The 72,089-nt window shown below is 44.1% G+C and overlaps 1 protein-coding gene and 1 non-coding gene across 2 annotated transcripts; one reads left to right on the top strand and one right to left on the bottom strand.

The window, feature by feature from the left end:
* Window positions 1–19,988: 19,988 nt before the first annotated feature.
* LOC125517666 (uncharacterized) lies at window positions 19,989–25,626 on the top strand. The gene is made up of 3 exons (XM_048682877.2): window positions 19,989–20,318; window positions 23,027–23,398; window positions 23,468–25,626. The coding sequence occupies exons 2-3, from the start codon at window positions 23,079–23,081 to the stop codon at window positions 25,308–25,310; spliced, it is 2,163 nt and encodes a 720-aa protein (XP_048538834.2). The 5' UTR covers window positions 19,989–20,318; window positions 23,027–23,078; the 3' UTR covers window positions 25,311–25,626.
* A 1,601-nt stretch (window positions 25,627–27,227) lies between these two features.
* Window positions 27,228–30,181, bottom strand: LOC125517665 (uncharacterized). The gene is made up of 7 exons (XR_015609245.1): window positions 30,177–30,181; window positions 29,817–30,066; window positions 29,567–29,732; window positions 29,226–29,454; window positions 28,384–28,615; window positions 28,063–28,311; window positions 27,228–27,488 (listed from the first exon to the last, which is right to left on the bottom strand). It is a non-coding gene; the product is annotated as an uncharacterized LOC125517665 (transcript).
* Window positions 30,182–72,089: the final 41,908 nt, after the last annotated feature.

The raw sequence follows: 72,089 nt of genomic DNA, 5'->3' as shown, positions 1-72,089 counted from the left end.
CATCGAGAGCAAGCAGGAAGAGCCAGTGTTTGACACTGAACCATACTACAGGCAGGGTCCTCTAGCCGAAGTTGATCACCAGCTACCGGTGACCTGTACTGCCTACCTCAATATGCATCAGGAGATCTGAGACCCACAGGTGCATCATCAATTTCAGCAAGATCTAGTGGTGCACCTATGGAGGATCAAGGGCGACGCCTAGCTCGAGTGTGATGAAATATGAGTTTTTATTTGTTGAACTATATAATTTATATTGAACTAATTGTTGTTGCACTATTTTTTTGAACTATTTAATTTTCTATGATGGACTATGTGATAAAAAAGTTTGTTAAGTTGAGAATTCAATGCTGAACCACGCCGAATATGGGCCGATTCTCGCCGATATCGGGCCATTTTTCGCCGAAAGTGGGCCGAAAACTGGGCCAATATCGGCGCCCGGGGCGACGGTTGGATGCCCAACCGCCCCCAGAGCCGATTCTACCGCCGGCTCACCCCCAGGTGGTGATTTTTATGCCTCCTGGGGGGCAATGGCTGGAGATGCTCTAAGGCCCATATCTTTTGTCGGGGGTGCCCGGAACCCCTTCCAGTGACCTGATAAGTACCCGGTACCCCCCGAAACACCTCCGGTGTCCGAATACCCTCGTCCTATATACCAATCTTTACCTCTCGACCATTTTGAGACTCCTCATCATGTCCGTGATCTCATCCGGGACTCCGAACAACATTCGGTCACCAAATCACATAACTCATATAATATTATATCATCATCGAACGTTAAGCGTGCGGACCCTATGGGTTCGAGAATTATGTAGACATGACCAAGACACCTCTCCGGTCAATAACCAATAGAGAAACCTATATGCCCATATTGGATCCTGCATATTCTACGAAGATCTTTATCGATCAAACTGTTATGACAACATACGTAATTCCCTTTGTCCATCGATATGTTACTTGCCCGAGATTCGATCATCGGTATCTTCATACCTAGTTCAATCTCTTTACTGGCAAGTCTCTTTACTCGTACCTTAATACATCATCCTGCAACTAACTCATTAGTCACTTTGCTTGCAAGACTTCTTATGATCTATATTACCTAGAGGGCCTAGAGATACCTCTCCGATACTCGGAGTGACAAATCCTAATCTCGATCTATGTCAACTCAACAAACACCTTCGGAGATACATGTGAAAGTGTGTTATATCGACTAGAGGGGGGGTGAATAGGCGATTTTTATGAAATTCTTCACTGAGGAATTTGCCGGTGAGGAAATTCCTTAGCGAAGAACTACTAGCAGTGGAATAAGTACTCAAAGGTAAACATAACAGAATACAAGCATAGTCATCATGATGAAATGAAGACAGGCACAGAGTACATGAAGCGTAATCACAGGATAACACAGGATGAAGACAAACAGACTGAAGAAATTGAACTGAGGAAATTGAGAAAGTCTTCAGTCAAAGTCTTCAAACACAGATATGAACAAACACACAGCATAGTTATGAGGAAATGAAAGAGTTGAGGAAATTGAACCAGTAAGCTCGGTGAAGACAATGATTTGGTAGACCAGTTCCAACTGTTGTCTCAGTTGTACGTCTGGTTGGAGCGGCTGAGTATTTAAACTCGAGGACACACAGTCCCAGACACCCAGTCAAGGACACTTAGTCCAAGACACCCAGTCCTCACTGTATTCTCCTTGAACTAAGGTCACACAGACCTTGTCCAATCACTCGTGGTAAGTCTTCAGGCGACTTCCAAACCTTCACAAACTTGGTCACTCGGCGATCCACAATTCCTCTTGGATGCTCTAGACCATGACGCCTAACCATCTGGAAGAAGCACAATCTTCAAAGGTAACAAGCGTCAGATCCACTCAGGATCAATCTCTTCAGTGATGCTCAATCACTTGGGGTTTGTAGGTGTTTGGGTTTTGGGTTTTTGGTTTTTCCTCACTTGATGATTTTCGCTCAAAGTCCTCGGAGGATGGGTTGCTCTCAAATGACAAGTGTCAGTTTCTCTCGGAGCAGCCAACCAGCTAGTGGTTGTAGGGGGCGGCTATTTATAGCCTAGGGAGCAGCCCGACATGATAAGACATAAATGCCCTTCAATGATATGACCGTTAGGTGGATAGATATTTTGGGACAACTGGCGCATAGCACAGCAACGGTCGGAATTTTGAGTAGCAAAATCCTCAGGGCTATCATGTTCCTCACTGTGTAGGCAATCCGCACTGGCAAATTCCTAACTCCTCAGTCAGGACAAATTCCTCAGAGACCAGAAGAACTTCGTCTCTGTCACTGAAGAAATTGACTGAACTGTATGAGATATCCAATGGCTTCACTCGAAGGGATTGGTAGGTGTAGGATTTTGAGTTGAGCATCACATGGAAATTTTTCCTTAGTATTTCCTCGACCCCCTTTAACAGTACGGTGTTTCCTATGACTCAAGAAAGAGAAAAACAAATCTATGAACACGAAAGTCTTCAAGCTTCATATTTCTCGCATGAATATCAAGTCTTCACGGACACACCAATTTCTTCACTTTCAAAGTCTTCATGAAAGTCTTCACAAATACCAAAATCTTCAGTCGAAGATATTCATTTTTAGGGGTCGACTTTTCCTGTAAATATCAAACTCCTCATAGACTTATAGACCTGTGTACACTCACACACGCATTAGTCCCTTAACCTATAAGTCTTCAATACACCAAAATCACTAAGGGGCACTAGATGCACTTACAATCTCCCCCTTTTTGGTGATTGATGACAATATAGGTTAAGTTTTCAATGGGGATAAACATATGAAGTGTAAATACTAATATTGAGGAATTTGATTGCAAGATATGGAAGAACTCCCCCTGAAGATGTGCATAGTGAGGAATTTGCTTTTGAAGCAATGCACACTTGAAGAGTTGAATCATGGAGATCTCCCCCTATATCTTGTAATTCATACACGCATTTAACATATAATATGAAGAATTTGAAATGCACGATGAAATATGGTGCCTGATGAAATTCAGCATGCGTGCAATAATATTAACGAGGAATAAGCATGCAGAATAGTGCATCAAGAGTATTAGAGCACAGTGCATCAAAAGTATCAGAGCACCATCGGGTTTAAGATTACAACTCGATCCAATAAAGTTTCAGAAGAACGAGAGTTGTAACTTAGCAAAAAAACGCCCATATAGTAGACCCGCTTGAAGACTAACTCATATTTCTCCCCCTTTGTCATCGAACGACCAAAAGGATCAAAAATGAGGACTAACACCCCTGAAGATAATCATGTTGATGAAGGAGCGCCAGCGTTGTTGGGGTCGTTGGTTGATGTAGGGCCTGCCGCAGTGTCGTCCAAATCTTCATGTTCATCAGTGTCGCGCGATGAAGAATATGAGCTGGCCACCAGAGAAGCAACCTTGACCTTCTTGAATTTCTTCGGTGGAGGTGCAGACCAGTCAAAATCTTCATTAAGACCCATGTTCTTCAGATCTTCTTCACCATACAGATGTGACAGGATTGCCCAGGTGCGACCGAAGACTTGATGGAGGTAGTAGTGGTTTTTCTTCACTGCATTGTGTGTGGCAGTCATGTTGTGGAGAAGTGAACTAAACTGACGCTTAACCCATTTGTGATTTCGATCCACCTTCTGGTGAAGACTAAGCAGAAGTTCACGGTCAGTCATCACGCGCGGAGCAGTGGCTTGAGGAGTGGACTTGGGTGCATTGGCAGAGTCATGTGTGGCAGAGTCATCATTGGTGGAATAAGATGCAGATTTGCAAAACTGACCATCCAATGGACGAATGCCTTCATCAATTACAGCTGGTGCCTTGCCCTTTCCATCAACTGAGGAATATGTCTGCTTGAGGACTTCAATTGGGGGCAAGTAGCTGAGATGATTCTGGAAATCAGCTTTGTAGTTGAGTGAAGACCTTGTCCTGAGGAATCTCATGATCCAAGGTGCATAACGCTTCATCTCAAACGGAGACAGTGCAACATTGGCCATAGTCCTCATGAAGAAATCGTGATAATTGACAGGAATGCCATGAACGATGTTGAATACCAGATTCTTCATGATGCCAACAATTTCCTCATCAGATGAGTCGTGGCCTTTGATAGGACTGATTGTCCTCGTAAGAATACGATAGACAGTTCTAGGCACGTACAACAATTCCTTCACGAGGAATTTGGTTCTTGGTGCTTGACCTGGCTTCAAAGGTTTCATCAGCACCTGCATGTAATGATGTGTGAGCTCAGGTTCACTGTAGATGCAGCGAGCTTCTTCAAGGGGAGGACTGAGTGGTAGAGCACGAAGCAATTCAGAGGCTGGTGCAGTGTAGTGAGTGTTTTCAGACATCCAGTCCAGCACCCATGAATTCACATCTTCAGCATCTCCGGTGATGTGCAGCGTTGCATAGAATTGAAGAATCAGTTCTTCATTCCAATCACAGATGTCAGAGCAAAAGTTGAGCATCCCAGTGTCGTGAAGAACACTGAGGACTGGTGCGAAGCACGGCGGAGATTCCATATCCACGTGAGGAATATGCTCATGGTAGAAAATCTTCTCCTTGTTGAACAGCACTGAGGAATAGAAGTTGGCTTGACTAGCAGTCCAGAAACGCCTCTTCCTAATGCTAGCAGAGTCATATGGGTTGTAATCTTCGAAGAATATGTGCTCGTCGAAGAAATCATCAGCCTTGAACTTTTGCTTGCGTGAGAATGGATCCTTTGGCTTCGGCAGAGGAGTGTCAGTGAGTTGCATCACGACCTCAGGAATCTCAATCGCAGGTTCTTCAAGCTAAGGAATTTGCTGTAGAGGGGTGAACATTGGAGAGTTTGGATGCTGACTTTCCCAGAATTCATCACTGATTACGGGTGTGGAGCAGCCAATGTCCATATCTTCATCTGCCATTTCTTCAACGCCAGCCTCTTCAGCTGTGAACTGAGGCATAGGCGAGGAGATGATAGGCGTTGAAGGGATATTATCCACTTCAATTTCTTCATCGATTGGTTCAGACGAAGCAGCAGAAGGAGTTTCGTCATCAGATCCGCTGGGGATCACATATTCTTCATCAAAGGGAACGAGGTCCTTTGATGGCCTGGTTGAGATGGGAACAGCATCAATCGGATTTGCAAATGAGCTTGTCATAGGCTTCATTTTCTTCGGAGCTGAAGAATCTGAAGCAGCAGATGCTTTCCTTTTCTTCACTGCAGCACGCTCTGCAGCCTTGGTCTTCTTCACACCCGATGTAGATGGAAGGATTGGAGTTGAAGTTGGTGCAGGAGCAGCTGAGGAATCTGGTTGATTTTCTTTAGGCACAACTGATGCAGTTTCCCTGAGTTCTTCAGTTTCTTCAGGCACACCACTAGTGGGTGCCCTGGCAATTTCTTTAGCGGCCGGAATGCAGTCATCAGCCCTGGAACTCACATTATCTTCAGCAGCCTGATTGTCATCAGCGGTGCTGGCATTTTCTTCAATAGGCTGAGCAGATGCTTCAGCCTGAGGAATTTCCTGTTGCGTTGGGGCTGCAACATTGGAAGTGAAGTTATCCGCAAGTTTCACAAAACAAACCTTGGCTCCAAGCCAATTAGCGCGATATGCTTCAAAGTCATCACTGAGTTTCTTAATCTCAGTCTGAGTAGTGACAAGTTCTTCAGTTGTCATAAAGACAACGTTTTTCTTCAGATGGCGCTCTTTCTTGTACTGCGCTTTCTTGATCTGTCTGGCCTTCTCAAATTTCCACTTTTCTTCTTGAATGAAGTGGGTCAGCATGTGATTCTGGCCAGGAGTCAGCTTGAAGTCAGGCAAGGGAGTGTTGGGGTCCTTGCGCCAATCATCAATGTAGTCGAGGATCAGCTTGGGATCCAAAAGCAGTGGCACCTCTGATCCTTTGGCTCTAGCGGCCCTGACTTGCCTGTCTTTGATGATTTCTGCAAGTTCATCATCATCAGCTTCGTCTTCATCAGACGGCACTTGGAAAGCGACTTGCTTATTTTGAGGACTTGGGCGTGGACCTCGTCCAGCAGTGGCCTTTGTCTTGAGCAGTGAGGGGCCAGCTGAGGAACTAGCTGAGACACCTGAGGCAATGGAGATGCCGGCAGTCCTTTGGCACGAAGCGAGATGCACAGGTGCTAAGGATTTGGTCGGAACAGCTGAAGGCTTTGGCGGAGGAGCTGAGGACCTTGGAGGAATAGGAGCAGCATGAGGAATTGGCCGTGAGGTCTTTGATGATTCTGGCCGTGAGGGCATTGCTGAGGAAGCACTTGGCTTGCGCGCAGGCTTCTTTGACATAGCCTTCTTTGGCTTGACAGCAAGGACCTCAGCAGAGGCAGCAGCAGCAGCAGAGTCTTCATTGAATTTCCTCACTGCTTCTTTGGCTTGCTTAGCCAACTTGCCTTGGCGCTTGGCCCATTCATCAGGATAGTCCTCACCGCGCTTGAGGCTGGTGGGATCTGCTATGTGGCCAGGTGCCAGTGGTGCTCTTGGGCATGGAGGATTGAGTGTGGATTTCTTCATATACTTAGGAGTGACATATCTGTACTCCCTCCATTCTCTTGCCCATCTCCTCTCTATCTTCTGAATGTGTACTTTGCGCTCATTCTTGGTTTCCTCAGTAGGTGTGCAGTACCCAGCATATATGTCATCGGGGATTTCAAACGCTGTATTTACCTCAGGCCTCTTTCCTCCCTTCTGTGGCCTTTTACCATCAGCCATTTTCTTCAGTTGAGGAATTTGAACAATTGAATTCTCTGAAGAAGTATGCAACTTTTCTTTGAGGAATGCTGCAAATGAGTTAAGTTGATGAGAACCTAGTGATTCAGCAGCTGACATGTGTACCTGTGAACAAAGTATAGTTGCGAGGAATTTTGGAGAGGTCATATGCGTTCTCAGAAGGTTTTTCAAAATGAACAAGTTTGAGGAATTTAACCAGATGAGTCTTGAAGATTTTCACTAAGCGTTCTTTGTCTTAGGTTCCAGAGTTGTATAGATCGAAGATCCACACAATTGAGGAATCTTGAAGAAAAATGATGCTTAGAGAAACGAATCAAGAACAGATGACTTTGTGAGGTGTTTAGTGTGTGAAGATATGAAGAAAAACACTTTTGAAGATTTTGTAGATAATCATTCGAATCAACGAGGGCAGTAAAAGTAACTTTTATTTACCCTGGACGAAGAACACGACGAACTGGAGTGAGGAGAGGTGAAGTTCGTCTGTGCAGATCTTCCACGCCCTAACTTGGCGGAGGAAGACGGCTACGGCGGCGGCGGAGTGAAGATGTCTGCGGTCGGCGCGAGGACGTCGGCGACGAGGTTGAGGCAGTGAAGCTCTTCCTCACCGGCGGCGATGAAGTAGCGGTGGCGCTAGGGTTTGAGAAGCTCGAGCTGGAGAGAGAGGTCGAGCGGAGTAAAAGAAGTGAGGAAGGGAAGGAGGGGTATTTATAGCCACGGTGAAAAACTGCTCGCTCGAAGAAATTGGACGAACGTGCCCCTGACCCTTCTCATTCGCATGACATGTGTCACCCACGTAGTGAGAGGTGGAGATCGTGTTAGATCATGGGTGAGTGGATAAGTGTATCGTGGGATGCGGAACGGTTTGAGCGGCAAAACCGAAAATTTCGATAAGATAGGTTTTAAAGTTATGTTCACAATTTCTTCAGCTGACAAGGACACAGTGAAGATTTTGAACGAGTTTCAAATAGAACGCACATGAAGAATTTGTGAACAGATTGGGTTGAGTATAGCATAGAGGGGAAGGGTCCGATCACATTCACTTAGCAGAAAACCAACTTGAAGAAATAGCAATAAGTGAATGCTGTAGAGGACATAAACTCATATATATATAGACAATGAAGAAAAACGACGGAACCAGTGAAGAATATGCAAAGTTGAAGAATATGAATAATTTGAGGAATTTCAACTTTTGGTGGTGGCGTGACCCACTGTATAAGAATGATGATTTCAGACACCGTGTACAATTATCGTAGGGTTCTAGGAATCAAATTCTTCGTTGATTTCTTCACACTAAGAGTGTTATTCTTCATTAATTGAAGTAAAACGTTTCTTCATGTGTTGCACATCTAAGTCATCAATTTTGCATAAGTGTTAGGATGAGTGTCCTTTTCAAAGAACATTCGAAGATTCTAGGATATTTAGCTCACACCGCAACTTGCTAAATCTCTTCTCATCCAAGGGCTTTGTGAAGATATCGGCTAGCTGTTCTTCAGTCTTCACATGCTCAATAGAAATGTCACCCTTCAACACATGATCACGAAGAAAATGATGACGAATCTGAATGTGCTTTGTTTTCGAGTGCTGAACTAGGTTGTGAGCAATCTTGATGGAACTCTCATTGTCACAGAAGAGAGGCACATTCTTCATGTTGACGCCGTAGTCCTTGAGAGTTTGCTTCATCCATAGCAATTGGGCACAGCAAGAACCAGCGGCAATGTACTCAGCTTCAGCAGTAGATAGTGATACGCAGTTCTGTTTCTTCGAGGACCAATAGACCAAAGATCGTCCGAGGAAATGACATGTACCAGATGTTGACTTGCGATCCACATGATCACCAGCATAGTCAGAGTCAGAATATCCAACAAGATCAAAAGCCGAGCCCTTGGGGTACCATAATCCAAGTGTTGGTGTGTGAGCTAGATATCGAAGAATATGCTTCACAGCCTTATGGTGTGATTCCTTCGGTGCAGCTTGAAATCGGGCACACATGCAAACACTAAGCATTATATCTGGCCTAGATGCACATAAGTATAATAAGGAACCTATCATGGAGTGGTATACCTTATGATCGAAGTCAATACCATTTTCATCAGTGCACAGATGGCCATTTGTGGGCATAGGAATTTTGACGCCTTTGCAATCTTGCATGCCGAATTTCCTCAGTACATCCTTGAGGTATTTCTCCTGAGATATGAATATGCCATTGTGTTGTTGACGAATTTGAAGACCTAAGAAGAATTTCAGCTATCCCATCCTAGACATTTGATATTCTTCACTCATCATATAGGCAAATTCATCACTATAACGTTGGTCAGTACAGCCAAAGATAATATCATCAACATATACTTGGCACACAAATAATTCACCATCATAAGATTTAGTGAAAAGAGTAGGGTCGAGTGAACCGGGTTTGAAGCCTTTCTTCATGAAGAGTTCCTTCAAAGTATCATACCAAGCCCGTGGGGCCTGCTTGAGGCCATAGAGGGCCTTGTTGAGTCTGAAGAGTTTGTCAGGATTCTTTGGATCTTCAAAACCTAGGGGTTGAGCAACATATACTTCTTCCTCAAGCTTACCATTGAGGAATGCACTTTTCACATCCATTTGATATAGAGTGATATCTTGATGGTTAGCATAAGCAAGTAATATGCGAATTGCCTCAAGTCTAGCAACAGGTGCAAAAGTTTCATCGAAATTAATTCCTTCAACCTGTGTGTAGCCTTGAGCTACAAGTCGTGCCTTATTCCTCACCACAAGGCCATTTTCATCTTGCTTGTTGCGGTAGATCCACTTTGTGCCGATGATATTGTGCTCGCGAGGATCTGGACGTTTGACCAGTTCCCAGACATTGTTAAGCTCGAACTGATGTAATTCCTCTTGCATGGCCTGAATCCACTCAGGCTCCAGAAATGCTTCATCTACCTTAGTGGGCTCTGTAATAGAGACAAAAGCATACTGCCCACAAAAGTTAGACAAATATGAAGCTTTTGAGCATGTGAGAGGACCTGGCGCTTTGATGTCATTGATGATCTTTTCAACTTGCACTTCTTTTGCAATGCGAGGATGAGCTGGTTGTCGTTGAAGAATTTGATCAGCGTTTTCTTCAGCACCATTTTCTTCAGCATTTTCTTCAGGTGCATTAGCTCGATGTTCTTCATGTTCTGGAATGAATTCTTTAGCAGATTCTTCAGTAGGAATGACATCCTCAGTAGCCTTGAACTTGATAGTTTCCTCAGGTGCTGGTTCATCTATCACGGTAGGTAGGTGCTCTCTTTGCGAGCCATTAGTTTCATCTAACCGCACATCTATAGTTTCAACAACTTTATGAAGAACGTTGTTGAAGACTCTGTAGGTGTGCGAGTCCTTTCCGTAACCAAGCATAAAACCTTCATGTGCTTTCGGTGCAAATTTTGAGTTGTGATGAGGATCTCTAATCCAACATTTAGCACCGAAGACTTTGAAATAACTTACATTGGGTTTCTTATCAGTGAGGAGTTCATAGGCAGTCTTTTTGAAGAATTTGTGAAGATATACTCTGTTGATGATGTGGCACGCAGTATCAATTGCCTCAGTCCAGAAACGTTGAGGCGTTTTGTATTCATCAAGCATAGTGCGAGCCATCTCAGCAAGAGTCCTGTTCTTGCGCTCCACGACGCCGTTCTGCTGAGGAGTGTAAGGAGCAAATAACTCATGAGTGATACCAAGTTCATCAAGATAGTCATCGAGACCAGAATTCTTGAACTCAGTGCCATTGTCACTTCTGATGTGCTTGATCTTCACACCAAAGTTGGTTGAAGCCCTCGAGGAAAATCGTTTGAAGACTTCCTGCACTTCATTTTTGTAAGTAACAAGGTGTACCCATGTGTAACGAGAATAATCATCAACAATAACGAAGCCATATTGAGATGCTTCATTTGAGATAGCAGAATAATGATTAGGACCAAAGAGATCCATGTGAAGCAATTCAAATGGGCGAGTGGTGGTCATGATAGTCTTCGCTGGATGCTTGGCCTTGGTCATCTTCCCAGCTTCACAGGCTCCGCATAGGTGATCCTTGAGGAATTTTACATTCTCGATGCCAATGACATGCTTCTTCTTCGCAAGCTTGTGCAAATTCCTCATGCCTGCATGACCAAGTCGTCGATGCCAGAGCCAGCCTTCTGAAGCTTTTTGCAAGTAAGCACACGGCTGGTTGTGGTCCTGTAGAGAAATCAACAATATACAAGTCTCCTCTCCTAAAGCCTTCGAAGACTTTGTAATTGCCAGCTTCCATAACCACAACACAATGGTACTTGCCAAAGACAACAACCATATCAAGATCACAAAGCATTGAGACAGACATAAGGTTGTATCCTAAGGACTCAACAAGCATGACTTTGTCCATGTGTCGATCCTTTGTAATCGCAACCTTACCTAGACCCAATACCTGACTTTTGCCTTTGTCAGCAAAGATGATATGCTTCAGATGCGACGGAGATAATGGAGCATCCATCAATAGATTCTTGTCACCAGTCATGTGGTTTGTACATCCACTATCGAGGACCCACTCAGTGGCTTTGGGTTGATCATCCTGCAGATGAATTAGTGCAACTTACAAACTCATATACTTCATCAGTGAAGAATATGACATCAATTCATCAGATCAATTTCATTAAGTAAAAGAACTGATAAAGCAATATGAGGACGTGAGAAATGAAAGTTCATTTCTTCATGATTAGCCTGCGTCCTATCAGGCATGCTCAGGTCTCCAGCAAATTCTTCAGACGATTATGTGCGTCTGGAGACCTGACCCTGCAGAAGAGATTAGTTATTTTTCTTCACCACCCATATCTGAAGGGGTGGCGAAGAGTTCATCATTCTGCGAGCTCCATACGAGAAGGATGGCATAGAAGCCAATCCATTTCGTTTCACATAAGATGGGTTAGAGTAAGCATATGAGTAAGCAGAGAAATTCTTCGAGGACTTATGGACATAATGATTTGAAGAATAATGCACATATCCATAATCCTTAGATCTTCCCTGCGAAACAGACGGGTTAGCATGATGATGTTCATATGAGGACTTTGATCCATATGAGGAATTTGGTCCGTATGAGGAATTTGATCTGGGGTTCCTATTCTTCACAGGTGGCGTCATGATGACATTCACGTGAAGATTTTCAAGGCATCTTTTGGGAACCCAGATTTTCTTCATCAGGGAGCCGTTCCTGCAGTTAGTGCCAACATATCTAGCAAATACTTCACCATTCTGATTTTTGAATAGCTTGTAGTTGGAGTCAATTGACTCATCATCAGAATGAGGAGATTCACATGCAAATCCAGATAAGTTAGATGGATCAACTGGAGGTCCCTTTGCAGCAACCCATGTAGTTTTGGGATACTGCCCAGGCTTCCAATATGTACCATCAGCATTGAGTTTCCTCTCAAAGGCGATACCCTCTTTCCTAGGGTTCCTGCTGAGGATCTGCTTTTTAAGCACATCACAAAGAGCCTGATGCCCTTTGAGGCTTTTGTACATGCCTGTCATGTACAATTCCTTCAGCCCTGCATTGTCAGTGATACTAGCAATGTCCTCAGATGAGGAATTAGTGATAGCAGAGGCATGTGAAGAATTTGAAACATTAGCAGCATTTGAACATTCAGGTGAAGAATTAGCAGATTCACGTTCAATGCACTTCAAGCATGGAGGAACAAATTCTTCCTGAGATGCGCTGATTTGTTGAGCAAGTAATGAATCGCGCTCCTTCTGAAGATCTTCATAACTCACTCTTAGCTTCTCAAGGTCTTGCTTTATTTGAAGAAATTCATAAGAAAGCTTCTCATGATCCGATAAAAGAGTGTTATGATGACTTTGAAGTTTTTCAAGCTTGGACTGAAGTCTCTGAAGATTTTCAGTCAAAGTTTCAGTGTGATCCATTTCTTCACCCAACATATCATCACTTTTATTTAGCATGTTTTGAACCTTTTCTAAAGCCCTTTGCTGTTTTATAGCAATCTTAGCAAGTTTAGAATAGCTGGGCTTAAGGTTTTCATCAGATTCATTCTCACTTGATTCAGAGGAGGTATATTTGAGTACCTTGGCACCCTTTGCCATGAAGCAATAGGTGGGAGCGTAGTCATCATCGCCTTCATCAGCCTTGATGGTGAGGTCATTTTCTTCAGTGTTGAAGATAGACTTGCTGACGAATGCAGTTGCGAGAGCTAGTCTCGCCACTCCAGATTCGGACTCCTCAGATGACTCCTCTTCCTCATTTTCTTCAGATTCAGCCTCAGAGTCCATTTCCTTGCCAATGAATGCCCTGGCCTTCTTGGAGCTGCTCTTCTTGTGATATGAAGGCTTTGAGGATTTTGTGGATTTCTTCTTTTTCTTTGCATCATCAGAACTGTAATCCTTGTATTTCTTCTTCTTTGATTCCTTTTCCCACTAAGGACAATCTTGAATGAAATGTCCAGGTTTCTTGCACTTGTGACAGAGCCTCTTCTTGTAGTCACTGGATGAGGAATCATTGCTCCTTGAGGATCTTCCAAGGCGACCACATCTTGAGAACTTTTGGAACTTCTTCACGAGCAGAGCTAGATCATGGCTCAGTTCTTTAGGATCACCAAGGCTGCTACCAGAGTCTTCATCCTCGGACTCAGATACTGCCTTGGCCTTCAGTGCACGTGTTCTGCCATAGCTTGAACCATAGAGATCTCTCTTTTCAGCAAGTTGGAACTCATGAGTATTTAGCCTCTCGAGAATATCAGCGGGATCAAGTGACTTGTAATCAGCACGTTCTTGTATCATCAATGCCAGAGTGTCAAATGAGGAATCAAGCGATCTCAACAATTTCTTCACCACCTCATGGTCGGTGATGTCAGTGGCACCAAGTGCTTGAAGCTCATTTGAGATGTCAGTGAGGCGATCGAAGGTTTGTTGAACATTTTCATTGTCGAGTCTTTTGAAGCGGTTGAAGAGATTGCGAAGAACATCAACTCGAGAGTCACGCTGAGTTGAGACTCCTTCATTCACTTTGGACAACCTGTCCCAGATAAGCTTCGCTGTTTCCAAAGCACTCACTCTGCCATACTGTCCTTTGCTCAGATGGCCACATATGATATTCTTCGCTTGAGAGTCGAGTTGCTTGAATCTCTTCACATCGGCAGCATTCAGAGAAGGTGTGACTGAGGGAACACCATTTTCCACAACATACCAGAGATCGTTATCAATTGCTTCAAGATGCATTCGCATCTTATTCTTCCAGTAGGGGTAGTCCGTCCCATCGAAGGTAGGACACCCAGCAGAGACCTTGATCATACCTGCGGTCGACATAACTAAAACTCCAAGCGGTTAAACCAAAATCACACAGAACAAGGGAGTACCTTGCTTTGATACCAATTGAAAGTGTGTTATATCGACTAGAGGGGGGGTGAATAGGCAATTTTTATGAAATTCTTCACTGAGGAATTTGTCGGTGAGGAAATTCCTTAGCGAAGAACTACTAGCAGCGGAATAAGTACTCAAAGGTAAACATAACAGAATACAAGCATAGTCATCATGATGAAATGAAGACAGGCACAGAGTATAGGAAGCGTAATCACAGGATAACACAGGATGAAGACAAACATACTGAAGAAATTGAACTGAGGAAATTGAGAAAGTCTTCAGTCAAAGTCTTCAAACACAGATATGAACAAACACACGGCACAGTTATGAGGAAATGAAAGAGTTGAGGAAATTGAACCAGTAAGCTCGGTGAAGACAATGATTTGATAGACCAGTTCCAACTACTGTCTCAGTTGTACGTCTGGTTGGAGCGGCTGAGTATTCAAACTCGAGGACACACAGTCCCAGACACCCAGTCAAGGACACTTAGTCCAAGACACCCAGTCCTCACCGTATTCTCCTTGAACTAAGGTCACACAGACCTCGTCCAATCACTCGTGGTAAGTCTTCAGGCGACTTCCAAATCTTCACAAACTTGGTCACTCGATGATCCACAATTCCTCTTGGATGCTCTAGACCATGACGCCTAACTGTCTGGAAGAAGCACAGTCTTCAAAGGTAACAAGCGTCGGATCCACTCAGGATCAATCTCTTCAGTGATGCTCAATCACTTGGGGTTTGTAGGTGTTTGGGTTTTGGGTTTTGGGTTTTTCATCACTTGATGATTTTCGCTCAAAGTCCTCGGAGGATGGGTTGCTCTCAAATGACAAGTGTCAGTTTCTCTCGGAGCAGCCAACCAGCTAGTGGTTGTAGGGGGCGGCTATTTATAGCCTAGGGAGCAGCCCGACATGATAAGACATAAATGCCCTTCAATGATATGACCGTTAGGTGGATAGATATTTTGGGACAGCTGGCGCATAGCACAGCAACGGTCAGAATTTTGAGTAGCAAAATCCTCAGGGCTATCATGTTCCTCACTGTGTAGGCAATCCGCACTGGCAAATTCCTAACTCCTCAGTCAGGACAAATTCCTCAGAGACCAGAAGAACTTCATCTCTGTCACTGAAGAAATTGACTGAACTGTATGAGATTTCCAATGGCTTCACTCGAAGGGATTGGTAGGTGTAGGATTTTGAGTTGAGCATCACATGGAAATTTTTCCTTAGTATTTCCTCGACCCCCTTTAACAGTACGGTGTTTCCTATGACTCAAGAAAGAGAAAAACAAAACTATGAACACGAAAGTCTTCAAGCTTCATATTTCTCGCATGAATATCAAGTCTTCACGGACACACCAATTTCTTCACTTTCAAAGTCTTCATGAAAGTCTTCAGAAATACCAAAATCTTCAGTCGAAGATATTCATTTTTAGGGGTCGACTTTTCCTGTAAATATCAAACTCCTCATAGACTTATAGACCTGTGTACACTCACACACGCATTAGTCCCTTAACCTATAAGTCTTCAATACACCAAAATCACTAAGGGGCACTAGATGCACTTACAACATGTAGAGCATCTTTATGATCACCCAGTTACGTTCTGACGTTTGATAGCACACAAGGTATTCCTCTGGAATCCGGCAGTTGCATAATCTCATAGTCGAAGGAATATGTATTTGACATGAAGAAAGCAATAGCAATAAACTGAACGATCAATATGCTAAGCTAACAGATGGGTCTTGTCCATCACATCATTCTCTAATGATGTGATCCCGTTATCAAATGACAGCTCATGTCTATGGTTAGGAAACCTTAACCATCTTTGATCAACGAGCTAGTCTAGTAGAGGCTCACTAGGGACGCGGTATTTGTTTATGTATCCACACATGTATTTAAGTTTCTGGTAATACAATTCTAGCATGAAAAATAAATCTTTATCATGATTAAGGAAATATAATAATAACCATTCTATTATTGCCTCTAGGGCATATTTCCATCAATTGTAGTCAAAGAAACACACAAGCCAGCCAGTGGTCAATAAGACCTCCAATGAACCACTAGCAAAGAATCGGGACTAGGATGGGCATTTTTCATATAACATTGCCATGCTTGACATTTCAGGGAATTAGGATCTCCCATGTATTCAACTCTTTGCCAAAAAGCTAGGGGTCACCCAATATATTATCTCCATGATATATAGTGGTGCTATTCACATTATGTCCTACTCATCATGGTGTTGATATGGTAGTTAGAAGTATCACCATGACATTTATTGACTTGGTCTAATGCTTCTCGAAAAGAAAAAAATGGGTAGGAGGGATGGTAAACCCTAGCTCATAATAAGGTTAACCCTATCTCGCATTTGGATGTTAACTCTCAGGTGATCTAATTGTATGGAAGATGAATCTCCTTCAAATTTATGTGTGGGTATCCAGGCCCACGCTCAAACCATCTGGAGGTTCACGATGGCTGGCTGGTGGACCTTTCTGGTTCGACCGTGGCCTTGTGGGCCTGTAGTCCAACGCTAGGTTCGGCTCCTCGATGTTTCTTCGCTCCCTTTCCAGGTCAATCCAAAGTGAGGGAGATAAAGAGCTACCTGCGAACGATGATTTCTTGGGCTTCAGGCGGTGGATGGAGGGGTTAGGGCTAACACATGAACGGCGTCGCAGCCGGTGATGTCAAGGCGCCGGTGAGGAGGAGGAGCAGCAGCCCTCGATCCAACACCGCGTCAAGGCACCTGCATCGGTTCCACCTTGGGGTCGATTCCGCCTCGCGTGGCTGACCTCGTGCGGGATGGCGAAGGGCGCAACCAAGGGGCAGAGGAGAGAAAAAAGTTACAAGAAACACCGCGTGCGTGATGTTGGGTCCGCACGCTCCAGAGCTGCTTCGGCCCCGATGTGATGTATTTGGTTTGAGTCGCCGGCGTTGTATCATGCGTACTATTGTGTCTCAGTGTGTGCTGTTGTGTGGCAACCTGGTTCTAATCATCTCCTTGATTGCCAAAAAATGGCATTTACTTCTTTTGATATAATATACGTGATGTGCATCTAGGAAGTACGAGAGTACTAATCTGATGCATATTTGGACATGAGATGCTTTTTTAAATTACTAGGACTGGCATCTGGGCTCAAGATAGGCAGAGATGGACAAGGCTTCTCATTTTCGTAAATCTTCATAGGTCGGAATACGACCTTCGTAAAAGGATTCACAATTTTGTATGGAGAAAATACGTATAACTTTGTTTTCTTTTTGTTTTGGTTAGCAGTTTTATTCTCATTCTACTATATCTCTGGAATATGACTTTACAAAATGAGCCATGTTTTTCTAGGCAAAAAAGATTATGAATGACTCATGTTTAACCTTGTGTCACCTGTTTTTATTGTTTTCTTTCTATAATTTTCATTCCAAATTGAGCTTCTGATCTTTGAAGATAGGTTTGCAACGAGCAGAAGTTATGGTAAAGGGCGCTGGTAGTGGAAGAGATGCCGCATTACGAGCCATTGCTAAAAGAGGTGTGCGATTAAGTTGTATACACGATGTAACACCTATGCCGCATAATGGATGTCGACCGCCTAAAAAAAGGCGTATGTAAAAGAATTAACCCGCTTTCAACTTTCATTTCAAGAGAAATAAACGATTGAATGATAAAATAATAATACTAGTCTATTATGGTTCTCAAAGATTACAGTGGAAGTGTGTTGAATCAAGAGTAGATAGTAAGCAATACTGAATTTGCCATGCACAATATACATCAAAAGACTATATAAGAACTAAAAAGTAGATACCATGCGATGATCCGTATGAGAGTGAGATACAATTCCCCATCCGACTGTCAATTCATTGAATAAATATTGTTAATTAAGGCTACTTGAAGCAACAATCCGTCCATCCCATTGCTTTGATAATCCCAGTGGGGTATTTCTCCATGGTGTATTATGTATTGATGGTTATTTAAGGATTTGTTTTGCAGATGCATTTTTGTAGTTGTTCTTGATTCTTGGTTGTATTCTTAGGCTTGGTTTGTGATTGTGATGATTGCTATAGTTGGGCGCAGCGGAGCGCGTCGTTTCGTCTAGTATAGATCAAATATCGAACAATGATATGCTAGGAGAACATAGAGATCCAATGCATAAACGTGACACAAGAATGCTCGTTATATACTTGTCTTTGTATGATTTTAGATATTTATAATGTTCATGCAATAAATTTTTTTGTACCATGTTTTAAACATGATTGTAACTGAAATCCACGTACATTTTTTTATTTCTAGGATACAAGTATACCATATTGTGATGATCGTAAAAAACCCAGTTAGTTCAAAAAGATTGTTTCATATTTTTTGTATTGAAAAAATTCAATTAGTTTTTCTCCTAATAACAATACAAACAAAGATAACAAGGCCAAAAAAATGCACCCACATCGTTCCAAAAGAGCGAGATCTCTGTTTGTTTGAAAAAAATTACAATTTCTTACTACACAAGACAAAGTTAAACTTGTGAAGAATATACATAAGTGAAAATTAAATTTGAAAGATAGAAATATCATATCTACATGATTAATGAACTTGTTTGTCTTTGTTAAAAATGGCTCAAATGTTTTTGCATGGGAAATCCATCATTGCAACTTTATCATTGGTTATAATGTTACATGGTTTGCTAGTCACACTAATATTAGATCGGGTGGATCATGCAACCACATGTTGGCGGGTGATCCAACAAAATTGCTAGATAAGAATGTGCAACTTGACTAGCTTTCTTTGGGCATTGTTCAAACTTGACATAAGCAAACTCCTGATATAGAAAGATGCATTCTTCATAGCTTGCAACTGCGACACCAATAGAGTTCCTACCACTATGCATAGTCCCTCTACTATCTCCACACACCTAAAGTTGATTATTAGTCTAGTGCATCCCTAGTCTTGAAAAGAGCAGATAGCCGCCCCATAGGGCCCTTGCTTCTTGCATGACTGTCGAATTAACATTATAAGTGTTGCATTAGCACCCCACTCTCATCATTGTTATCTAAAAGTGCACATCCAGTTTTACATAGTTCTTGGACGGTTTCTCCTAGCCACCTCTGAATCCCTTCTGTCTTCTATGATAGTGTAATGAGACACAAGGCATAATGGACTGTGTTGAGCGAACTGGAGCTTGAATTGGTTTAGCTCGAACACTATTGGACGCCAATACCACCACCATTTTTTGAGATCCATATATTCTATCATGCGAACCAATGCATACATATTTGTGAATCTTTATCTCTTCATGAGTATAGGCACACGCCTAAAACAAGGAAAAATACTTTGTTGGCTTTGTTAAAAATTGCACAAGATATTAGTATGCTGAGAAAACAACGAGAATGAAGTACTATATAGAAAGCTTCAAGCCAAAGTTACAGAAAGATGAGAGATGTTAGGGCATCCACAGTGTTCGATTTTACTGCCTTTATGGCCGCCTCCATGTCTTTAGAGGCTGGCGCCATATACTAAAACTGTCTGCCTCTAGGCAAAAATGCCTGGCATCTCCTTCAAGTGAAGAGGCAGCCTCTAAGCTTTTCCTTTGATTAAAATATTTTATCAGGCCTACTTGTTATTAGGATGATCAAGTTCATGCACAGTTCTGATCAGGAGATACAAGTACAAAATATAATTATTTAGTTTTTTTAAGGGGTACAGAATTATTTAGTGTTATGGTAGGGCTACACATTGCATGTATTTTATTAAGTTTAGAGGTGAGTATATGGGCCCAGCTTAGAGGTAGAGCTGCCTCCAAAACACTGCTGGTGCTCTTATGCTCCTTTTTAGCCCATGATAGCCTACAAGGACTCAACTGTAATTATGTAGCCCAATTTCAGCCCACAGGAGAAGGACAAGATTGTAATTCCATCTTTGCAGAAAGGACCTGCTATTTTTCCCAGTCTAGGGTGCGCGTGAGCACGAGCCCAAATCGGTGCCCGAACCCTAGCCGCACGGCCAGATCGTCGGCGTCTCCCGTAGCCCCACCCCACCCGCCGTCTTCCCCGCTCGGCTCGGCCTTGCTTCTCACGTGCCGGTACGGTAACCCTAGCGCGGCGCCGGCGGCCAGCGTGCCGGGCAGCAGGCTTCGGCGCCGCGTGGGCCGTTGGGGCAAGCTGCAGTTGCGAGGTGCGTGTCGGCGTCAAGTTCAAGCGAGCAGTGGGGCAGTGTCAGGCGGAGCGGCAGCATCAGTGAAGCTCAAGTTCAAGCTAAAGGTTTGATAACGACTGACTGATGCTTCCATTCCGAGTCTTTTATTTTCTTTATTATCCTCGGGTGATCTTTACAGCAATGTGGATCTCTGCACCGACCAAGGACGAGGTAGCCAAAGTAACGATTGTATAATTCCAGGGATTTTGTGATTTAAAACGGCCCCTGGGATCATAAGGTCGCAGGGTCGCAGCCAGTAGTGTTGTGCTGGCTCATGAGTGTAATGGCCATGGTCGACAAGATACTCCAGTGTTTTAACATATGTCTTTTTTTACCAGATATTCACTTGGTAGGAATTCCTTTCATAAAAAGTTCATTGCTTTGTGCTCCCGGAGTCTGTAATAAGTAGACTGGCTTGTGGTATTTGGCACCCTGCTTCTCAGCGTTGTAGCCGCTTGTGGATGGTAGTTCTTTTTTCTGTCCTTGTTTTTAGCTTGGAGTTCATGCTGGTGACATTTCTCCTTCGGGTTGAGATGCGCTGGGCGTGTTGCTCCATAGAGTCTTTAGTCCGTCTCGGTAGCTTGTGAACCTTGGGTTTCTTTAATGGAAATCGGAAGGGGGAGACCCTTCTTTTATCAAAAAAAAAGTTCATTGCTTCACGTATGTTTAATAAGGCCCCTAAATTTCTGTCCTGGCTCATGTGAATTTTAAATTGTACATGATACACAGCAATGTGTTTTTACTAATGGTGAATTATTAATCCATTCCACCCCACCCAGATGGTTGCAATTGTGCAAAGTACTGAAACATCGGATACTTCGTATGTCTGTGTCAACCAAAAGTAATTTGTAAGAAGCTCAGGGCTGAAGAGAATAAAATATGTTTCCTTACCAGTCATAGGCTTGCATATTGTGTAGTAGGGGAATGCTGGTACCATGCATGGGAAACATTTAATAGATTAGAGATTATACCTAAGCCCTTCAAGCACCATTAGTTTACTATTTGCAGCCAAGTCCAAGTTGATCGAAGCTAGCTAGGGACTGTATATCTGAAAAGTTAAATTTGTTGGGAGGGTCCTGTAAAGTGCTATATCGTACGTGTGAAGCACTCGATAATTGAATTTGCTCTTAATTATTAACCAACCGAACTGTAATACAATTAATTAGGATAAACTGTCTTAAGGACAGCCCCAGTGCTCCAGCCTGGACCGTGTCCAAATCATACTTACCATGTAGGATTTTATCTGACGTGGAGGGGTAATTAAAGGAGAGAGAAAGCGAGATTGTATCCTCAACACGGTACAACTCTTTTCGGCGAACCTGAGGCATAATAATATCCATCTTGATCCAGTGTTCCCCATTCTCTCACCCCGCAAGCCTTTCTGCTCCATGACTCCGCCACCATTTGCTCCTCGGGGTCACCTTGCTTGTGGCCCCCACTAATAGCCATTGTTTTCCCTTGGCCCAAGATGCGGTCACCGTTGTCTCCCCTCCGTCCCAGCCGTTGCAGTCGTCACATCCTTGTCCCGAGCGACCATCGTCTTGCATCTCATCACCCAAGCTGCCACCGTGCGGCCACCAGTTTTGCCGCTTGTCTGCTTGAGTAGCTCCTTGCAGACGACGCTCGATCCCGGGAACAAGCTGTAGGGCACTGCCATCCAGGACATTCTCCGGCCGCAACCCTCCTCTACGCACTCCTTCAGATATCTAAGCTCGGCGGTTGTTGGAGCCAGGCTCCTTCACTGGCCGACACCTGGAGCTCCTTGTCAATCACTGGTGCTACAGGCAGTGGCGGAGCTTCTTTGAAGCAAAACTGGGCTGTGGCCCGCCCACTTTTGCTGCAAAATAGTGGGCCTACGCCCAGTTTTGCTGCAAAATAGTGGGCCTAAGAGGAAAACTGGGCCACGAGGAAAAAAACTTGGGCTCTGCTCTAGTTTGGCCTGTCCAGCCCTTGACTGTAGCTTTGCCGCTGCCTGCCGTGGCGTTTAGGGCTGCACAGGTAGCCGCATTTTGGGCGACAAGCTGGTCATCAATGCCCTCCTTGCCGGTCTCACTGAAATCAATTTGGACCTCATCTCTCACCATGAGTCAAGTGCATACGACTAGTTACATCCATTGCTCTTTTTGGAATGGAAGCAGAGTGGAGTCATTTGTGGACCATTGGTTTGATTGTTTTTAGCTGGCTCTTTTGATAACCTGCTATTTCTGTCTCTTATTTTTCTTAACAATCTACTTGGTGCAGCGGTAAAGCTGTTGCCCTTGTGACCATGAGGTCACGGGTTCGAATCCTGGAGCAGCCTCTTGCAGAGATGCAGGGAAAGGCTGCGTACAAAAGACCCAAAGTGGTCGGATCCTTCCCTGGACCCTGCACAAGCGGGAGCTACGTGCACCGGGCTGCCCTTTTTATTTTTCTTAACAATCTACGGTTGGAGTTTGTTGAGCAAGTTTATCACTGGGCAATATTCAGCACAACTATTTCTTGAACTTGAAGCCTTTTCTTTTAACGGGTTAAATACATACCAACTGAGCAAAAAGGAAAATTGAAACTGCCATAATTGGCTCCCAGTGTAGGTTAACTAGGCTGCCTTTGGCATCGAGGTGGATTATGATGATCCGACATTCCTAACTAGCTCTTGCCTAATTTTTCATTTGGCTATCATTACATTTTTCTGCTCTCGTGGCTATTTTTCCACATCAGATTTAAAAATAAGTTAAGCATGATTCAGCAACCACAAACAGACCCTTATTAAGTGTAAATTTTATGAATTTTGCAGATCATCTTAGGGATCTTTGGATTGGCTATATCATCTTAGGAAGGAGTAAGCCATGGGGAGCAGACAAGTTGTCGCTGTTCTTCAACTAGGTGGAGTATTCACAACTGACGATGATGGGCATATGACCTATTCTGGCGGAGAGGCACATGCGATGCTTGTGAAAAGTGGTTGGACTTTTAAAGCGTTTAAACATGAGATATCTTCAACACTCAATAACCTCAAGCTTGATTCCTATGCATTCAAATACTTCCTTCCGAGAAATAATAAGACTTTGATTTCAATTTCCAATGACAAAGACCTTAAGCGCATGGTTGAATTCCATGCGGACTCGGAGACAACAGACATCTATGTCATTAAGAAGGTTGACAACAGGTAACCTTCTGACTGATATAAATATCCCTCTTAAGCGTATTCTAAAAGTGACATGAGATATATTTACAGGGTAAAGAGCTCTGTAGCAGATTCCAGCACTCCTGCAGATTCTGCTATAATAGGGACTGCTCCAGATGGATCTAAGCGGCAAAGGATATGTGCAAGTTGGGAGAACACAATCACTGGAGTTGGCCAAGTATTTGAGGGTCCAAAGGAATTTCGTGATGCATTGCACAAGTATGCCATTGCACATAGGTTTCATTACAGATTTGTCAAGAATGACTCTTCTCGTGTCACTGTGGAATGTACTGATGAAGGATGTCCCTGGCGCATACATGCTTCCAAATCTTCTGCAAATCAGGAGTTCATGATCAAGAAAGTGGTTGGGAGCCATACATGTGAATCAGAGACAGTCAAAAGTAATCGCCTAGCTTCTCAAAAATGGGTTGCTAGTGTTATCAAGGAAAAATTACGTGACAGTCCAAACTACAGGCCAAGAGATATTGCAAATGATCTCCAGCGTGAATACGGACTAAGCCTGAACTATTCTCAAGCTTGGCGAGGCAAACTAATAGCTCGAAAAGAACTTTACAGCCCACATGAAGAGGCATGTAATCAGTTACCTTGGTTTCGTGATAGAATTCTCGCAACAAACCCTGGGAGTATGGCAACAGTAGAGGCATTGGAAGGTTCAAAGTTCCGCTTCTTTGTTGCATTCCATGCCTCCCTTCATGGTTTTGAGAATGGTTGCAGGCCTCTTCTCTTTCTTGATGTGATAACTGTGAAACCAAATAAGCATTGGAAACTATTAGGTGCTACTTCTGTTGATGGTGAAGGTGATGTGTTCCCTGTTGCATTATCTGTAGTGGATGACGAGAGTCAAGAAAATTGGCATTGGTTTCTTGAACAGCTAAAGGCATCGTTGCCTATGCCTGGAGACATAACATTCATATCAAATGGCAGAAATGGTCTCTGGGATGATGTTTCTGTAATATTTCCAGATAGTTATCATGGATACAATGTCAGCTTTTTCATTGAAGAATTTAAAACAAAATTGGATGACAGCTGGAGTGAAGAAGTAAAAGATATAATGGTCGAGCATCTTAAGGATGCCATATATTCGTGCAGAGTTGATGAATTCAATCATTATTTTGATCTCATTAAAGCTGAGTGTGACAAGCTTGCTGAATGGCTTTTGGAGACTAAACCTGAGCGGTGGTCAGATGCGTTATTCAAAGGGTCACGTCTTGGCCAATACACATGCAATATTTCCGAGACAATTGCGGAGTGGATCCCCAACAGATATGAGCTCCCGGTAGTGCAGCTGCTTGATACAATCAGATGCAACCTGATGGAGATGATCTATACACGCAGGGAATCTTCCAATACATGGTCAGAAGTATTAACACCATCAGCAAATCAGAAACTTCAGGAAGAGATGAACAAAGCTCTTTCACTCAGTGTTGTTTGCTCAACTGAAAATGATGGAAACAATAATGTGTTTGAAGTATGTGATGGTTCGGTCTATACGGTCAACATTGATACATGGGACTGCACCTGCAGAAAGTGGCATGTGTCTGGGATTCCTTGCTGTCATGCCATCGCTGTGTTCGAGCAAACTGATCAGAATCCAGTCGAGTACTGTGCCAAGTATTTCAGAAGAGATTACTACCGCATGACTTACGCCATGTCAATCAACCCGATACCTGATGTCATTGTACCTCCTGCATCAACTGACGTAACGCAGAGCATGGGATTGCAACCATGCCCCATTCTAGCTCGCCGCCAAGTTGGCCGACCAAAGGAAAAGCCAGCTGATCCTCGTATTGCAATTAAAAGGGCGGTGCGCTGCAGCAGGTGCAAGGGCTATGGGCACAACAAAGCAACTTGCAAAGTCCCTCTCACAGCATAAGTTGTACTTGCTGTTATCAGTTCAAAGAATGTACATTATGTTGATAGTTGCTTTCCTTCTCCTTAATGAACTCTAGTGGTACCTTTTATGTGAAGATTTTCATCGTTCATCTGACAATGTGCAGAACATTACCTTGTCTTTGTGTGGATCATAGCCCGAAACATGTTGTACTGCTGCTGTGCGTTATCATTGAATATTTAGAAACATTTCCTAGTAGGCGGCATGGGGAAAGATTTTGAAGGTTGTGTGAACTGAATAACTGATGCACACTGTTATATCTATCTCCATTTGTTCCCCCAGGCCCGGGCCTGATTTACATGGTTGTTTTTGCCACCAAAAAGCTGTTCTTTACGTTTCCTTTTGGTGACCTTATGCAAATCATTCTCTTCTCACAAGAGGGGTGTGTAACTGGTTCTTCAAGAATGATCCCTTCTATGCAAAAATCGTCATCTGTTGTGGAATTCGTTTCAGTCTTTCACTGGGCCAAAAATTTTACTCTCCAACAATAGCTCAAGCGGGAAAACTGTCGAGTTATGTGTGCAGAAGTTTTCTTGGCGGTGAATTTCAGGAAGATATATTTTCTCCAAAATATACAAATATTGTGGAACAGGGAAAATACTATTGCGCAAAGTGCAATCTTATGCAGTTTGTGACTTGGTTAGGAGATTTTCAAAGTAAACGTGCTTCGCTACATCTAGACCATTTTTTCTATTTCTTGCGCATTGTGGGAGATAAAGAACCACCGTGCCCATGACAGCCCAATTAAGGTTTGAGGAGTGCCTCCCCTAACACTAGGCGGCTAGGGCAAACTTTTTCCTCCGGACTTCACCGGCGAGCCCTTGGATGTGCCTCCTCTCTGCCTGCCGCTCCGGCAGCCGGTCGCGGGAGGGGAATCTCGGTGCCTCTGCTCCGCTTAGTAGTTTAGGTTCACCCTTCGATACCACACTTCCAATTGAGAAGAGGACTCAAGCAGCTTTGGTCCTCTTTCTCTGATGTGTTCTTAGAAGTTAGAACCCACTACCCTCCCTAAAAGACCATGCGACCATCGGATTCACCTCACGATAGTTAACCAGTGAATCAAAGGCCTTGTATTCACACCACCGGATGAAATTGAAGCCATAATCTAAGAGTTACTCTAGAATGGTACTCTACAAGCTCCGCCGATGAGTCTGCCGAACGGGGAAGAAGAAGGGATGCCCAATCAGCGCGTGTAGGGAAGTTGTTGCGGTGGCGATGGCTATGGTCGGAAAGCTAACTTTCATCATCATCCACTAGGTAACAAGCTATGTTTTATATGCGGCCATTTGCTTGAAACTACTCCCTTCGTTCCAAAATAGATGACTCAACTTTGTACTAGCTTTAGAGGGAGTAATAATCTGTTGAACTGGGGCTCAGCACGCCAACAAACAACTGCTAAAGGTTAGTGATGACAATATGGATTATGTGATCACATGAGAAAATTGATGGATGGCAACGCTGTCTACAATATGGATTATGTGATCTAGAGAGAATATGTGAAACTTGATGAGTGGCAATGCTGTCAACAAGGAGGCAGGTAGATGGCCACTGGACGGATCAAATGCAGTTTTTCAGAGAGTAGAAATCACATTATGGACTGAAAGGATTTGTTGGTTGAGTGTATGTCAACTAACAAGATCACAACTTCTGGATTAGAAACTTCATCTACAACTGATAAAATTGAAAAGTGCATCCGATTCCAGTACCATCACAATATAAAATCGGACTGAACTTTCCTACAGCTACTTACATGTTCAACAACTACATACGCCAAGTCCAAAGTAATTGGTCAAATGAATTTTTTTCAAAAGGTAGAAATCGCATTATGGACTGAAAAGATTTATTGGTTGAGTACATTTCAACTTACAAGATCTCAACTTCTGGATTAGAAACTTCATCTACAACTGACAAAATTGGAAAGTGCATCCGATTCCAGTACCATAGCAATATAAAATCCGACCAAACTTTATCATACATGCTACCAATACAGCGACAGTATTCCAAATGATGATGCATGACGAGTTCAATCTTTCTCAAAGGATACTGGAAATTTAAAAAACAGCAATTATGATAGATGGTGTGGCAACAAACTACATCCCCATAGATTGCTATGCTGTCTTCGCCATGTAGCTGTTGTCAAGTCCATGAGTGGAGAGAGACCTGAACCAGAATATGTAATGAGATGAATGGTCAAAAGATATATCAACTAACCTATAAAAGACAGATATGCCAAGCAAAATCAACTTTGCTGGATGATTCAAGTTCCAGAAATAGTGTAACAATATCAAGGAGAGCTATGAAGGAAACAACTCATCAATTGGAATTTCATTTCTGTCAATTTGGCAGGATGGCAAAAATTATAAAATGACACATCGAGAGCATATGGAATGCATCGTCCTTTGCTAAACTTGAAATGAAAATAGCCTTATAAGAGTATGAGAGCATTTGTAGTTGAACGATCATGAATGAATGACTCACACGAGTGTTTAAATGTCCAGAGAATTTGGGAACAATTGTTCTTATACACTTGACAAATATGTCAATACTGTGCAAATCCACAAAGTGATAAGAAAAGAACAAGTTTACAAATTTGAATCAAGGCACTAGTTGATCAACTAAATATTCATTAAACATGCAACGGCGTAGATTGTAACAATACTATAATGCTTGAACCTAATGAACCACTGAGTAGTGAAACAAATATTACCGAAATCAAATCAAATTTATCTAATACCTGAGGGGATACTCAAAACACCATCCCACGCCTAGCAGGTACAATGTACTTCACGCTTCCCTGGTGATCCTCTCGCTTGGCCAAACCAGCATCCTCTCCTCTCTTGGCCAAACCAGCGCCCTCTCCTCTCTTGGCCAAACCAGCACTCTCTCGTCCCTTGGCCAAACCAGCATCCTCTTGTCCCTTGGCCAAACAAGCAGGCATTCTTGCACCATCCACTTTTGCTTGAATAGGAGAATCAGCAGGGCACTGAAAGCGAACAATAACACTTCAGTACCATTACTAACAAGAGCAAATACCAACCACAAGATAAAACATTACCTCATATATATATATCTTATCTTAGCCTCCTCCTTCGCCAACATAGCCTTCTCAAACTCCAACCAATCCTGCTTATTCCGGATGTATACAGGTACATCCGGTTGCAAGAAAGGAGTATGATTGATACCACGACACTGAATGACCGGGGTAGAGTGGCCACCTTTGTATTTATCAGCATCAACAGGGTGCTTCAAATCATACTCCCCGTACTCCGTACAACCTGAGCATGCGCCTTAGGCAAAACAAAGACATGTAGACAGTCACTACATATTTAGATATAAAATGTAGTAAAGCTAAGGACCAGTGGATGAGATGAAGGGCAACCAAAAGGCTAACCAAATTAATGTGACCTAAAACTCTATAAAGAACTTAATCTAAGGTAAAAGGAATACCATTGATTTGTCATTTAATTACCAAATAACTAGCCAGGAGAAAGAAAACATGTGTAGACGATCACTATATGGCTGGGCATGAACTAGCTTAGATATTAAAACTGTAGTAAAGCTCAAGGAAAGTGGATGAGATGAACAGAAACATGACACAAGGGGCAACCAAACAGGTCGGCCAAATAAATGTGACCCCAAATTGAGCAGAACATATCTAAGGTGGAAGAAATACCATTGATTTGTCATTTAATTACCAAAAAATAACCAACCAAGCAAAATAAAAGCATGTGCAGAAAGTGACTACATATAGCTGCGAATGAACTAGCTTAGACTTTAAAACTATAGTAAAGCTCAAGGACAATGGATGAGATGAAGGGAAACATGACACAAGGGGCAAACAAACAAATGTGACCCCAAACTGTATAAACAGAACTTAATCTAAGGTGGAAGAAATACCATTGTCAATAGGTTTAACCATACAGAAACAATTGAGCATGTATTCTTCATTTTCGCCTTCTATTCATGTGATTTCACCAAAGAATAGATTGTCGACACCACTGTGAAAACCATCATCTCCTTTGGTTTTTGCAGTCAAATTGATATGATAGAATTTGTTAATAAGGCCGCCCTCCTCCTCGTAAATTTGTCGGGAGCACACAACATTATCAAGTTCATATGCAAGATCCTAAAAAGGAGGCATGGATTGTATCAGCAATTAGTACATGAACAGAAGACGACCAATACAAGCCTGGTAATAGGACAAAGAGTGAGGGCGGGAGGAGGGAGAGAGATCAAACCCCCAAAAGATGGTGATCTTCATTGTATTTATCCAGTAAAGCTTGAACCAATAGGTTCATATTCCTACGCCCGGGATTGCCTTCGGACGACTTCTTCCTTGTGCCATCAGGCCAATAAAGGCGATGTCGCACTGCAACCTCCGCCGGCGATAGCCCATCTCTGCACCTGGTTGAGGTTAGAACACACTATATGTTAGTAGATTGTAATTTCTGAAATGCAGAAATCCATGGCAAAGTTGAGAAAAAACACATTATTGGAGAGCGCAGGCCATCAAGATGGCTTTTGATAGCCTTTTCAGCTTCCTCCAAGCTCCGGAATGGCCCCCCCAGACGAGGATACGTGTGGTAAGAACCCCCCCAGATCTATTCTGATGAAAAACTGTATATGCCAACCAGGAGGTTTACGAGCCGAGATGAGTGGAGACGAGTGTGTTGACGTTGGTGAGACATCATGAGTTACCACCTCTGCCTGCTTGGAGGATGAGGAAGGGTACTCACACCTGAAATGGAACATGGTTAGAAGGTTAGTATATAGACAACAAATTTTAATATTTGGTGATGAATAATTCATATAATTTGAAGGTCGGGAATATATGTTTTTTGCACATGCCACATGCACGTGCACTACTAGATTTTGCAAATAGCCCTAGGGTCGGATACCCTAAGCAAGCAGGTAAAAACGCTAGGGAAAGGGGTTTCCCTAGTGTATCCCCTAGGGAAATCGCCCTAGGGCACGAATGGTGGGGAAATCTCGGTTTCACTAGGGTGAAGAAGGAATACCCTAGGTATAGTCCTCTTTCCCTTGGGTTCTATACCCTAGGGACACAAGCGACAGGTGGCCCGCATGCTGACCTGTAAAGTTGATATCCTTTGGGTTAGTTTCCTTCCCTAGGGAAATATTGTGTAACGGCGACCGTTGTTAGCCCAGTTTAGATCCCTTGGGTTTACAAACCCTAGGGAATCATTATTTCAAAATATTGCATTACTGGGCAAATTAATATTGTTTCGTACAAATTAAACTATAAAAAATAATTGTATATAATCACTTCAAAAATTAGAAAACAATCACATGAAATATATATTTCAACCACCATTATTATAAATAGCAACATCAAAGAGTTTACATAATAGTACCACTCTTTACAAAAGATGGCATCTAGCTCAGTACCTAGAACTCACAAAATGTCATCTACCTAGGTGCCAATTAGTAGCGTGGAATACATACACCATGCATCATATGAGTTACTGATCCAGAATATCACAACCTTAACCAAGTGCATGGCCAAAAGGATAATTGTCCATTTGCTTCCAATTAATCAAAAAAAAAAAAGTTCAGACCACCTCGTTCACCACGACGAGGTATATCTCAAAATGTAGGTAAATCATCACCAGGTGGGGAGAAAGTTCCAGCAGCAACACCATTCGCATCATTACCATTTGCATCAAAGAAGCGGCCAAACATTCCATCTTCCGCTCCACGTAATGTATTATCCATATTTTCAACATCATTTGTTGGTTCGCCGGCAGAGGGCTGCACAAATGTCATTATTAGCATTCTGGGAAATTTTCAATTGTATTTGCCTAACCAACTAAAAAATAAAATGGAAATACCAATTCAGCCCCTATTTGGCAAAAAAATTGAACCAAAATAACAAATGTCCAGAAAATTATGAAATTTTGACAAAAGGACAACCATATGATGCCTACTATTCTGCGAAATTTTCAATCATATTTGCCAAACCAATTAAAAAGTAAAATTAAAATACCAATTCAGCACTATTTGGCCAAAAAATTGAACCAAAAAACAAAGTGCAACCATATGTCGACTACTATTCTGGGAAATTTTCACTTGTTTTTGCGCATTTGCTGATATACTACAACATATTCCTTTTATGTTTTCATTTGGCCTATTTGGCGCTATTGCATTCAAAAAGACATAGGTACATACCACTTACGGGGAACAGATCGGAGACGAAGTGGCTAAACTTGGAAAAGCTGGAGGTGGTGGTATAACAATGCATGGAATCTCAGGCGCTGGAATTCCTTGAAGGGATGCGATGGTCTGAAATTTTTTAGACAAATTAGAAAGTACAACACAAAGGGAAACAACCAGAAATCATCAATGTCCAGATTTAAAAATACATTGAGGAAATTCATCTCAAACAACAAGAAAACTACTAGAAATCATCAATGTCTCCATGAGATAATTGCAAGTCCTCACCATCTTCTGATTCTGTATCAGAGTCAATTTCTTGATCAGAACACAAATATACAGCTTACAATTTTATGAGATGAAGAAATACACAGTTTTAATCAGAAAACAAATATACACAAATAGACAGTTTTTTTAGGGATCACAACTTCCTAGATGTGAGCTTCATCTTCATGGAGTAAAAAAGATCTCTAAAAAAATTCATTTACCGATCCCTAAACTGATGCATCAGACACATATAGGAACATGAGGGAAACATTGTCATGTGAGCTCACCTAATGGAGCCTTTGATTCTGAAGTTGAAGAAGACGCCTATAGTTGCAGCAGGTTGCAGACCGAGGACGTATTGGTCAAGGGCGGCAGGGTAGGAGCAGGGTGGCAGCAGCACGGATGCCTCCGCCTGAAGTTGTTGTCGAGGGCAGCAGGTCGGTCAAGCTCCACGGCGGCGGACCCTCTGCAGCGGCGGCGGCGGACCCTCTACAGGGGCAGCCGCGGGAGCCCAGGTCTGCTGCAGATGCAGCAGAGGCGGCGGCGGCGGCCCCTCTACAGCGGCAGCCGCGGGAGCCCAGGTCTGCTGCAGATGCAGCGGCGGCGGCTGCGGCAGCGACAGCCGCGGGAGCCCGGGCCTGCAACGGCGATGGCTTGAAGAGGGCACGGGTGACGCGGCTATGGATGAGGTGCGCCGCCGCAGCTTTGGTGCTATTTTGGCGGCGCTCTCACCGCTGGAGTGGGATTTGGGGGAAAATGTTCGCGCGTGTACAGGTTTGAGCTTTGGGGAATAGGAGGGTTTCGCGCGTTCGGGAGAGAAGATTGGGGTAACTTCGCGCGTCTAAGGGGGTGAAGGGATACGAGCGCGTACAATTTTGCGCGGGCTCGATAAGCGCCAACAGCCAATTCTGGGCGCGTGTATAGCCAATTTAGGCACTACTGATTTTTTGGGAAAAGAAAAGGCACTACTCAACTAGCATCTGGTCAAAAAGACTTACTTGGCTATTATTTTCCATTGTGTATATCTAACCCTCAAAGAAATATGCACTTATTTCCGCCTATTTCACTGACACATGTACATTTACTAATCAAGTGTGTGCACAAAAAGTGATGGGTCGACATATATGTCAAAAAATATATATGGTCAATCAACTTACGTTTTCTTTTTGCACAATTTATGTTATTTTCACATTTATTTTTTCTTGTAGGTTTAAATTTTCTTGATATTCTATATTTGTTGTAAGTATATTTAGAATATAAATCTTAGGGTAAAATACATATTTAAGTGTGTGTAAACCTCCCTACAGTTAACATTACAAACACTAGAGATACTCTACGGCGTTAGTTGGAATGTTAAAGCCCCGTTTACACCATATGTTCAGTCCCTAGAGTTTTGTTTTTTCACCCTAGTTATAGATCTTTTTCTAGAGTTAATAAGATAACCCGTAGGGAAACACGCCAGCATGGCTTCAGCATGGTCCCATGCACGGAGTATCCCTTGGGTGCGCAATTAGACCCTAAGGAAACAATACAATCCCTTGGGTTTTCAGTGTGTACCCTAGGAAACCTTTACGTCCCTAGGGTGTCCAATTTAACTCTAGGGAAGCGCTTCAGCCCTAGGGCTATTTGCAAATTCTAGTAGTGGTGTAAAGTGGAAGACAAGGTTGATGAGTTGAAGAATAACTAGAGAAAAAAAGTTTATTCTTTATTTATCTATATACGATAACCCTTCATTCCTTCAGACTCATATTTGTTTTCCTAATAATAAACAAACCACCTAGTGAATATAGCCACCAGCATAGCAGAGACAAGCGATATAAAATCAGTGGATCATGATTAAGATAGTATAGTTGAGGATTGCACACTACTTAACTAGTGTAACTGGAAATGTTGGCCTTGGCTTTTAATAAAAAGTTGGGGCGGGGGGAAACCCCTTTGATTCAAAAAAAATGTAACTGGCAACAAAGATAAGGTGTGAGAATTTGGTTATGTTGCTTGAGAGACAATTAAGAGAGGGACGGATCGATAAAGGTCATATTGTGGAGGCCGTGGGCGATCGTAGGGCCTCATCTGGATGTCGGTGCGGGCGACTTCCATGCATGCATCTGGCAATGCTTAGTCTCGGGTGGTGGAGGTTGGAGTAGTCGCCAAATGTACATAACTCAAGAGTCAAGATATCTCATAGCCATCGCCGTGAGGGTTAGGTATACGGTTGCCGTCAGGAAGAGGGACACCAGACGAGAGCATTGCCTAGTCCGGGCGACGGGGGCGACTTCTCTTTAGAGATCACCATGCCCCTGGTATCGTCGGGTCGGCATGGGGCGGCAGAGAGGTCCAGGGTTTGGAGGATGCTTTTATGGATCTAGGTTTTGAAGGTTGGTTTTGCTGGGTAGGCAATGGGAAATGGGGAAAGACAGAAGCCTTTCCATGGGGGAAAGCGAGGGAAAGAACAAGAGGGAGTGAAGGAAGGTTGGTGCGCTATCCATGGTCCATCTATAGGCAAACCTGGCCAAGTAAAGAATGTCGTCCAAGCCGGGGAAATACCCTTTGTTCCTAGCATATACACAACTGATATACAGGTAGTTCAAAGCTGCGACATTTATTTTGGATTAGAGGGCGTAATAATTAAAAACATTAAAAGTTAGCAGTCCTTTTAGAATAAACTTAACTTCCTTTGCGCTAGTATATAATTTTTCATGAATAAAAAACCAGTGTCGACTTCTAGGCAAAAAAAGAACAGAATTTATTTGCTATTATAGGTCACTATTCATACTATTTTGGCTGAAATTTAGTTTTTTTCTAAAGAAGTCCACGGGGTTTTTATCTTTGCGGTTTTCTACAAGTACAATGAAAGTTCAAGTTTATTTTAAAAATATTTTCAGAATTTTTAAAACTTTTATTTAGTTGCTACTTTCCCATATAGAGTGTGTATACACCCATAGACCAAACGTTCTTGTCCGCTCCAAGCCATCCAGGCTAGTGGGATTTTCTTCTCAAAAAAGAAAAAAGCTAGTGTGATTTAAAAATTTCTTTTGGAGAGATCGCTCTTTTTTTATATAGACAAGGAGAACTCGCACCTATACAGCGCTTCATGCATGGTTTAGTCAACGGAGCACGACTTTAAGGGCCGGCCCATGTAGCGCTAGCGCCTGATTCGTCACTCTCTTTTCTTAGTAACAAAACAGGCATCTACAAGTTTTTTAACTGTTGACTTTGGCTATGACCCTGACCATGAAAAAAATCATAAATTCTAAACTAAACCCGTATTTCAAAACCTTTCATGGATTTCAAAAATCTCACAAATATGATAATGTTAAATAATTTGAAATTCTCATAAATTTGAAAATTATTCACGAATTTTAAAAATATTTTAAAAAACATGACTTTTAAAATGGAATAAGGAAAAAATTCAAACCAAATAAAACCAACATAGAAATACCGAAGACAGAAAACATCAGTAAAATCAGACCAGAAGTTTCCAGCAGGTTCCCAAAAACCGGACTATGGAAGTCAAATAGATGGATCGGCCCATGTAGAAACGCCGTGGGCACTATGCACGGGCAACACACTAACTAGCGCATAAGCGCGAATAGGATTAGGCTCTCTTTTTTTTCAATCAGGTAAAGGGTTTGAGAGATGGAGGCCGCGATTGAAAAATATTCCGTTCCCTCACTTTCGGCTGTCATCTTGGCGCTGAAAAGTGTGGATACATCAGATTAATAGTGATGTCGTCTTCGGTAGCTTTTTCATAGTGGTGCTTTTACGAAGAAAAATCTAAACCATAAAATGGCGGTGCATGGAGCTAGTAAGCTTTGTGTTCTGACATATCCATTTATTTGAATCTGACAACTTTATGTTATTGTGACGAATTGTTTTTGCTAGTTTGGCTTTTTGTGGAGTTGAAACATTTCCTCGATGTTGCGCCGAAGATCTTGTCATTCAACGATACAGTATTTGTAGGGGATTAACCCCGAGCCAAGTCCGTTCATCAGACATTGCTTCTATTTGGACAACGACTCAAATGACTTACAAAAATCTTTATTGATAATCAAGTTCTTATATAGGTGAATAAATGATAGTACCACTGTGTCACTCCAATTGCGGTATCTTTGTTGAAGTTTTAGAAATGTTTCATCTGGCAAAGATGGATACCACGGAGAAGCTATCTCTAAGAAATTTTATTGAAATGTTTAGTTATAGGAGTTACTTTGTAATTTCTTGGATTTTGGATACAAACCATTGTGCATATAGTGTTTACAAGTATGAATATATTTACAGGTGTTTAAAAGGACAAGTACGATTTCCTTGACTAAAAAAAAAACAATACAGCGTTTCACAGCCTAAGATTTCTGGTCCTGATGAGAGTGTCCAGAGAGGACAATTTTATAACATTCTTATACTTTTTCTCGAACATGAGAACTTAGTGCGGTCATTAATTGCTCCAAAAAATAGCTCTCCATTTTATTTTATTTTCTGACGTTCCAATTTTTTCTAAAGTCAAGATAAATAAGAATTTGGTCAAGTCTATAGAAAAGTGTTTTAGCATATATACAAAAATATATTTTATGAAGACTTGAACAAAAACTAATTTTTTGATATAAATATTGACACCTTTTTTTATAGATCTAGACAAACTTAAACGGAGGTAGTATTACCTTTGTACGAAGTGTTCGAGTTGTGTTGAATATTGTGTAGGTTATAGTTGAACACTAATGCCATGTTTGGATTGTCATATTCTTTTCAAATACATCCTTATAGAATAAGGGTCTCGACTCATCGTTTTGTTTGCATCGAGAGCAGAGCAGCCGGCAAGATAGATACTGGTGTAAAATATACACCAACAAATCCAAGCATGCCCCCCTAAGTCGTAACCAGTGTAGACAGGGTAAACCTGATCATTCCATGGGCCGGGTCAGGTTCGGACTGGGCTTGGCAACACCCGAAGAAAAATAGCCCGAGTCCAGCCTGGATGTCGGGTTTTGGGTTCGGGCCTCCAGCCGGGTTGTCCATTAACAGGTCTAAGATAGGGTATGGAGACAGGACACTTATATCAGGCTTGAGACCAGAATACTTTTGACTTTCCCCATCGAAGAGCATGAAATTCTAAACATCCAAGAAACAGTAGATCGTCTGGAGATAAAGAAAATCATAACGAGAGAACGTTGGAGAGAGAGACGTACCCTGTAAGCAGCGACATGCTGGTTATTTTTCGCTTTCACCAAGATGTTTAGGGTCGATCACCGGCGGTCACGCACACGAATTATTTAACCTGAGGCTAATGTGCTCTGGCTTCGTGGCCGTGCTAGCGCGTAGCACCCCCTTTATAACGCGCAGAAAACAGCGGACCATGACTCGGACATGGAAACAAAGAGCAAGACCATGACTCGGACTTGGAAACGTTCTGCTACAAGTACTAATGTACTATATCCCATGGTTAGAGTCGTGCCGGGACATGATCCTCCTGGGCGATTTGGGAATTCTGGTCTCCGATCCTCTTCTTAATGTATCCTGGACCATTTGATTTGCCCGTGAGATGACATGAGCGGTTGGATAAAATTCGCAATCGGAGTAATGGATAGTTTTCTTTTCTTACCTCAGAATATTGGTACTCTCTCTCTAACTCGTGGGATGTGCGACTGGTGGGCCACCCTGTCTGCGGCTGTGGGTACGCATAGATCCGGCGCGGGTGGCCTGCGGTCAAAACTGCATGCCACCGGCTGTAATTCTCAGATCCAATCATGGGTATTAGAGCGACCTTGCCCTTGCATGGTGTGTCGTGGACGGGTCTTTTCTGTGTAAAGGATAGGAGAGCGCTCGATTGGGTGAGAATCTTAGTCGTCATCCATGTCGCGCCCCTTTCCCTTGCCCTTGCAGCCATCGTTGTGCTCCTATACGGTTCTCCTCTCCCGTTGCTGAGCTCACCTCCGTTGCTGCTCTTCCCATCCCTCTCTCGCCGCCACCCCCGCGTCCTCCCCTAGAGATGACGAGCGCGAGGAGCAAGGCTGGTGACTAGGCACTACCATACGAGGGGCACAACAAAACTATGATCGGGGGTGTAAACTGTGGAGGGGGCGCCGCACACGGCTAACAATTGATGTTGTGTGCTTGTGAGGCGCCCCCTCCCCACATATATATAGGTGGCAGGGGAGGGGAGGCAGCCAGGGCGTGCCCTAGGGTTGGCCGCTGCCCTGTAGGGGCCTTGCCTTGCCCCGCACCCCCTTTCCATGTATGCATGAAGGGGAAGGAAAGTGGGGGTGAGGGGGTGAGGGAAGGAAGTGGGAATCCTAATCCACACTTTCCTTTCCCTTCCCCGTTTTCTTCTCCTCCTCCTATGGCCTTATAGGGCGCACCAGCCCTTTGTGGGCTAGTGTGTTCCTTCACAAGGCCCATATGGTCCATAGGATTGCCGGGACACCCGAAACACCTTCCGGTGACCTGATAAGTACATGATACCCTCCGGAACACTTTCAGTGTCCAAATACCATCGTACTATATATCAATCTTTACCTCTTGACCACTTCGAGATTCCGAACAACATTCGGTTACCAAATCACATAACTCATATAATACAATATCGTCATCGAACGTTAAGCGTGCGGACCCTACGGGTTCGAGAACTATGTAGACATGACCGAGACACCTCTCCTTTTAATAACCAATAGCGGAACCTGGATTCTCATATTGGCTCCTACATATTTTGCGAAGATCTTTATCGATCGAACCGTTATGACAACATACATTATTCCCTTTGTCTATCGGTATGTTACATGCCCGAGATTCTATCGTCGGTATCTTCATACCTAGTTCAATCTCGTTACCGGCAAGTCTCTTTACTCGTTCTGTAATACATCATCCTGTAACTAACTCATTAGTCACTTTGCTTGCAAGGCTTCTTATGATGTGTATTACCGAGAGGGCCCAGAGATACCTCTTCCATACTCGGAGTGACAAATCCTAATCTCGATCTATGCCAACTCAACAAACACCTTCGGAGATACCTATAGAACATCTTTATAATCACTCAGTTACGTTGTGACGTTTGATAGCACACAAGGCATTCCTCCGGTATCCGAGAGTTGCATAATCTCATAGTCAAAGGAATATGTATTTGACATTAAGAAAGCAATATCAATAAAACTGAACGATCATTATGCTAAGCTAACGGATGGGTCTTGTCCATCACATCATTTTCTTAATGATGTGATCCTGTTATCAAATGACAACTCATGTCCATGGTACGAAAACCTTAACCATCTTTGATCAACAAGCTAGTCAAATAGAGGCTCACTAGGGACATAGTGTTTGTCTCTGTATTCACACATGTATTTAGGTTTCCGATCAATACAATTCTAGCATGAATAATAAACATTTATCATGAATAAGGAAATATAAAACAACAACTTTATTATTGCCTTTAGGGCATATATCCTTCAGTCTCCCACTTGCACTAGAGTGAATAATCTAGTTCACATCCTATGTGATTAACACCCATATTTCGCATCGCCATGTGACCAACACCCAAAGGGTTTACTAGAGTCAATAATCTAGTTCACATCGCCATGTGATTAACACCCAAAGAGTACTAAGGTGTGATCATGTTTTTCTTGTGAGAGAGGTTTAGTCAACGGGTCTGCCACATTCAGATCTGCTATGTCTACAATGCTCTGCATGGAGCTACTCTATTTAATTGCTCCCACTTTCAATATGTATCCATATTGAGACTCAGAGTCATCCGGATTGGTGTCAAAGCTTGCATCGACGTAACCCTTTACGACGAACTCTTTATCACCTCCATAACCGAGAAACATGTCCTTAGTCCTCTTAGGTAACTAAGGATAATTTTGACCGCTGACCAGTGATTTACTCCTGATCACTATTGTACCCCCTTGCTAAACTCATGGCAAGGTACACAATAGGCCTGGTACACAACATGGCATATTTTATAGAACCTATGGCTGACGCATAGGGAATGACTTTCATTCTCTTTCTATTTTCTGTCGTGGTTGAGCTTTGAGTCTTACTCAACTTCACACCTTGCAACACAGGAAAGAACCCTTTCTTTGACTGATCCATTTTGAACTTCTTCAAAATCTTGTTAAGGTATGTGTTTAGTGGAAGTCCTAATAAGCGTCTCGATCTATCCCTATAGATCTTGATGCCCAATATATAAGTAGCTTCACCGAGGTCTTTCATTGAAAAATTCTTATTCAAGTATCCTTTTATGCTATCCAGAAATTCTATATCATTTCCAATCAATAATATGTCATCCACATATAATATCAGAAATGCTACAGAGCTCCCACTCACTTTCTTGTAAATATAGACTTCACCGTAAGTCTGTATAAAATCATATGCTTTGATCACCTCATCCAAAGCATATATTCCAACTCCGAGATGCTTGCACTAGTCCATAGATGGATCGCTGGAATTTGCACACTTTGTTAGCACCTTTAGGATTGACAAAACCTTTTGGTTGCATCATATACAACTCTTCTTTAAGAAATCCATTAAGGAATGCAGTTTTAACGTCCACTTGCCAGATTTCATAATCATAAAATGTGGCAATTGCTAACATGATTCGGACAGACTTAAGCATCGCTACATGTGAGAAAGTCTCATTGTAGTCAACCCCTTGAACTTGTCGAATACCTTTTGCGACACATCGAGCTTTGTAGACGGTAACATTACCACCAAAGTCAGTCTTCTTCTTGAAGATCCATTTATTTTCTATGTCTTGCCGATCATCGGGCAAACCCACCAAAGTCTACACTTTGTTCTCATACATGGATCCTATCTCAGATTTCATGGCCTCAAGCCATCTGTCGGAATCTGGGCTCATCATAGCTTCTTCATGGTTCGTAGGTTCGCTATGGTCTAGTAACATGACTTCTAGAACAAGATTATCATACCACTATGGTGCGGATCATGCTCTTGTTGATCTACGAGGTTCAGTAGTAACTTGATCTAAAGTTTCATGATCATCATCATTAGCTTCTTCTCTAGCTGGTGTAGGTATCACGGGAACAGTTTTCTGTGATGAGCTACTTTCCAATTCGAGAGAAGGTACAATTACCTCATCAAGTTCTACTTTCCTCCCACTCACTTCTTTCGAGAGAAACTCCTTCTCTAGAAAGTTCCCATTCTTGGCAACAAAGATCTTGCCTTCAGATCTGTGGTAGAAGGTGTACCCAATTGTTTCCTTAGGGTATCCTATGAAGACGCACTTCTCCAATTTGGGTTTGAGATTTATCAGGTTGAAGCCTTTTGACATGAGTGTCACAACCCCAAACTTTAAGAAACGATAGCTTAGGTTTCTTGCCAAACCATAGTTCATACGGTGTCGTCTCAACGAATTTAGATGGTGCCCTATTTAACGTGAATGCAACTGTCTCTAATGCATAACCCCAGAAGATCGTGGTAAATCGGTAAGAGACATCATAGATCGCACCATATCTAATAAAGTATGGTTACGACGTTTGGACACACCATTATGTTGTGGTGTTCTAGGTGGCGTGAGTTGTGAAACTATTCCACATTGTTTTAAATGAAGGCCAAACTCGTAACTCAAATATTCGCCTCTGTGAATAGATCATAGAAACTTTATTTTCTTGTTACGATGATTCTCCACTTCACTTTGAAATTCTTTTAACTTTTCAAATGTTTCGGACTTGTGTTTCATTAAGTAGATATACCCATATCTGCTCAAATCATCTGTGAAGGTCAGAAAATAACGATACCCGCCGCGTGCCTCAACACTCATTGGACCTCATACATCGGTATGTATTATTTCTAGTAAGTCATTGGCTCGCTCCATTGTTCCGGAGGACGGAGTTTTAGTCATCTTGCCCATGAGGCATGGTTCGCAAGTATCAAATGATTCATAATCAAGTGATTCCAAAAGTCCATCTGCATGGAGTTTTTTCATGCGCTTTACACCAATATGACCAAAACGGCAGTGCCACAAGTATGTTGCACTATCATTATCAACTTTGCATCTTTTGGCATCAATATTATGAATATGTGTATTACTACGATCGAGATTCAATAAACCATTTACATTGGGTGTATGACCATAGAAGGTTTTATTCATGTAAACAGAACAACAATTATTCTCCGACTTAAATGAATAACTGTATTGCAATAAACATGATCCAATCATATTCATGCTCAACGCAAACACCAAATAACATTTATTTAGATTCAACTCTAATGCCGAAGGTAGAGGAGTATGTGATGGTGATCTTATAAACCTTGGAATCACTTCCAACACACATCGTCGCCTCGCCCTTAACTAGTCTATGTTCATTTGGCAACTCCAGTTTCGAGTTACTAATCTTAGCAACTGAACTGGTATCAAATACCCATGGGCTACTATGAACACTAGTAAAGAACACATCAATAACATGTATATCAAACATACCTTTGTTCACTTTGCCATCCTTCTTATCCGACAAGTATTTCGGGCAGTTCCGCTTCCAATGACCATTCCCTTTGCAGTAGAAGCACTCAGTTTCAGGCTTAAGTCCAGCTTTGGGCTTCTTCACGGGAGTGGCAAATTTTTGCCATTTTCCTTGAAGTTCCCTTTCTTTCCCTTGCCCTTTTTCTTGAAACTAGTGGTCTTGTTAACCATCAACACTTGATGCTCTTTCTTGGTTTCTACCTTTGCTGATTTCAGCATCGCGAAGAGCTTGGGAATCATTTTCGTCATCCCTTGCATATTATAGTTCATCACGAAGTTTTAGTAACTTGGTGATAGTGACTAGAGAACTCTATCAATCACTATCTTATCTGGAAGATTAACTCCCACTTGATTCAAGTGATTGTAGTACCCACATATTTTGAGCACATGCTCACTAGCTGAGCCATTCTCCTCCATCTTGTAGGCAAAGTACTTGTCAGAGGTCTCATACCTCCCGACACGAGCATGAGTCTGAAATACCAATTTCATCTCTTGGAACATCTCATATGTTCCGTGGCATTCAAAACATTTTTGAAGTCCCGGTTCTAAGCCATAAAGCATGGCGCACCAAACTATTAACTGGTCATCATATCGAGCTTCCCAAACATTCATAACATTTGCATCTGCTCCTGCAATAGGTTTGTCACCTAGCGGTGCAGCAAGGACATAATTCTTCTGCGCAACAATGAGGATAATCCTCAGATCACGGACCCAGTCCGCATTATTGCTACCATCATTTTTTAACTTAGTTTTCTCTAGGAACATATCAAAAATAGGGAAGCTACAACGCGAGCTATTGATCTACAACGTAATTTGCAAATACTATCAGGACTAAGTTCATGATAAATTAAGTTCAATTAATCAAATTACTTAAGAACTCCTACTTAGATAGACATCCCTCGAGTCATCTAAATGATACGTGATCCAAATCAACTAAACCATGTCCGATCATCATGTGAGATGGAGTAGTCATCAATGGTGAACATCTTTATGTTGATCATATCTACTATATGATTCATGTTCGACCTTTCGTTCTCCAGTGTTCCGAGGCCATGTCTGTACATGCCAGGCTCGTCAAGTTTAACCCGAGTATTCCGCATGTGCAAAACTGTCTTGCACCCGTTGTATGTGAACGTAGAGTCTATCATACCCGATCATCACACGGTGTCTCAAGACGATGAACTGTCGCAATGGTGCATACTCGGGGAGTACACTTATGTTGGGGAACGTAGTAATTTCAAAAAAATTCCTACGCACACGCAAGATCATGGTGATGCATAGCAACGAGAGGGGAGAGTGTGATCTACGTACCCTTGTAGATCGACAACGGAAGCATTAACTTGGTTGATGTAGTCGTACGTCTTCACGGCCCGACCGATCAAGCACCGAAACTACGGCACCTCCGAGTTCTAGCACACGTTCAGCTCGATGACGATCCCCGGACTCCGATCCAGCAAAGTGTCGGGGAAGAGTTCCGTCAGCACGACGGCGTGGTGACGATCTTGATGTACTACTGTCGCAGGGCTTCGCGTAAGCACCGCTAAAATATTATCGAGGACTATGGTGGAAGGGGGCACCGCACACGGCTAAGAATATGATCACGTGGATCAACTTGTCTCTAGGGGGTGCCCCTGCCTCCGTATATAAAGGCTCAAGGGAGAGGGGCCGGCCGGCCATCATAGGGCGCGCCAGGAGGAGTCCTACTCCCTCCGGGAGTAGGACTCCCCCCTTTCCTAGTTGGAATATGATTCGCGGAGGGGGGAAAGAGGAGAGAGAGGAGGAAGGGGGCCCGGCCCCCTCTCCTTGTCCTATTCGGACCAAGGGGGGAGGGGCGCGCGGCCCATCTATGGCCACCTCTCCTCTCTTCCACTAAGGCCCACTAAGGCCCATATACCTCCCGGGGGGTTCCGGTAACCTCCCGGTAATCCGGTAAAATCCCGATTTCACCCGGAACACTTCCGATATCCAAACATAGGCTTCCAATATATCAATCTTTATGTCTCGACCATTTCGAGACTCCTTGTCATGTCCGTGATCACATCCGGGACTCCGAACAACCTTCGGTACATCAAAACGCATAAACTCATAATATAACTGTCATCAAAACCTTAAGCGTGCGGACCCTACGGGTTCGAGAACAATGTAGACATGACCGAGACACGTCTCCGGTCAATAACCAATAGCGGGACCTGGATGCCCATATTAGTTCCTACATATTCTATGAAGATCTTTTATCGGTCAGACCGCATAACAACATACGTTGTTCCCTTTGTCATCGGTATGTTACTTGCCCGAGATTCGATCGTCGGTATCCTATACCTAGTTCAATCTCGTTACCGGCAAGTCTCTTTACTCGTTCTGTAATACATCATCCCGCAACTAACTCATTAGTTGCAATGCTTGCAAGGCTTAAGTGATGTGCATTACCGAGAGGGCCCAGAGATACCTCTCCGACAATCGGAGTGACAAATCCTAATCTCGAAATACGCCAACCCAACATGTACCTTTGGAGACACCTGTAGAGCTCCTTTATAATCACCCAGTTACGTTGTGACGTTTGGTAGCACACAAAGTGTTCCTCCGACAAACGGGAGTTGCATAATCTCATAGTCATAGGAACATGTATAAGTCATGAAGAAAGCAATAGCAACATACTAAACGATCGGGTGCTAAGCTAATGGAATGGGTCATGTCAATCAGATCATTCAACTAATGATGTGATCCCGTTAATCAAATAACAACTCTTTGTCCATGGTTAGGAAACATAACCATCTTTGATTGACGAGCTAGTCAAGTAGAGGCATACTAGTGACACTCTGTTTGTCTATGTATTCACACATGTATTATGTTTCCGGTTAATACAATTCTAGCATGAATAATAAACTTTTATCATGATATAAGGAAATAAATAATAACTTTATTATTGCCTCTAGGGCATATTTCCTTCAGTCTCACACTTCCACTAGAGTCAATAATCTAGATTACATAGTAATGATTCTAACACCCATGGAGCCTTGGTGCTGATCATGTTTTGCTCGTGGAAGAGGCTTAGTCAACGGGTCTGCAACATTCAGATCCGTATGTACCTTGCAAATATCTATGTATCCCACCTGGACTAGATCCCGGATGGAATTGAAGCGTCTCTTGATGTGCTTGGTTCTCTTGTGAAATCTGGATTCCTTTGCCAAGGCAATTGCACCAGTATTGTCACAAAAGATTTTCATTGGACCCGATGCACTAGGTATGACACCTAGATCGGATATGAACTCCTTCATCCAGACTCCTTCATTCGCTGCTTCCGAAGCTGCTATGTATTCCGCTTCACACGTAGATCCCGCCACGACGCTCTGTTTAGAACTGCACCAACTGACAACTCCACCGTTTAATGTAAACACGTATCCGGTTTGCGATTTAGAATCGTCCGGATCAGTGTCAAAGCTTGCATCAACGTAACCGTTTACGATGAGCTCTTTGTCACCTCCATATACGAGAAACATATCCTTAGTCCTTTTCAGGTACTTCAGGATGTTCTTGACCGCTGTCCAGTGATCCACTCCTGGATTACTTTGGTACCTCCCTGCTAGACTTATAGCAAGGCACACATCAGGTCTGGTACACAGCATTGCATACATGATAGAGCCTATGGCTGAAGCATAGGGAACATCTTTCATTTTCTCTCTATCTTCTGCAATGGTCGGGCATTGCGTCTGACTCAACTTCACACCTTGTAACATAGGCAAGAACCCTTTCTTTGCTTGATCCATTTTGAACTTCTTCAAAATCTTGTCAAGGTATGTGCTTTGTGAAAGTCCAATTAAACGTCTTGATCTATCTCTATAGATCTTTATGCCTAATATGTAAGAAGCTTCACCGAGGTCTTTCATTGAAAAACTCTTATTCAAGTATCCCTTTATGCTATCCAGAAATTCTATATCATTTCCAATCAGTAATATGTCATCCACATATAATATCAGAAATGCTACAGAGCTCCCACTCACTTTCTTGGAAATACAGGCTTCTCCAAAAGTCTGTATAAAACCAAATGCTTTGATCACACTATCAAAGCGTTTATTCCAACTCCGAGAGGCTTGCACCAGTCCATAAATGGATCGCTGGAGCTTGCACACTTTGTTAGCTCCCTTTGGATCGACAAAACCTTCCGGTTGCATCATATACAACTCTTCTTCCGGAAATCCATTCAGGAATGCAGTTTTGACATCCATCTGCCAAATTTCATAAACATAAAATGCGGCAATTGCTAACATGATTCGGACAGACTTAAGCATCGCTACGGGTGAGAAGGTCTCATCGTAGTCAACCCCTTGAACTTGCCGAAACCCTTTTGCGACAAGTCGAGCTTTGTAGACAGTAATATTACCGTCGGTGTCAGTCTTCTTCTTGAAGATCCATTTATTCTCAATTGCTTGCCGATCATTGGGCAAGTCAACCAAAGTCCACACTTTGTTCTCATACATGGATCCCATCTCAGATTTCATGGCTTCAAGCCATTTTGCGGAATCTGGGCTTACCATCGCTTCTTCATAGTTCGTAGGTTCATCATAATCTAGTAGCATGACTTCCAGAACTGGATTACCGTACCACTCTGGCGCGGATCTCACTCTCATTGATCTACGAGGTTTAGTAGTATCTTGTTCTGAAGTTTCATGATCATTATCATTAGCTTCCTCACTAATTGGTGTAGTTGTCACAGAAACAGTTTTCTGTGATGCACTACTTTCCAATAAGGGAGAAGGTACAGTTACCTCGTCAAGTTCTACTTTCCTCCCACTCATTTCTTTCGAGAGAAACTCCTTCTCCAGAAAGTTTCCGAACTTAGCAACAAAAGTCTTGCCTTCGGATTTGTGATAGAAGGTGTATCCAATAGTCTCCTTTGGATATCCTATGAAGACACATTTCTCCGATTTGGGTTCGAGCTTATTAGGTTGAAGCTTTTTCACATAAGCATCGCAGCCCCAAACTTTCAGAAACGACAACTTTGGTTTCTTGCCAAACCATAGTTCATAAGGCGTCGTCTCAACGGATTTTGATGGTGCCCTATTTAACGTGAATGCGGCCGTCTCCAAAGCATAACCCCAAAACGATAGCGGTAAATCAGTAAGAGACATCATAGATCGCACCATATCTAGTAAAGTACGATTACGACGTTCGGACACACCATTACGCTGTGGTGTTCCGGGTGGCGTGAGTTGCGAAACTATTCCGCATTGTTTCAAATGTACACCAAACTCTTAACTCAAATATTCTCCTCCACGATCAGATCGTAGAAACTTTATTTTCTTGTTACGATGATTTTCAACTTCACTCTGAAATTCTTTGAACTTTTCAAACGTTTCAGACTTATGTTTCATTAAGTAGATATACCCATATCTGCTTAAGTCATCTGTGAAGGTGAGAAAATAACGATATCCTCCACGAGCCTCAATATTCATCGGACCACATACATCTGTATGTATGATTTCCAACAAATCTGTTGCTCTCTCCATAGTACCGGAGAACGGCGTTTTAGTCATCTTGCCCATGAGGCACGGTTCGCAAGTACCAAGTGATTCATAATGAAGTGGTTCCAAAAGTCCATCAGTATGGAGTTTCTTCATGCGCTTTACACCGATATGACCTAAACGGCAGTGCCACAAATAGGTTGCACTATCATTATCAACTCTGCATCTTTTGGCTTCAACATTATGAATATGTGTGTTACTACTATCGAGATTCAATAAGAATAGACCACTCTTCAAGGGTGCATGACCATAAAAGATATTACTCATATAAATAGAACAACCATTATTCTCTGATTTGAATGAATAACCGTCTCGCATCAAACAAGATCCAGATATGATGTTCATGCTTAACGCTGGCACCAAATAACAATTATTTAGGTCTAATATTAATCCCGAAGGTAGATGTAGAGGTAGCGTGCCGACCGCGATCACATCGACTTTGGAACCGTTTCCCACGCGCATCGTCACCTCGTCCTTAGCCAATCTTCGCTTAATTCGTAGTCCCTGTTTCGAGTTGCAAATATTAGCAACAGAACCAGTATCAAATACCCAGGTGCTACTGCGAGCATTAGTAAGGTACACATCAATAACATGTATATCACATATACCTTTGTTCACCTTGCCATCCTTCTTATCCGCCAAATACTTGGGGCAGTTCTGCTTCCAGTGACCAGTCTGCTTGCAGTAGAAGCACTCAGTTTCTGGCTTAGGTCCAGACTTGGGTTTCTTCTCTTGAGCAGCAACTTGCTTGCTATTCTTCTGGAAGTTCCCCTTCTTCTTCCCTTTGCCCTTTTTCTTGAAACTAGTGGTCTTGTTGACCATCAACACTTGATGCTCCTTTTTGATTTCTACCTCCGCAGCTTTCAGCATTGCGAAGAGCTCGGAAATAGTCTTATTCATCCCTTGCATATTATAGTTCATCATGAAGCTCTTGTAGCTTGGTGGCAGTGATTGGAGAATTCTGTCAATGACGCAATCATCTGGAAGATTAACTCCCATTTGAATCAAGTGATTATTATACCCAGACATTTTGAGTATATGCTCACTGACAGAACTGTTCTCCTCCATCTTGCAGCTATAGAACTTATTGGAGACTTCATATCTCTCAATCCGGGCATTTGCTTGAAATATTAATTTGAACTCCTGGAACATCTCATATGCTCCATGACGTTCAAAACGTCGTTGAAGTCCCGGTTCTAAGCCGTAAAGCATGGCACACTGAACTATCGAGTAGTCATCAACTTTGCTCTGCCAAACGTTCACAACATCTGGTGTTGCTCCAGCAGCAGGCCTGGCACCCAGCGGTGCTTCGATGACGTAATTCTTCTGTGCAGCAATGAGGATAATCCTCAAGTTACGGACCCAGTCCGTGTAATTGCTACCATCATCTTTCAACTTTGCTTTCTCAAGGAACGCATTAAAATTCAACGGAACAACAGCACGGGCAATTTATCTATAATCATACATAAACAAGCAAGATACTATCAGGTACTAAGTTCATGATAAATTTAGGTTCAATTAATCATATTACTTAAAGAACTCCCACTTAGATAGACATCCCTCTAATCCTCTAAGTGATTACGTGATCCAAATCAACTAAACCATGTCCGATCATCACGTGAGATGGAGTAGTTTCATTGGTGAACATCACTATGTTGATCATATCTACTATATGATTCACGCTCGACCTTTCGGTCTCCGTGTTCCGAGGCCATATATGTATATGCTTGGCTCGTCAAGTATAACCTGAGTATTCCGCGTGTGCAAACTGTTTTGCACCCGTTGTATTTGAATGTAGAGCCTATCACACCCGATCATCACGTGGTGTCTCAGCGCGAAGAACTTTCGCAACGGTGCATACTCAGGGAGAACACTTCTTGATAATTAGTGAGAGATCATCTTATAATGCTACCTTCAATCAAAGCAAGATAAGATGCATAAAAGATAAACATCACATGCAATCAATATAAGTGATATGATATGGCCATCATCATCTTGTGCTTGTGATATCCATCTCTGAAGCACTGTCATGATCACCATCGTCACCGGCGCGACACCTTGATCTCCATCGTAGCATCGTTGTCGTCTCGCCAATCTTATGCTTCCATGACTATCGCTACCGCTTAGTGATAAAGTAAAGCATTACAACGCGATTGCATTGCATACAATAAAGCGACAACCATATGGCTCCTGCCAGTTGCCGATAACTCGGTTACAAAACATGATCATCTCATACAATAAAATTTAGCATCATGTCTTGACCATATCACATCACAACATGCCCTGCAAAAACAAGTTAGACGTCCTCTACTTTGTTGTTGCATGTTTTACGTGGCTGCTACGGGCTTAAGCAAGAACCAATCTTACCTACGCATCAAAACCACAACGATAGTTTGTCAAGTTGGTGCTGTTTTAACCTTCACAAGGACCGGGCGTAGCCACACTCGGTTCAACTAAAGTTGGAGAAACTGTCACCCGCAAGCCACCTATGTGCAAAGCACGTCGGGAGAACCGGTCTCGCGTAAGCGTACGCGTAATGTCGGTCCGGGCCGCTTCGTCCAACAATACTGCCGAACCAAAGTATGACATGCTGCTAAGCAGTATGACTTATATCGCCCACAACTCACTTGTGTTCTACTCGTGCATATAACATCAACATATAAAACCTAGGCTCGGATGCCACTGTTCGGGAACGTAGTAATTTCAAAAAATTTCCTACGCACACGCAAGATCATGGTGATGCATAGCAACGAGAGGGGAGAGTGTGATCTACATACCCTTGTAGATCGACAACGGAAGCGTTAACTTGGTTGATGTAGTCGTACGTCTTCACGGCCCGACCGATCAAGCACCGAAACTACGGCACCTCCGAGTTCTAGCACACGTTCAGCTCGTTGACGATCCCCAGACTCCGATCCAGCAAAGTGTCGGGGAAGAGTTCCGTCAGCACGACGGCGTGGTGACGATCTTGATGTACTACTGTCGCAGGGCTTCGCCTAAGCACCGCTAAAATATTATCGAGGACTATGGTGGAAGGGGGCACCGCACACGGCTAAGAATATGATCACGTGGATCAACTTGTCTCTAGGGGGTGCCCCTGCCTCCGTATATAAAGGCTCAAGGGAGAGGGGCCGGCCGGCCATCATAGGGCGCGCCAGGAGGAGTCCTACTCCCTCCGGGAGTAGGACTCCCCCCTTTCCTAGTTGGAATAGGATTCGCGGAGGGGGGAAAAGAGGAGAGAGAGGAGGAAGGGGGCCCGGCCCCCTCTCCATGTCCTATTCGGACCAAGGGGGGAGGGGCGCGCGGCCCATCTATGGCCACCTCTCCTCTCTTCCACTAAGGCCCACTAAGGCCCATATACCTCCCGGGGGGGTCCGGTAACCTCCCGGTAATCCGGTAAAATCCCGATTTCACCCGGAACACTTCCGATATCCAAACATAGGCTTCCAATATATCAATCTTTATGTCTCGACCATTTCGAGACTCCTCGTCATGTCCGTGATCACATCCGGGACTCCGAACAACCTTCGGTACATCAAAACGCATAAACTCATAATATAACTGTCATCGAAACCTTAAGCGTGCGGACCCTACGGGTTCGAGAACAATGTAGACATGACCGAGACACGTCTCCGGTCAATAACCAATAGCAGGACCTGGATGCCCATATTGGTTCCTACATATTCTACGAAGATCTTTTATCGGTCAGACCGCATAACAACATACGTTGTTCCCTTTGTCATCGGTATGTTACTTGCCCGAGATTCGATCGTCGGTATCCTATACCTAGTTCAATCTCGTTACCGGCAAGTCTCTTTACTCGTTCTGTAATACATCATCCCGCAACTAACTCATTAGTTGCAAGGCTTGCAAGGCTTAAGTGATGTGCATTACCGAGAGGGCCCAGAGATACCTCTCCGACAATCGGAGTGACAAATCCTAATCTCGAAATACGCCAACCCAACATGTACCTTTAGAGACACCTGTAGAGCTCCTTTATAATCACCCAGTTACATTGTGACGTTTGGTAGCACACAAAGTGTTCCTCTGGCAAACGGGAGTTGCATAATCTCATAGTCATAGGAACATGTATAAGTCATGGAGAAAGCAATAGCAACATACTAAACGATCGGGTGCTAAGCTAATGGAATGGGTCATGTCAATCAGATCATTCAACTAATGATGTGATCCCATTAATCAAACAAAAACTCTTTGTCCATGGTTAGGAAACATAACCATCTTTGATTAACGAGCTAGTCAAGTAGAGGCATACAAGTGACACTCTGTTTGTCTATGTATTCACACATGTATTATGTTTCCGGTTAATACAATTCTAGCATGAATAATAAACTTTTATCATGATATAAGGAAATAAATAATAACTTTATTATTGCCTCTAGGGCATATTTCCTTCAACTTATACCTTGAATTTTTAGTTAAGGGATCATCTTATAATGCTACCGTCGTACTAAGCAAAATAAGATGCATAAAAGATAAACATCACATGCAATCAAAATATGTGACATTATATGGCCATCATCATCTTGTGCTTTTGATCTCCATCTCCAAAGCATCGTCATGATCTCCATAGTCACCAGCTCGACACCTTGATCTCCATCGTTGCGTTGTGGTCGTCTCGCCAACTATTGCTTCTACAACTATCGCTAACGCATGGTGATAAAATAAAGCAATTACATGGCGTTTGCCTTTCATACAATAAAGAGACAACCATAAGGCTCCTGCCAGTTGCCGATAACTTTTACAAAACATGATCATCCCATACAATAACGTATATCACATCATGTCTTGACCATATCACATCACAACATACCCTGCAAAAACAAGTTAGACATCCTCTACTTTGTTGTTGCAAGTTTTACGTGGCTGCTACGGGCTTCTAGCAAGAACCATTCTTACCTATGCATCAAAACCACAACAGTGATTTATCAAGTTTGCTGTTTTAACCTTCATCAAGGACCGACCGCAGTCAAATTCGATTCAACTAAAGTAGGAGAAATAGACACCCGCCAACCACCTTTATGCAAAACTAGTTGCATGTCTGTTGGTGGAACCGGTCTCATGAACGTGGTCATGTAAGGTTGGATCGGGCCGCTTCATCCAACAATACCGCCGAATCAAAATAAGACATTGGTGGTAAGCAGTATGACGATCACCGCCCACAACTCTTTGTTTTCTACTCATGCATATCATCTACGCATAGACCTGGCTCGGAGGCCACTGTTGGGAAACGTAGAATGCAATTTCAAAAATTTCCTAAGCTCACGCAAGATCTATCTAGGAGATGCATAGAAACGAGGGGGAGAGTGTGTCTACGTACCCTCGTAGACCGAAAGTGGAAGCGTTTTACAACACAGTTGATGTAGTCGAACATCTTCTAGCTCCGACCGATCAAGCACCGAGCGTACGACACCTCCGAGTTCTGCACACGTTCAACACGATGATGTCGCTCGCCTTCTTGATCCAGCAAGGTGTCAAGAAAGTAGATGAGTTCCGTCATCACGATGGGATGGTGACGGTGATGGTGAAGTGATTCTCGTAGGGCTTCGCCTAAGCACCGCAAAACTATGACCGGGGGTGTAAACTATGGAGGGGGCGCCGCACACGGCTAACGATTGCTATTGTGTGCTTATGAGGCGCCCCCTCCCCACATATATATAGGTGGGAGGGGAGGGGAGGCAGCCAGGGCGCACCCTAGGGTTGGCCGCCGCCCCTAGGGGCCCTGCCTTGCCCTACGCCCCTTTCCATGTAAGCATGAAGGGGAAGGAAAGAGGGGGGGGGAGGGGGGGGGGAAGAAGTGGGAATCATAATCCAGACTTTCCTTTCCTTCTCCTCCTCCTATGGCCTTATAGGGCGCACCAGCCCCTTGTGGGCTGGTGTGTTCCTTCACAAGGCCCATATGGCCCATAGGATTGCCGGGGACACCCGAAACACCTTCTGGTGACCCGATAAGTACCCGATACCCTCCGGAACACTTTTGGTGTCCGAATACCATCGTCTTATATATCAATCTTTACCTCTTGACCATTTCGAGACTCCTCATCATGTCTGTGATCTCATTCGGGACTCTGAACAACATTCGGTCACCAAATCACATAACTCATATAATACAATATCGTCATCGAACGTTAAACGTGCGGACCCTATGGGTTCGAGAACTATGAAGACATGACCGAGACACCACTCCGGTTAATAACCAATAGCAGAACCTGGATGTCGTATTGGCTCCTACATAATCTACGAAGATCTTTATCGATCGAACCATTATGACAACATACGTTATTCCCTTTGTCTATTGGTATGTTACTTGCACGAGATTCCATCGTTGGTATCTTCATACCTAGTTCAATCTTGTTACCGGCAAGTCTCTTTACTCATTCCGTAATACATCATCCTATAACTAACTCATTAGTCACTTTGCTTGCAAGGCTTCTTATGATGTGTATTACCGAGAGGGCCCAAAGATACCTCTCCGATACTCGGAGTGACAAATCCTAATCTCGATCTATGCCAACTCAACAAACACCTTCGGAGATACCTATAGAGAATCTTTATAATCACCCAGTTATGTTGTGACATTTGATAGCATGCAAGGCATTCCTCTGGTATCCGGGAGTTGCATAATCTCATAGTCAAAGGAATATGTATTTGACATCAAGAAAGCAATAGCAATAAAACTGAACGATCATTATGCTAAGCTAATGGGTGGGTCTTGTCCATCACATCATTCTCTTAATGATGTGATCCCGTTATCAAATGAAAACTCATGTCCATGGTCCAGAAACCTTAACCATCTTTGATCAACGAGCTAGTCAAGTAGAGGCTCACTAGGGACATAGTGTTTGTCTATGTATTCACACATGTATTTAGGTTTCCGATCTATTCAATTCTAGCATGAATAATAAACATTTATCATGAATAAGGAAATATAAAATAACAACTTTATTATTGCCTATAGGGCATATTTCCTTCAGAGTTTAGGGGGCTCTTTGGCCCAGCCCAAAAGGACCAGTGGCCGACGTGTCAAGCACTCCTTAATCCAGGACTCCGTCCATGAGTGTCACCATCGTCACCACGAACGCAGTGATGTGCAGCGTACCTCAAGGCGGGGGTTGATCCGTTGTTGTCCCAATCTTTCATGAGACAAACCTTCATCACATCAAGAATTAGTTATGGGTTTACGAAGATGTTCACAAGCTCCACAGAAACAACACGCAAACCCCTTGATCTGAAGGAATAACATGGACAAATCGTATAGGCCCAGCTTGTAATCTCCTACGCGCTGCGCAGGAATTCACATGTTAGTAGAGATTTTTGTAAGATTTCTCTAAACTCAATAATGATCGACGACCGAAACACACAGACGGTGCAAATACCGCGAGATCCCTCGGTATGGGTCCGAGCGTTGCTAGAAGTCTTAGATCGGAAGTTTCACAAATGGTTTATTTAGGTTAGGGCCTCCGGAGAGTAATACTTTATATCCTTCTTACTTTCGTCATTCATGGTGGATGGATACCTCATGCGAGGGGTTACAATATGCATGAGATTGCTACCAAGAGTTTGCCTATCTGAGGAGAGATCATCCTAGAGGGGTCCGTAACCTCCCTTTATATAGGTAGGGAGGTTTATGGTTTACATAGCATCATACACAATCTTGGGCACTGTCGCCCTTAGCATTTGGGGGCATAAAGGTCTCTGGCACTCCCTGGAGCTTCTTCCTTGTACTGGGCCTAGTGGGCTATTTGTAGACGTCAAGGCCGGCCTCTCTTGAGAGATACACCCCTCGGTGCAGGGTAGCATGACAAGCATAGTTTCCAATTCATCATAAAATAAAGAGAAAAGTATATTTTTCGTCCCTCAACTTTTGGGCGAGTCTAGATTTGATCCCTCAACTCTAAAACCGGAGAAGTTGCACCATTAACACTTCAAACCAGTTAAGTTTCGTCCCTTGATATGAAAGTAGTGGTATCCATGCTGAGTCAACATTGTTTTGACCAGTCGTTGCCCGTGTGGCAATCTCTCTCTCCCCCCCTCTCTCTCTCCCTCTCTCTCTCCCTCTCTCTCTTTTTCTCCTTTGTCCTTCTCATCCTATCTCTTGTAGGAATTTTATCGAGCACTTGTAGCGCACCCGCACTTCCATCCACCTCGTTGACTACACCTGCCGCCCTGCCGTCAGAGCCCAGCCACAGCACATCCACGGCAGCACGGTGACACTGCATGCAGGGTGAGGCGGCGTTTAGGAGAGCAACCAATGGCACAACGACCAACAGGACCACAAATGGTGGTTGCGTGCGGGTCGACCATGGCGGGGCACAGCTCGCACGGAGGCTACAGAAGTGTGCGAAGTAACCATGAGCTTGACGTCAGCGAGTTGCAACACCCCCAATGTCATGCTACAGTGACCTTCCACTAATGGTGCCATGTCATCAAGATTTACTAAGCCAAATTGCCCCTTGATAAAAATCCAACTCAAATTGCAAGTGAAATTTTAAATTCACAAACGTGCAAACAAAATAGTTCATAATATGGAAAATGTTCCCTAAGTATTTATGATAAGAAAAATAAAATCATTAAAGTTCCCAAAATGCCCCTAAGAATTAAAACAGTGGAACAACAACCTTTTAATTGACCTTTTCATTTTCAAAAAATATGTAAACCTTTCCAAATGACCCCACACTTTTTTTTCAACCTAGTAATGTTGCGCTTGAATTATTTGCAAAGTATCACATTTTACAAAATTCATTTAGTGTGAAAACGAATTGCAAAACAGAAAAGAAATAAGAAACAAAAAATAAAAAAGAAAAGAGGAAAACGGGCACTGTGCCACTGGACCCTAGCTAGCTACAGGGCGGCCCTGTCCGCTATAGCCGGCCTTTTCCCTATGTCCGGTCAGCGTCAGGGAAAGGCCGCTCCATGGCCACTGACGCCGCACGCGCCGCCATCAAGAGCCGGAGTGATGGATAAGAGCAGCCCTGCTCCCTCTCACTCTCCCCTTGAAACCCTAGACCTTTTCCCCTCCCCCTCGCCTCGTTTCCCCCCGATTTGGAGCTCACCATGAGGAGCCGGTGCGCGGCGACGTCAATCTCGTGGCCACTGGCCTCCTCTCACCGCCCCTCCATGTCCAGGAGCTCCGTCGGGCTCCTCCTCGTCATCTCCACTCTCAAGACCGAGCAGGGAAGCCGTCAAGCGTCGCCCTCGACCCGTCTTCTCCACCTTCGGCCGCCGCACCTTAGCATCCGATTCGCCGCGCTCCGACCACCCCGGCTCCCCTAGGCTCTCGTCGACCTCATTGTGAGCCCCCGCATCCTCCCCTATCCCCCTGAGCTCCGGCACCCCCCTAGCTAGCTCCGCCATCGCGTCCGAGAGCTCACCACCACCGTGCACCTCGTCCCCGCAGCCACGACGAGCAAAGCTCGCGCCCGAGCACATTGGCGTGCTTCGGGTCTCCCCAGGATCCCGTAGCAAGCGCTAGCATATTCCCCCGTGCCCCCTAGCGCCCCCCGGTCGAGTCCGTGCTCGGGCCGCCGTCGCGAGCTCGTCTCCGGCGAGCCCCACGCTTCCCAGCCGCCGCCGCCTATGGCAACGGATGCGCGTGAGCCTGGGCATCCCATAGGTAGCCTCCGCGTGTTAAATGGTTGCTGGAGACCATTTTTCGGACACCACCACACGTTTCGCCTCGCTGGAGGTTCATCGCCGGCGTGCACGTAGTTAAACACCCCCTGGGCCACTTCTGGTGGGCCCAGGCCGTCAGGCCGATTAAATTATCCCTAATGGCTCGCTGACACCTCACCCCATCGGAGGAGGGGATCGAGATCGCTAGAGAGGCTTGTGGAGTGGCGAGCAGCGACGAACGGGGCTCGGGTTGATGGGAGGGGTCGAGGAGCTCACACGCACACAGCGGAGAGGTGGTGCCAAGCATACGACGCGGGAGGGAGACGACTTAGGCACATGGGCGCACTATGCCCTCTGCTCCTCTTTATCCGCGTCTGCAGCGGTTGTCGCCGACATCTGGGAGCTCCAGCGAGAGGTCAGGAGGGACGGGTCGAGGCAGGGGAAGCTCCAAGACAAGATGGAATGGCCGGAGGCGTGCTCACCGGCGGAGCAGTGGCTCTGCCGGCGCTCAGAGCGCGTCGAACACACGCCTGGCACGTTGGACTCACGCGGTCACCGCGTGCACTGGTGCAACGCGATGCACCCGAGTGGTGAAATCATGTCTGGGGGCTTGTCTGTGCAGTGTTTAGTCTCTCTGAGGTGTTGGATCAAAACTAGGTCGACATGAGGTGACTAGAGCTCCTTGGCAAGTTTTTGGACAGAAACTGTTGAGAGAATTCTAGAGAGAGTTAGGAGCCGAAACTTGGGGGTTATGGGTTAGCTAGGAATGTCGTCAAGCTATAAAAATTTCAGCTCAAGGGGAGTAGTCAAAAATATACTTCCTTCACAAAGTACCATTTCTGACCAGAATGGAAATGATTTTCTACAGAAAAAGTACTCCACATGACCATAGGATTTTTTTGCATAGGAAGATGAGGCATGGTCCAAAAAATATTTGGGAATTTTCTCATATTTTTGGGAGCAATAAAATAGGGGTTGCTTTGGAGCAGAAGGGAAAATCATTCATTTTCAGAGGGAAAATGAATATTTTGCCTGTGAGAAAAATATTCCCATGGCAATATTTTGAAATATATGAGAACAAGAGATGTTGTTGGGAGTGAGTGGAGTCACTTGGGTGAAAATCAAAATAATGCCCAAGTGCTAAGTCCAAATGAGTTAATTCAAAAACTCAGTTTCAAACCAAATTTGCAATAAACTTCGGAGAAAGAAAAATGGCAAAAACCAGGGTGTCACATATAAGCATATCTCAAAGTGTCAATCAATTGTTTTAATTCAAACACAGGATCACCTTTAGGTGGACGAGGACCTTCTAGAGTTTGTATAGGCAAATTGTGTTTTAGCAGAGGTTGTTGTTCAAAGAAAGTTTTATCTATTTCATTTCTCTCATGCAAGTGCATATCATTTTCATGGTCTAGCAAATATTGTTCAAGTGGATCAGTACGAGGCATAGCAATAGAAGCAAGACCAACTATTTCATCCTTACTAGGAAATTCTTTATTATGACCTTTGTCTATTAAACTTAGAGAAATTAAACTCATGAGACTCATCACCAAAACTAACACTGATAGTTTGTTTATGACAATCTATAGTAGCATTGACAATGTTCAAGAAAGGTCTACCAAAGATAATGGGACAAAAGTCATCTTGTGGGAACTAGAAAATCAGTAGGGTATTTTATTTTCCCACACACAAGACTTCATCATCTCTAACAATCCCAAGTGGTGTGATGGTGTCTCTATTTGCAAGCTTAATAGTAACATCTATGTCTTATATTTCAGCGGGTGCTATGTCATTCATACCTTCTTGGTATAAGGTAAAAGAAATAGCACTCACGCTAGCACCTAAATCACATAAGCCATGATAACAATGATATCCTATTTTAAGTGAGACAACAGGCATGCCAACAACGGGTCTATGTTTATCTTTTTCATCGGGTTTGACAATTCTAGCAGCTTCATCATAGAAATAAATAACATGCCCATCTATATTTTCTGCCAGGAGATCTGTAACCATATCAACACTAGGTTATACTTTAATTTGATCAGAGGGTTTATGTGCTTTAATATTACTTTTGCGAACCACGGTTGATACCTTAGCATGTTCCTTTATCCTAACAGGGAAATGTGGTTTTTCAATATAAGCAGTAGGCATAACTAGATCAAATTGTAAATAATAGTTTCATCTAGATCTGGAACCGGTTCTTTAATTTCTTATTTAATAGGGGGATGATACTTGAACCCTTTTTCCTTAGGGAGATCAACATGAGTAGCAAATGATTCACAAAAGGAGGCTAGTATCTCAGAGTCAAGTCCATATTTAGTGCTAAACTTGTGAAAAGCATCGGTATTCATAAAAGATTTAACACAATCAAACTCAATCTTAATACCTAACTCTTTACCTCCTTCAAGTTCCCAATCTTCAGAGTTACGATTAATTCATTCTAAAAGATCCCACCTGAATTCAATAGTCTTCTTCATAAAATAACCAGTACAAGAAGTATCGAGCATGGATTGATCATCATGAGAAAGCCGAGCATAAAAGTTCTGAATAATAATTTTCCTCGAGAGCTCATGATTGGGCAATGAATATAACATTGAATTAAGCCTCCCCCAAGCTAGAGCGATACTTTCTCCTTCACGAGGCCAAAAACTATATATGTAATTCCGATCACGATGAACTAGATGCATAGGATAATTTTTTTGGGGGGAATTCCAATTTCAATCGATTCCAGTTCCAAGATCAATATCATCGGATAGCCTATACCATGCCAGTGCTTTTTTCCTTCAAAGATAAAGGGAAAACCTTCTTCTTAGCTTCATCTCTGGGTAAACTTGCAAGCTTAAATAATCCACGAATTTCATCCACATAGATCAACTGCATATCAGGATGTTCTGTTCCATCTCCTACATAAAGATTAGCTAGCAGTTGTTCTATCATACCCAAAGGAATTTCATAACCAATATTTTTAGTAGGTGCAATAGGTTGAGGGGCCACAAATTGTGCTTCCGGTCGAGGTGAAGATACTGATACGTCTCCAACATATCTATAATTTTTTTATTGTTTCATGTTATTATATTATCTGCTTTGGATGTTTTATATGCAATTTTATATGATTTTTGGGACTAACCTATTAACCTAGAGCCCAGTGCGAGTGCCAGTTTTTGTTTTTTTCCTTTTCGTAGAAAAGGAATACCAAACGGAGTCCAAACGGAATAAAACTTTTGCGATGATTCTTCTTGGACCAGAAGACACCCGGGAGACTTGGAGTGCAAGTCAGAGGAGCCACAAGGCGACCACAAGGGTGGAGGGCGCGCCTAGGGGGGTGGGGCATGCCCCCAACCTTGTGGGCCCCTCGTTGACCTCCTGACGTAGATCTTCCTCATATATATACTCATATACCCCCCAAAACTTCCAGGGGAGCCACGAAACCACTTTTCCACCGACCGCAACCTTCTGTACCCGTGAGATCCCATCTAGGGGCTTTTTCCGGCTTCATGCCGGAGGGGGATTCGATCACGGAGGGCTTCTACATCAACACCATTGCCTCTCCGATGAAGCGTGAGTAGTTTACCACAGACCTACGGGTCCATAACAAGTAGCTAGATGGCTTCTTCTCTCTCTTTGATTCTCAATACCATGTTCTTCTCGATGTTCTTGGAGATCTATTCGATGTAGTACTCTTTTGCGGTGTGTTTGTCGAGATCCGATGAATTGTGGATTTATGATCAGCTTATCTATGAATATTATTTGAATCTCCTCTGAATTCTTATATGCATGATTTGATACCAAGTCTCTTTGAACTATCCATTTGGTTTGGCCAACTAGATTGGTTTTTCTTGCAATGGGAGAAGTGCTTTTCTTAGCTTTGGGTTCAATCTTGAGGTGCTCGATCCTAGTGACAGAAGGGGAACCAACACGTATTGTATTGTTGCCATCGAGGATAACAAGATGAGGATTTCATCATATTGCTTGAGTTAATCCCGCTACATCATGTCATCTTACTTAATGCGTTACTCTGTTCTTACGAACTTTATACTCTAGATGCAGGCAGGAGTCGGTCGATGTGTGGAGTAATTGTAGTAGATGCAGAATCGTTCCGGTCTACTTGACACGGACATGATGCCTATATTCAAGATCATTTCCTTAGATATCGTCATCACTTTGCGCTTTTCTATCAATTGCTCTGCAATAATTTGTTCACCCATCGTAATAATTTCTTTCTTGAGAGAAGCCTCTAGTGAAACCTATGGCCCCCGGGTCTAATTTCCATCATATAAGTTGACGGGAAACTAATATGTTGTAAAATAGATCCGGGGGGCATAGGTTTCACTAGAGGCTTCTCTCAAGAAAGGAATTATTACGGTTGGTGAACAAATGATTGCCGAGCAATTGATAGAAAAGAGAAAAGTTATGACGATATCTAAGGTAATGATCATGAATATAGGCATCACGTCCGTGTCAAGTAGACCAAAACGATTCTGCATCTACTACTATTACTCCACACATCGACCGACTCCTACTTGCATCTAGAGTATTAAGTTCATAAGAACAGAGTAACACATTAAGTAAGATGACATGATGTTGCGGGATTAACTCAAGCAATATGATGAAAACCCCATCTTGTTATCCTCGATGGCAACAATACAATACGTGCCTTGCTGCCCCTACTATCACTGGGAAAGGACACCGCAAGATTGAACCCAAAGCTAAGCACTTCTCCCATTGCAAAAAAAAAACCAATCTAGTTGGCCAAACCAAATCGATAGTTCGAAGAGACTTGCAAAGATATCAAATCATGCATATAAGAATTCAGAGGAGATTCAAATAATATTCATAGATAAGCTGATCATAAATCCACAATTCATCGGATCTCGGCAAACACACCACAAAAGAGTATTACATCGAATAGATCTCCAAGAACATCAAGAAGAACTTTGTATTGAGAATCAAAGAGAGAGAAGAAGCCATCTAGCTACTAGCTATGGACTCGTAGGTCTGAAGTAAACTACTCACGCCTCATCGGAGAGGCAATGGTGTTGATGTAGAAGCCCTCCGTGATCGAATCCCCCTCCGCCAGGATGCTGGAAAAGGCCCCTAGATGGGATCTCCCGAGTACAGAAGGTTGCGGTGGTGGAAAAGTGGTTTCGTGGCTCCCCTGGATGTTTTTGGGGTATAAGAGTATATATAGGAGGAATATCTAGGTCAGGAGGTCGCCGAGGGGCCCACAAGGTTGGGGGGCGCGCCCCACCCCCTGGGCGCGCCCTCCACCCTTGTGGCCGCCTCGCGGATCTTCTGACTTGCACTCCAAGTCTCTTTGGTGTCTTCTGGTCCAAGAAAAATCATCGCAAAAGTTTTATTCCGTTTGGACTCCATTTGGTATTCCTTTTCTACGAAACTCCAAAACAAGGAAAAAACAGAAACTGACACTGAGCTCTAGGTTAATAGGTTAGCCCCAAAAATCATATAAAATAGCATACTAATGCATATAAAACATCCAAAACAGATAATATAATAGCATGGAACAATAAAAAATTATAGATATGTTGGAGACATATCAAGCATCCCCAAGCTTAATTCATGCTCGTGCTCGAGTAAGTAAATGATAAAAACAGAATTTTTGATGTGGAATGCTACCTAACATATTTATCGATATAATTCTCTTTATTGTGGCATGAATGTTCAGATCCGTAAGATTCAAAACAAGAGTTTAATATTGACATGAAAACAATAATACTTCAAGCATACTAACAAAATAATTATGTCTTCTCAAAATAACATGGCCAAAGAAAGCTTATCCCTACAAAATCATATAGTCTGGCTATGCTCCATCTTCATCACACAAAATATTCAAATCATGCACAACCCCGATGACAAGCCAAGCAATTGTTTCATACTTTTGACATTCTCAAACTTATTTAACTTTCACGCAATACATGAGCGTGAGCCATGGACATATCACTATAGGTGGAATAGACGGTGGTTGTGGAGAAGACAAAAAGAAGGAGATAGTCTCACATCAACTAGGCGTATCAACGGGCTATGGAGATGCCCATTAATAGATATCAATGTGAGTGAGTAGGGATTGCCATGCAACGGATGCACTAGAGCTATAAGTGTATGAAAGCTCAAAAAAGAAAATTAAGTGGGTGCGTGTCAGTGTCAAAACCGGCGGATCTCGGGTAGGGGGTCCCGAACTGTGTGTCTAAGGCGGATGGTAACAGGAGGCAGGGGACACGATGTTTTACCCAGGTTCAGGCTCTCTTGATGGAGGTAAAACCCTACGTCATGCTTGATTAATATTGATGATATGGGTAGTACAAGAGTAGATCTACCACGAGATCAGAGAGGCTAAACCCTAGAAGCTAGCCTATGGTATGATTGTATGTTGTCCTACGGACTAAAACCCTCCGGTTTATATAGACACCGGAAAGGGCTAGGGTTACACAAGGTCGGTTACAAAGGAGGAGATACACATATCCGTATTGCCTAGCTTGCTTTCCACGCCAAGTAGAGTCCCATCCGGACACGAGACGAAGTCTTCAATCTTGTATCTTCATAGTCCAACAGTCCGGCCAAAGGATATAGTCCGGCTGTCGGGAGACCCCCTAATCCAGGACTCCCTCAGTAGCCCCTGAACCAGGCTTCAACGATGATGAGTCCGGCGCGCAGTGTTGTCTTCGGCATTGCAAGGCGGGTTCCTCCTCCGAACACATCACAGAAGAATTTGAATACAAGGATAGTGTCCGACCCTGCAAAATAAGTTCCACATACCACCGTAGAGAGAATAATATTTCCACAAATCTTAATCTACTGACACGTTTTGGCAACATGACATCATGCCATGGCTCGGTGATTATTTGAACCATTTTTCTCCAACCAACTCCACACATAACGCGAGGCGGTTTCTTGACACGTCTTGTCAAAGCAGAGATCGTGTTCCCCTAATTACAGATTCTCATCAATACGGTCGTGGGTAACCCAACTGTGTCTAGGACTCCTAGATTACAGGAAAGTCCCAAACGGCTACGGAGAGGATGCTTGATATTCACCCTCTTTATAAAGGGACAAGGCTTTTACTTTTTTCCTCCCGTGCTCAATCGAATCCTTCCCCCGCCCCGAGTTCTAACACCGAAAGCCTAGGTCAGGTGCTTCGTACCTTCAATCATGTTCGGATCCAGCCTTCATGGCCGGACAGAGGAGGATATCAAGAAACTGAGGGAGGCAAGGTACCTGACTGCCGAAGTCTCACATCGACTGCCCGCCCGAGGGCAGATCGTCCCTACTCCTGAACCCAACGAAGACGTCGTGTTCATCTCCCACTTCCTCCGAGGACTAGGCTTCGCTCTGGATCCCTTCGTAAGGGGTTTGATGTTCTATTACGGGCTTGATTTCCACGATCTAGCCCCGGATTCCTTTCTCCACATCTTGGCATTTATTGTCGTATGTGAGGCCTTCCTCCGCATTACCCCTCACTTCGGCCTATGGCTCAAGACCTTTGATGTGAAGCCGAAGACAGTCGAGGGACAGACACAACGTGCGGAGGTGCATTAATAAGCAGGATTGCAGGAGCTCCGTGGCCAAAAGGTTCCTTTCCAGAGGTGTCCGAATTATGGCAACGGGAGTGGTTCTACATCACCGCTCCCAAAAGTGCCAAGTGGGTAGCCTACCCTGCCTTTTGCTCGGGCCCTCCACCACAACTGATGTCATGGATCAGCAGGGGGCTAAGCTGGGGTCCAGCCAAGGATGTGCCCATATTGCAGAGCTGCATCCGGGATCTCTTCGAGGGAGATTTTAATTTGGTTATGGTAATGCAGGTCATGCTGGTTCGTCGAGTCCAGCCTTGCAAACGCCGGCCTCTCCGCTTGTGGGAATTCAACCCAGAAGGACTGCGCGCTATTCAGAATTTCCTCGGCCTGACGCACGAGGAGATGTATAAATCATTCTTCGGACCTCAAATAGAGTGTCCGGATACTACCGAGGACGTGGGCCTGAGCAGCAACCGCACCGCCGACCAGGTAAGTAATCTTCTAGCTGAATACCCCGTCTTTCATTTATCATGACGTCATTCTGAGAAATCGCTCTTCGACCAGGACTAGCTAACGAAGGCGAAGATGATTCGGTGTTCGCCCCCCTTCCTGAGGGTTTGGAAAATCCGGTACTGGAAAAGATGCTCCAATTAGCACCTTGCACGGAGCCCTCAAAGGAAGATAAAGGGGGGAATAAAGAGGGCGAAAGCAGGCCTCCACCGCTACCTATTCCGACCGAGGGAACGGGCGCCTCCGTGAGGGAGGATAACCAAGGGGAGGAATCTGACATTCTCTCACCCCGGGGAAGGAAGATCACTACCTCTGAAGATCCGGAAACCAAGGTTTCCAAACGGGAGAAGAAATCTCCACCAGAGGGTCCTGCCTTGGAGGGTGCTCTTGCCACACAAAGTCCGTGCGGGGATCTGCCCTCTAACGAGCTGTAAGTAATCAAAAAGTACTTTAATAGTGAAGATATACTACCTTACCTCTGAGGAAAATAACCGAAGCATTTATCTTGCAGTTTGGATCTTAACCCTTCTTAGCAGAGCTCGTCTTCGGGGGATCTTCTTCTGGAGATGATGGAGAGCAAAACGCCTCCCCCGGACTCCCCGCTCAAGAAGCGGGCGACCTTGAAGTGTCGTCACGGAGGGCCTCTCCGGATCCGGTGAGGCCAGAAGATAATCCTATAGTTACCCGAAGTCCCCAGCGTCCGGCTCTCGAAGAGAGCACACAAAAGAGTCCGGCACCGTCTGGTATGCGGTCGGATGTACTGAGGGAGCTGTTGGAGTGAGTGGCCTTCTCAGAAGAACACCGTACGTTGATGGATACGGTGATGGAAAGAATTTCGTCCGCCGAAAGCGGATTGCATGAAGCCTTTATGAGTCTACTGACGGGCTTTGAGGTACGTGAAATGATATACTTTTTGATAGTATCGCACATTTTTAGGTGTGCCTTGTGTAGATAGTAGCCCCTGAGACTCTAGTTGCCGTGGAGAACGGCGGCGAACAGAGGATCGTAGTCCCAGGTAATAACCAAACCACCTTTATGTGCGGGTGGTGGAAGCTCCGGTGGCTAGCCGGACTAATGAGTTTGCCAAACTAAAGCGGCAACTGGATGCGGCATATGCCCACATCGAGCTTGTTAACAAGCGGCTTGACGAGGCACAGGGTAAGTAATGTTTTCTGGTGAATGTCACATAGTAAGAGCAGCATGATGCCAGTATCTTTAATATGTTGTGACTGCAGATGGAGCTGCCACCGTGGAGACCCTTCGGGCGGAACTTGCCCGAGCCAACGGACAAGCAAGGAGTAGTAATGTGGCTGCTTTGAAGGCGGTCGAAGAGTTAAGAGCCGAGAAGGCCGCGCATTGTGAGAGCAAAGAGAAGATGGCCAAGATGGCTGTAAAATTAAAAGACACTGCCGACCGTTGCCAGTTCCTTGAAGAAGAAAACCGAGTGAAGGCAACGGACCTTGAAAAGGCCACGATGGCGACCAAAGACACCCGCTCTGCTATGAGGGCGAAGAAGGAGGAGCTGCGTGAAGCCGGGGATATTGCGGCTGGGAAGCCCTTTATGCTGCGGAGGAAGTTCGGAGATCCGCGGCATGCCCCTCTGGATCGGCTGTGGAGTTCGGCAGATGCATATATGGACTTGGCGGCGAGCGCTGTCGATGCGGCCGAATACTTCCGAGATCAAACAGATCGTGAGGTGGACAAGCTGTTCTGGTCACAATTTAATGTTCCAGAGCGTCCGCTTCCCTTGACTGATCAGTTAGCCGAATGGGCCGAACTCAATAGATTGTCTGGACTCGCCATGAGGTCCGTCGTAGATCATCTGTGGCCGGAAAAGCCGAAGCCGAACAACTATTTCAGCTTAGTGCAGCAGTTCCTTGGTGCGGTGCCGCGCATCAATGCGATGAAGAGGTCGGCGTGCATAGAAGGCTCGCGGATGGCCCTTGCTCGTGTCAAAGCATACTGGGCGGAGATGGATGCTACCACTGTTGCAGCGCAGGGTTCGGCCATAGGCCGAGTGGCTACCGAGCACTTTTTTGAAGAAGTTCTTGAGGGTGCTCGTTTGATAGAGGCCCAGTGCTTGAAGAATATTATGTTTGAGTGAGATGTATTCCCATTGTAAAAACAATGGTTATGAAGTTTATTAAGGCTGTATTTATACTTTTGCATGGAAGTAATATGATGCCTCTTGTGCGGCCGTTTATGTATATATGTATATAACCTGAAAGATTGCAGTCGTCGGCTTCAACCCCCACGCATATAATGCGGAGGTGTTCGCAGAAGACGTGTGTTCACACTTAATCCAATGTCTTGGTCCTATTAATGAGGTGGTAGCGCAGCGAACGAGGCAACCGGACTATAATGCTTTAACACTTTCACTTAGCCATAGGAGTTTGATGGTGGGGATATTATATAGCCCCTGGTGGCTCCGCACTCTCCCGAATTCGGGGTGCGTTCCTACCTGGCCGGGAAACGGCCCTTCGTTAAGGCAGAGGAATTCTAACATTCCGATAGGTCATCGAGTGGTTGACCAGTCTCACGCTATATCATGACAGTCCATTTTCGGCTTTCTCTACTGAGGTGCTCGTCCGGATGACCTAGGGCACAATCGCAGTAGTTCTCCTGGTGCCGCCTTAGCCGATAGAGCAGAACGTAAGGCAGCAAAACACAGGAGCCGGGCAAACCCAACATTTAACCAAAGACATGATTCGGAGCTGATGCATATAAGGTCAAACTCGCGACGCCGAACACTCCCTAAGGTATTCGGTCTTTATGGTATAAACCAGGCCTAAACAGTGCCCTTTGTAAGAAGCCCCTGGTGTCCAGGTACGTGCATTATTCTGACGTGGCCACATGCCAAGACGCCAACATCCTTCTCATTAGTACTGAGAATCCGAGGGATGTGTATCAACAAGAGATAGTAAGAAAGGTTTACGCAGGGTCCCTACTGCACGTCTGCGCTTGTGTCTCCGTTGTGCCGTATCCTGGACGGGTGTAGCACGATGGTCATCTGTAAAATATAGAAACTTAAGTGAAAAGTTGTCGTGCAAAAAGGTAGGTTTAAAGAAACCATGTACAAGTCAAGATGAGTAAAAATTGCCACTTGTCTGCGCGTGTTAAGCCCCTTGTATTTGTAGTAGGGGTGTGGCCATCAAACTTGTATGAATTACATATAGCTGCGTCGGACTCGTCTAACTGTGTCTGTGGTCTTGACGACCTATCGAATGCTTTAGTTGGTGAGGTTGTTCTAGTGTGCGACTGCCAAGGCAGCCGCACTCTCTTCGGCGCGCAGGGATCACTCAATATTTCCATTTACTATAATGATGCCACGTGGACCGGACATCTTAAGTGTGAGGGAAGCGTAATGCGGTATTGCATTAAGGAGAGTGAAAGCTTCGCGTCCAAGTAGTGCTTGATAGCCACTTTGGAACGGAGCAATGTGGAAGGTTAAATTTTCTCTACCAAAGTTATCGAGGAAGCCGAATATAACCTCTAGTAGCAAGGAGCCCATGCAATGAGCCCCTGGGCCTGGCATTACTCCTTTAAAGGTAGTATTGCTGTGGAAAATTTTCGTTGGGTCTACCCCCATTTTGCGGATTGTGTCCTGATATATCAGGTTTAGACTGCTGCCACCGTCCATCAGGACTCGTGTGAAATGGTATCCGTCAATTATTGGGTCTAATACCAAGGCAGCCCATCCTGCACGCCGGATACTTGCTGAGTAATCCCGATGGTCGAAAGTGATCGGTTGAGACGACCAGTGGCAGGACTCCGCGGTGATAGGCCCTTGGGCATATTTCTCTGGGAGTGCCACTTTGTTTCTCCCCTTGATCACATGTAACACGTTCACTATTTTGACTTCTGGTGGAAATTTCTTTTGTTCCCCAGTGTCTTGCTTGAGAGGCTCATCCTCGTCTTCGCTTGGTGTATCCTCCCCCTTGTGTACGGCGTTGAGCTTGCCGGACTGCTTGAAGACCCAACATTCTCTGTGGGTATGATTTGCAGGTTTATCGGGGGTGCTATGGATCTGACATATTTGGTCCAGAATTTTGTTTAGGCTGGACAGTTCATCTCTGGCGCCTTTAAAGGGCGGCTTTTGCGGACCTAGTCGAGAGCTTCTGAATCCGGCGTTTACCGCCGTGCTCTTCGGGCTGTCTTCTTTATTCCGGCGCTTATTGTTTTTGCTGCACCGTGATTTCCCGTTTCCGTCTCTAACTTCAGATGTACTGGGGTCGCTGGTGTTGCATCCAGCTAGCCAGCTATCCTCACCCACGCAAAAGCGGGTCATGAGGCTTGTTAATGCTGCCATTGTTCTCGGCTTTTCTTGGCCGAGGTGTCTGGCAAGCCATTCGTCGCGGATGCTATGCTTAAAAGCTGCCAAGGCTTCGGCGTCCGGACAGTCGACTATTTGGTTCTTTTTAGTAAGAAACCTATTCCAAAGCTTTCGGGCTGACTCTCCGGGCTGTTGAGTTATATGACTCAAATCGTCCGCGTCCGGAGGTCGGACATAAGTCCCTTGAAAATTTGCCCGAAAAGCGTCTTCGAGCTCTTCCCAGCTTCCAATAGAGTTTTCAGGGAGGCTTTTAAGCCAATGCCGAGCTGTCCCTTTGAGTTTGAGGGGTAAATACTTGATTGCATGGAGATCATCTCCTCAAGCCATATGGATATGGAGGATATAGTCCTCAATCCAGACCCCAGGGTCTGTTGTTCCGTCGTATGCCTCTATGTTTACGGGTTTGAATCCCTTTGGAAATTCATGGCCCAGCACCTCATCGGTGAAACATAGGGGGTGTGCGGCACCCCTGTATCTGGGTGTACCGTGTTGTTCGGATGTTTGTTGTGTTGCATCGTATGCTGGAGCGTGCTTACGTGGTCCATAGATGGATCTGGTTGCACCGTCCTTTTGATTCGAGCCCTCGCGTGGATCGCGTATTGGCTTATGTGCGGCGTTGTCTGCCGCTCTATGTTGGCCGTGAGGTCGTCTATCCGGCCAGATGGCCGTTTTAATTTTTGGTTGCGGGGGATCTAAGGCCTCCTCATCGAATTCAGGTAGCAACTTCCGTTTCGGGTAGCTCTTGGTGTGGCGATTACCGCCATACTTCGCTGCTGTGTTGAGTACTTTACTCCATCTGATTTGGAGTGTGTCTTGCGCAGCCTTGAGCCTTTGCTTCTGCTTTTTTAGACTCCTCGCGATGGAAACAAGCCTTTGATGGGCATTCTGTTGCTCCGGGCATCTGTGCGGTGAGATGTCGTCCGGACTATTATCTTTGACATAGTCGGGTTGTTCGGTTTGATTCTCTGTGTTGCTGTGGTCCGACGATGGTTCACCCTGTTCTAACGCTGAGTTTATATGATCGTTGTTTCTGTCGAGGCGTGATTTGGAGCGGCGCTTACGCCGCTGCTTTGACTGCTTCTCGAGGGGACAACCCTTCGTTGCGTCCTTCCATTCCTCATTGTCGTCGTCTTTTGGTGTGTCCACCATGCATACGTCATGTGATGAAGTGGGCGTCCAGTGCCCTGTGGGCAGTGGTTCCTGTTCGTCTCCTGCATCGTCGTCCATACCGTCGATGTCTTCAGAGTCGGAGTCGAGCATGTCGGTTAAGTCATCGACAGTGACTAATAAGTGGGTGGTGGGTGGGCAGCGAATTTCTTCGTCATCCGCATCCCAATCCTGCCGGACATAGTTCGGCCAGGACTCTCCTGACAAGGAGAGAGACTTTAATGAATTCAGTATGTCGCCGAAGGGCGAGTGCTGAAAGATATCCGCGGAGGTAAACTCCATGATCGGCGCCCAACCGGATTTGATAGGAACGGGCGCAGGCGGTTCGGAGTCCGTGGCCGGAGAAGGATCTGGCAGTTTGACAACATGGCTCTCGTGCAGGGTAAGGTCGATGTTCGGCTCGATCGCCGTTGGAGATGCGGCCTCTGTGGCGGGGTCTATCCACCCGTACATGGGAGGTGCAACTGGCTCCGAATTAAGGGTCGGAGCGGCTGCTGGTGTGATTTCCTGAACACTGTCCGATGGCAGAGCTAAATCGTACTCATCGTGACCGTGTGACGCACAAGGCAGAGGCTCGAATCCATCGAAGATCCAGTCTCCGCGGATATCGGCCGTGTAGTTTAAGCTTCCAAACCTGACCTAGTGGCCAGGGGCGTAACTTTCGATCTGCTCCAGATGGCCAAGCGAGTTGGCCTGCAACGCGAAGCCGCCGAACACAAAGATCTGTCTGGGGAGAAAAGTCCCACCCTAGACTGCATTGCTATCGATGATCGTAGGAGCCATCAAGCCTAACGGCGACGACACAGAGGAACTCTCAATGAAAGCACCAATGTCGGTGTCAAAACCGTCAGATCTCGGGTAGGGGGTCCCGAACTGTGCGTCTAAGGCAGATGGTAACAGGAGGCAGGGGACACGATGTTTTACCCAGGTTTGGGCCCTCTTGATGGAGGTAAAACCCTACGTCCTGCTTGATTAATATTGATGATATGGGTAGTACAAGAGTAGATCTACCACGAGATCAGAGAGGCTAAACCCTAGAAGCTAGCCTATGGTATGATTGTATGTTGTCCTACGGACTAAAACCCTTCGGTTTATATAGACACCGGAAAGGGCTAGGGTTACACAAGGTCGGTTACAAAGGAGGAGATACACATATCCGTATTGCCTAGCTTGCCTTCC

Source organism: Triticum urartu, chromosome 6A (assembly GCF_056163025.1).
Source record: "Triticum urartu cultivar PI428250 chromosome 6A, HENAU_Tu73, whole genome shotgun sequence".
In the NCBI taxonomy this organism is placed as follows: domain Eukaryota; kingdom Viridiplantae; phylum Streptophyta; class Magnoliopsida; order Poales; family Poaceae; genus Triticum; species Triticum urartu.
Note: the sequence above shows the minus strand (reverse complement) of the source record. Positions and strands in the feature narration are given on the sequence as shown.

Coding starts and splice junctions, on each gene's coding strand:
- LOC125517666 (XM_048682877.2), top strand. CDS start 23,079: ATGGGGAGCAGACAAGTTGTCGCTGTTCTTCAACTAGGTGGAGTATTC. Junction 23,399..23,467: donor ATTAAGAAGGTTGACAACAG/GTAACCTTCTGA, acceptor ATATATTTACAG/GGTAAAGAGCTCTGTAGCAG.